Source organism: Bufo bufo, chromosome 9, assembly GCF_905171765.1.
Source record: "Bufo bufo chromosome 9, aBufBuf1.1, whole genome shotgun sequence".
Classification (NCBI taxonomy): Eukaryota; Metazoa; Chordata; class Amphibia; order Anura; family Bufonidae; genus Bufo; species Bufo bufo.
This window is the reverse complement of record NC_053397.1, coordinates 155,824,840-155,896,928: the sequence shown is the minus strand read 5'-3', so window position 1 is coordinate 155,896,928 and position 72,089 is coordinate 155,824,840. Positions and strand designations below refer to the sequence as shown.

Here is a 72,089-nt window from a genome sequence, read left to right as displayed (position 1 = left end):
GGTGATCAATGACAGGGGGGTGATCAGGGAGTCTATATGGGGTGATCACCCCCCTGTAAGGCTCCATTCAGACGTCCGTATCCGTATGTGTTTTGCGGATCCGATCCGTGGATCCGTAAAACACATACGGACGTCTGAATGGAGCCTTACAGTGGGGTGATCAATGACAGGGGGGTGATCAGGGAGTCTATATGGGGTGATCACTCCCCTGTCATTGATCACCCCCCTGTAAGGCTCCATTCAGACATCCTTATGTGTTTTGCGGATCCGATCCGTGGATCCGTAAAACACATACGGACGTCTAAATGGAGCCTTACAGGGGGGTGATTGATGACAGGGGGGTGATCAAGGAGTCTATATGGGGTGATCACCCCCCTGTCATTGATCACCCCCCTGTAAGGCTCCATTCAGACGTCCGTATGTGTTTTGCGGATCCGATCCACGGATCCGTGGATCCGTAAAACACATACGGACCTCTGAATGGAGCCTTACAGGGGGGTGATCAATGACAGGGGGGTGATCAATGACAGGGGGGTGATCAGGGAGTCTATATGGGGTGATCACCCCCCTGTCATTGATCACCCCCCTGTAAGGCTCCATTCAGACGTCCGTATGTGTTTTGCGGATCCGATCCGTGGATCCGTAAAACACATACGGACGTCTGAATGGAGCCTTACAGGGGGGTGATCGATGACAGGGGGGTGATCAGGGAGTCTATTTGGGGGGATAACCCCCCTGTCATTGATCACCCCCCTGTAAGGCTCCATTCAGACGTCCGTATGTGTTTTGCGGATCCGATCCGTGGATTCGTAAAACACATACGGACGTCTGAATGGAGCCTTACAGGGGGGTGATCAATGACAGGGGGGTGATCAATGACAGGGGGGGGATCAGGGAGTCTATATGGGGTGATCACCCCCCTGTCATTGATCACCCCCCTGTAAGGCTCCATTCAGACGTCCGCATGTGTTTTGCGGATCAGATCCGTGGATCCGTAAAACACATACGGACGTCTGAATGGAACCTTACAGGGGGGTGATCAATGACAGGGGGGTGATCAATGACAGGGGTCGGATCCGCAAAACACATACGGACGTCTGAATGGAGCCTTACAGGGGGGTGATCAATGACAGGGGGGTGATCAATGACAGGGGGGTGATCAGGGAGTCTATATGGGGTGATCAGGGGTTAATAAGCGGTTAATAAGTGACAGGGGGGGTGTAGTGTAGTTTGGTGCTACTTATTACAGAGCTGCCTGTGTCCTCTGGTGGTCGATCCAAGCAAAAGGGACCACCAGAGGACCAGGTAGCAGGTATATTAGACGCTGTTATCAAAACAGCGTCTAATATACCTGTTAGGGGTTAAAAAAAATCCCATCTACAGCCTGCCAGCGAACGATCGCCGCTGGCAGGCTGTAGATCCACTCGCTTACCTGCAGTTCCTGTGAACGCGCGCGCCTGTGTGCGCGCGTTCACAGGAAATCTCGCGTCTCGCGAGATGACGCGTAAATGCGTGACTCTGCCTGAGTGAGCCGCCTCCGGAACGCGATCCTGCGTTAGGCGGTCTGGAGGTGGTTAAATGGAATCAAATGTGACACCAGATATGAATGGCGCTGAAGTGACACTATGCACTGCACTGGGCCTTAAACACACAAACACGTATGTGTAACGGACTGCTATTTATTCAGTCAAAATTGTTGTTTTTCTTTAAATGTAATCGAATGTGACACCAGATATGAGTTGCGCTGGTGACACTATGCACTTGCAGCGCTGTGAGCCTGACACACACGCTAGCAGGCAGGCAACTGCAATTTGATTACACAGGAAAAAAATAAAAGCAGACTGATGTTCTAGCCCTAAAAAGGGCTTTTTAGGGTGCTGTCCTTACAGCAGAGATCAGATGAGTCCTTCAGGACTGCAGTGGACACTGAATACACTAGCCTAGCTATCGATTTCCCTATTAAATCAGCAGCAGCTACACTGTCCCTCCTCTCACTAAGAATGCAGCTTCCAAATGAATCTAAAATGGATGCTGTCCAGGAGGTGGGAGGGTCTGGGAGGAAGGGTCTGCTGCTGATTGGCTGGAATGTGTCTGCTGACTGTGAGGTACAGGGTCAAAGTTTATTCAATGATGATGTATCATTGCTGCGGCGAACGCGAACAAGCCATGTTCGCCGGGAACTATTCGCCGGCGAACTATTCGGGACATCTCTAGTGCCAATGCGCTGTTATAGCAGCTGGGGGCCTACCATCATAGTACCCCAAAAACAAATGTAAAAAAAAAGTTCTATAAAATGCTTAAAAATATATATACGGTATATAAAAAAAGAAAACACATAAATCATGTTTCTTAACTAAATTGCCTTATTATTTAAATTTTAAAAAAGTACACATTCTGTATCACTGCGCCCCTAACAACCAAACAAAAAATTTAATCCACAGGGTGAATGCTGTAAAAAAACAATAATAATCCAGAATATGTACCAAAAAATTTATAAAAAGTAAATAAAAAGTCTTATTTAGGCTATATGCACACGACCGTTGTGTGCTTTGTGGTCCGCAAAACACGGATGCCGTCCGTGTGCATTCCACAATTTGTGGAACAGCACGGACAGCCTTTAATATAACTGCCAATTCTTGTCCGCAAGGCGCGGACAAGAATAGGACATGTTTGGTTTTTTTGCAGTCCATGGAACGGAGAAACAGATGTGGACAGCACACAAAGTGCTGTCCGCATCATTTGCGGCCCTATTGAAGTAAATGGGTCCGCACCCAAGCCGACAAAACTGCAGCTCGGATGCGGACCAAAACAACGGCCGTGTGCATGAGGCCTTACTCAAATGAAAAAAATAAAGGGGTTCACCAACCCCAAGTTAAAAATAGCTGCTTGAATATAACCTGTGGAGAGAAGAATAGTTCATGAGTAACCTTCAGCAGCACAGGCATTTCCAGGATCCTCTTCACAGTCACATAAACACTCCTGCAACATTTTCAGGGCTTCCAGTCCAAGCCCGTCTTCTTCTCTTCCTCTCTGAAGCAGGAGATGGCGTGTCATCACTGACATCACCGCCTTCTCCCGGCATTCCTTGTTCCCGACGCCTACACAATAGGATAACACTACTGCGCATGCGCCAGGACCGCCGACCTGAGCTTTATTGACTCATGTGCTGTTGCCATCCTGGTGATGGGGCACTGTGAAGAGCACACTGTGGATGGCACTGTAGGGCGCACTGTGGATCCCACTGTGGGACACACTGTGGATGGCACTGTGGGGAGCACAGCAGATTTGTACCTATGAAACTGGCTGACCTGTTGCATGTGCATTTGGTAGTTGAAGCAAATAACCACAAATTCAGGAAAATATAACCCCTACCACCTATTTCAATACTGCCCCTGGAACATACAGCCCTATGCAGGAGCCCAGTTTCCCCTGGTTCGTCATAGTGGTTTGTTTTGTAAAACTAATTGAAAAAAATCGTTTATGGTGAGTCAATGAGATAAAATGTGTTTTTGACTGACAGAAAACTTTTACATCTGTCAGAAATATATTTGATATTCCTCTCTAGTGATAGTCATTATCACTATTAAAACAGCGTGTATAAGGTATTGCTACAGAAGGGATTGGCTGAGTGGTCAATAATTTGTAGAGCAGGTGTGGGAGACTGGCTCCGCTATCAGGCTTGGGTGGGCCTTGCATTAAATATAGTATTTACTGCCACTAGGTTGCTATAATCTAGGCAGGGATTTTCAATCTTGACAACTTTTTACTGCCATGCACAACCTCCGGATATTGATCACGCTTTCCGACCCAGACTATACTGTGATATGCTGTTTGGGTGCTGCTCCTATGGGAAAGGGAGGGATTGCCGGTGGACTTGTTTTTCTGTCAAGTTGTTCTCCTTTTACACCCTTTGTTTTATTTATTTGTGGTTTATGACCGTTTGTATTTCAAACAAATATAAAGAAATAAACATGATCTGATTTTAAGAAAAATATGTATTTGATGCCATGATCCAGATGCAGGTAAACCTTTGAGTGCTATCCAAAATTGGCTTAATTAGGCGCAAAGGAGTGATTAAATGAGCAGGCACTCATCTTCTCACTACTCCAAAAAAGAAAAAAACTTATTTAACAATCACTGAGCAAGTATCCTCTCTGATTAATGGGGGTAGTGGGAATGATAACATGCTTAGAAGTACATGTTACCCTCACCCTGGGACCATCTACATTGATATAGGGAGAGATCAAGAGCTGTGTCTCTCCTCTCCTCCTGCAGCCTGTCAGCATGTCTCCTTCTCCATCTCCAAGCTGACTGAAATCACAGCTGCCTGAAGGGGGGGAGTGACTTTAACCCCTTAGTGACCACCCATACGTGTTTTGACAGTGGTCACTAAGGGTCCTTAGGTTGGGCCGTCGCTTTTTAACGGCGGCCTGGTCTAAGCGCTGCACAGGTCCCCCGTGCAACGAGGAGCGGGGACCCAACTCTCACATTAGAGCCGTGGTCCTGCTCTAACATCCCAGGCCAGCAGGAGTGACGATTCGGGCTGTTTAACGCTTTACATGCCGCGGGCAATGGTGCCCACCGCATGTAAAGCACTGACAGAGGGAGCGGACTCCTGTCTCCCATCAGCACCCCACAAATGCGATTGTGGGGTGCCGATGTGTGTAAAGACAGCCCGGGGTCTTATGAAGGCCGGGGTCTTATGAGTAGTTTCCAGAGGCACAGCCTGCTGGTCAATGTCAGTATAGCACTGACATTAAAATGCGATGCACATAAAAAATATGTTTTTTTTCCATTGAAAATACGCTTTTCAATGAAAAAAATGCAAAAAAAAAAAATCGCCCCCATATGATTGGTATTGACGCGTCCGTAACTAACCGGACTACATAAATGTCATGTAAACTATCCCCTACGGTGAACACTGTAAAAAAAAAAAAAAAAAAGACAGAATTGCTAATTTATTCTTAGTTGCCACCGAAAAAACTTAATAACAAGCGATCAAAAAGTGTAATTTACACTAAAATTATACCAATGAAAAATTGCCCCACAAAAATCAAGCCCTCACAAAACTCCATAGAAAGAAAAATAAAGTTATGGGTCTTGGGAAGCGGCAATGAAAAAACTGTTTTTTCCTTTTAAAAACAGGGGTTTTATTGCAAAAAAGTACTAAAACATAAAAAAAACAAAATGTATTTGGTATCACTGTAATCGTACTGACCCAGAGAATTAAGATATTATGTTATTTATACCGCAAAAAAAGAACGCTGTAACATTTATAACGTAAAAACGCAGTGGCAGTATTGCTGTTTTTCCCCATCTCCCTCCCAGAAAGAGTTAATAAAAGTTAATTAGAAAGTTATATGTACCCAAAATGACACCATTAAAAACTACAACTTTTCCCACAAAAAAACAAGCCCTCATACAGCTATACTGTATAGACGGAAAAGTAAAAAAGTTATAGATCTTGGAAGGCAAAATGAAGAAAAACGCTTGGTCAGTAAGGCCCAAAATAGGCTGGTCACTAAGGGGTTAAACATTTCCAGACACAACGATTCTCCGGGTACAGAGGACACGGCAGTTGCAGAGAATGTCAACACCCCGGTTGCTCCTAGAGGCTCATTTGCATATATTAAAACACAATTTTTCTCAGCAATGTGGACACACAAACATGGGACCACTACAGATGCCTTCAGCTGCTAAATACACATGCAACAGGTCCACCAGTTTCATAGGCACAATCTACTGACAAATGCCCTTTAACCCCTTAACGCAAATCGCTGTGCATGTACGGTGGGGGATGCATTGCCAGAATGCATTCCGCCGTACATGCATGGCGGGCTGATTGGGCGGGCACTGGAGCGGTGTGCGCCCGATCACAGCAGGGGCCCGGCAGTCCCTGGTAGCCGAGCCCCTGCTGTAATCCGCCGGCATTGCTGTAAAAGCTGATGCCAGCGGATTAACCCCTTCTATGCCGCGGTCAGTGCCGACCACGACATAGAAGTGGTTTGCGGCGGGTGAGGGAGCGCATCGAGTCCCCGCGCTGCTGTGGCGGGGACTCGATGTGTCAGAAGGCAGCCCGATGCCGTGCTGAGGCTGCCCAATGCCTTGCAGAGGCTGCCCAATGCCTTGCAGAGGCTGCCCAATGCCTTGCACGGCATCGGGACCTGCCTTCTATGGGTGCTGAGGAGATCCAGCCTCAGGCTGGGTCTCCTAGGCAACCTGTTAGTGTACTACTTTGTGTAATACACTAATAGGCAATACATTACAATACACATGTATTGTAATGCATGCAGAGGTGATCAGACCCCCAAAAGTTGAAGTCCCAGAGTGGGACAGAAATAAAAAAAAATAAAAAAAAATGTTTTCAATAAAAAAAAAAAGTTAAAAAAAAAATAAAAATGCCCCTTTCCCCTTATTCTATAATAAAAAAAAATGAAAAAACAAACAAACCACACATATTAGGTATCTCCGCGTCCGTAATGACCGGCTCTATAAATATATCAGATGATCCACCCTGTCCGATAGACACCATAAAAAATAAAAACTGTGTAAAAAAAAAAAAAATATGTATACATATTAGGTATCGCCGCATCCGTAAAAACCTGCTATATAAAAATACCACATGACCTAACCCCTCAGGTGAACACCGTAAAAAAAAAAAAAACGGTGTCAAAAAGCCATTCTGTCACCTTGCATCACAAAAATTGTAATAGCAAGTGATCAAAAAGTCATACGCACCCCAAAATAGTGCCAATTAAACCGTCATCTCATCCCGCAAAAATGGTACCCTACCTAAGAGAATTGCCCCAAAAATAAAAAAACAATGGCTCTCTGACTATGGTGACACTAAAATATGATTATTTTTTTTTGTTTAAAATGATATTAGTGTATAAAACTTAAATGAATAAAAAAGTATACATATTAGGTATCGCCGTGTCCGTAACAACCTTCTCTATACAAATATCACATGATATAACCCCTCAGGTGAACACAGTAAAAAAAATCAAAAATCAAAATAATGGTATCAAAAAGCCATTTTGTCACTTTACATTACGAAAAAGTGTAATAGCAAGCGATCAAACAGTCATACCACCCCAAAATAGTACCAATCAAACCGCCATCTCATACTGAAAAAAATGAGCCCCTACATAAGACATTCGCCCAAAAAATTAAAAAAAAACTATGGCTTTCAGAGTATGGAGACACAAAAAAAATCTTTTTTTTCAAAAATGCTTTATTATGTAAAACTGAAACAAACAACCAAAAAAAGTAGTCATATTTGGTGTTGTCGCGTCCGTAACAACCTGCTCTATAAAAATAGCTCATGATCTAACCTGTCATATGAACGTTGTAAATAACAAAAAATAAAAACAGTGCCAAAACAGCTATTTTTTGTTACATTGCCTCACAAAAAGTGTAATATAGAGCAACCAAAAATCATCTGTACCCTAAGATAATACCAACAAAACTGTCACCTTATCCCGTAGTTTCCAAAATGGGGTAACTTTTTTGTGACATGGCAAGTTAAAATTATTCCAGTGAAATCTGCCCTCCAAAAACCATATGGCGTTCCTTTCCTTCTGCGCCCTGCCCTGTGCTCGTACAGCAGTTTACGACCACATATGGGGTGTTTCTGTAAACTACAGAATCAGGGCAATAAATATTGAGTTTAGTTTGGCTGTTATTCCTTGCTTTGTTAGCGGGAAAAAATGATAAAAATGGAAAATCTGCCCAAAAAGTAAAATTCAGAAATTTCATATCCATTTTTAATTAATTCTTGTGCCACACCTAAAGGGTTAACAAAGTTTGTAAAATCAGTTTTGAATACCTTGAGAGGTGTAGTTTCTAAAATAAGGTCACTTTTTTGGAGTTTCTACTCTAGGGGTGCATCAGGGGGGCTTTAAATGGGACATGGTGTCAAAAAAACAGTCCATCAAAATCTGCCTTTCAAAAACCATATTTCCTTCTGCGCCCTGCAGTGTGGCCATACAGCAGTTTACGACCACATATGGGGTGTTTCTGTAAACTACAGAATCAGGGCAATAGATATTAAGTTTTGTTTGGCTGTTAACCTTTGCTTTGTTAGCGGGGAAAAAAAATGATTAAAATGGAAAATCTGCCAAAAAAGTGAAATTCTGAAATTTAATCTCCATTTTCCATTAATTCTTTTGGAAGAACTAAAGGGTTAACAATGTTTGTAAAATCAGTTTTCAATACCTTGATGGGTGCAGTTTCTAAAATGGGGTCATTTTTGGGTGGTTTCTATTATGTAAGCCTCACAAAGTGACTTTAGACTTGAACTGGTCCTTAAAAAGTGGGTTTTGGACATTTTCTAAAAAATTTCAAGATTTGCTTCTAAACTTATAAGCCTTTTAACGTCCCCCAAAAATAAAATGGCATTCACAAAATGATACAAACATAAAGTAGACATATGGGAAATGTAAAGTAATAACTATTATATGAGGTATCACTATCACAATACATACAAGGATGACATAGAGACATATTGTCCATAGGACTAATAACAAAAAGGGCACCAAACTATGTGTATTAATCCAGTTCCAATCCAATCCAATTTTTAAACATTTCTATTCAGACGTCGAAACGACAGCCATGGATCCCACAATTTTTCAAATTTCGCTGGACATCCACGCTTCTGGTATACCATCCGTTCATAACTCAGCATTGTGTCAACCGCACTTAGGAATTCGCCTAGGATTGGCGGCGCTGTCTGTATCCAATGTAGGGCTATTAACTTCCTAGCGACATATAACATTCTCCCTATAGCTATTTTATGCACCTGCTCAGTGGCCAATTCAGAGACATATCCTAACACACACACTTTCGGGTCAGAGGGTATTCGTACCTTGTATACATCCTGTATTGTCTGACGTACCAACTCCCAGTATCTCCCTAATCTCTCGCACGTCCACATCATATGCAACAAATCTGCAGACACCACAGAGCATCTTGGACACTCATCCGTGGGTCTGAACCCTATACGGAACAAAAAAAACGGTGTTTTGTAGACCCTATGGACAATAAACAGCTGCGAGAGTTTACGTCCTTCACTCAAGGAAGAGAGAGGTATCGCCTCCAGTATGTCAGACCATTGGTCATCAGTTAATTCGCCAACATCTTTCTCCCATTTACTTTTGGCCGTAAGCGGATGCGACATTAGAAACTTCTCAAGCAGCAGCTTGTATATACAGGAAATCATACCTCTCCTCGCCCCCCTGGACAGAATCTGATGCAATGCAGCATCTCTCCCAGCCACCACAGTCGTACCTTTAAATGTGGAGTTGTAAGCATGTCTCACCTGAAGGTACTTATAAAAGTGAGTTCTAGGCAGATCATACTTCTCTTGAAATCTGGCAAATGACATGAACTTCTTTTCCTCCAAAAGATGGCCCAACCTCAGAATACCCTTCCTTTTCCATGCCCCAAACTCAGACAGGGAGAGGAATTCCGGCAGCACAGGATTGCCCCACAGTGGAGTATATTCCGTATTGCCGAAAACCCCCCTCAGGAGCTTGACCTTATTCCATACGGACTGCATCAAGTGTCCCAAATCGCCCATCGGACCACTCTTTCCAGCCCCCCTAGTCTCAAGGATCAGCATTAGGTCATTAGAGGACAAGCAATGTTTAAACAACTGACACGACATCTCACTCGACTCCAGTTCCATCCACCCCTTAAAATGTTGGCATTGCGCAGCCAGGAAGTACACCCAGGGGTTTGGCACTGCAAGGCCCCCTTCTGTTTTAGGATATTGCAACGTTTCAAGCTTAATTCTCGGTTGCCCCTTCCGCCATATGAGCTCCCTGAAAGTAGCATTGATAGGAACAAATTTGGATTTTGACAGCCAGACCGGGGAGTTATGTAGAACATAGAGTAGCTGGGGCATCAACACCATTTTAAGGAGATTAGCTCTTCCCGCCACCGACAGATATAGTTTACACCATGCCTTAGTCTTATTACGAAATTTGATAACCAACGGGTCAAAGTTAAGGCGCCCAAAGTCTCGGATTCTCGGAGATATATGGATACCCAAATACTTAAAGGTCGCTACACATGGAATATTTCTGTCTCGCACTGTCTGTGATTGCACTTGCCCGTCGAGCAGCATAATCGCCGACTTACTCCAGTTAATAGTCAGACCCGACAGATCCCCGAAGCAATCAATGATTTTCATAGCCGCTTCCAACGATGGACCAGTATCTCCCAGAAAAAGCAAGGTGTCATCTGCATACATCGCCACTTTATTATTAACTGTCCCATATTGGAACCCCCGGATGTCCATTGATTTACGAATTGCTGTGGCTAATGGCTCAATCGCAACTGCAAATAGCAGAGGCGACAACGGGCACCCCTGTCTAGTACCCCGGCCCAGACAGAACTTGGGGGACACCCCTCCATTCGCCCTGATACATGCTTCGGGTTTAGAGTATAGCACCCGGACCCAGGATATATACTCATCTCCAAATCCCATATACGCCATAACTCTCCACAGGAATCTCCACTCAATGCTGTCAAAGGCCTTGGCCGCATCCAAAGAAAGGATAGCTCTATCTCCAACATTATCAGCTGGAAGTTAAATACTGGCAAACACTCTTCTAATATTAATTGATGTTGATTTCTGAGGCATGAAGCCAGTCTGGTCAGAGTGTATGATAGACAGAATCACTTTAGACAGACGCATGGCCAAGACCTTTGCAAGCAACTTAACATCAGTGGAGAGTAACGATATCGGTCTATATGAGTCAGGGAGAGAGTGATCCTTGTCCGGCTTAGGAATGACTACTATTACCGCCTCCTGCATAGACGGAGGAAGCTCCCCCCTCTCCTTGGAACAATTGAATACCTTCAGAAGTTCCGGGAGCAACACTTCCGCAAAGGACTTATAAACTTCCGCCGGAAGCCCATCCAAACCCGGAGCCTTGTCATTAGCCATAGCAGCCAATGCCGCCCTCAATTCTTCTAGCTCAATCGGCTCCTCTAACCGCATACTGTCTTCCCTGGAAAGCTTAGGAAGATCTAATGTGGCCAAAAAGGTGTCAATCTCTTTATCCGAGCATGTCACCCTGGAAGCATACAGAGAGGAATAAAAATGATTTAGTATATTCAGAATGTTATCCGTATCACGCCTGAGGACGCCGCCAGCATCTAACAGGCCAGATATACATTGTGATCCTTGCTGCGCTTTTGCGATAACAGAGAGCATATGGCCTACACTCTCCCCTTCAGTAAAAAATTGCTGCCTGTAAAACAGTCGCTTCCTCTCTGCTACCTCCAAAAGGTGACACCTCAACTCCTCCTGCCTAGTCTTTAAGGTATTGCTTGTCATGATAGAAGGATTTAACACAAAAGCTTCCTCCGCTATCTTCATATTATCATGTTTCTGCCTATCAAGCTCTCTAGATTTAGATTTAATCCGACTGACTGTTTTAATAAAGGATCCTCTGAGGAAGGCCTTCATCGCATCCCAGACGACTAACGGAGACGCAGTCCCTTCATTTATACAAAAATATTCCCTAAGGGATTGAAGCATATCGGACGGGTCACCCATCAGTTTTAACCAAAAGGCATTTAGTCGCCAGTACCTAACCCCCGGCCTGGCCGTCACAGATATATCAAGGGTGATGCTAAATAAGGAATGGTCAGATAGGGTCCTAGAAAGATACTCTGAGGTCTGTACAAACGGGAACATATGAGCATTTACCAGACCCAGATCTATACGCGACAGGGAGCCATATGTCGAGGAGCAACACGAGTACTTCCTGTCCAGGGGGCGGGTCTCTCTCCATACATCCATCAGACCTACTTCCCTCAGTATTCTTGCAAACGAGGTTTCACCCATATTATTACCACTAGGTGTGATCTGGCATCTATCAAGCGAACTGTCAAGTACATTATTAAAATCTCCCACTATTAACATTGGAAGTTCAGGAAACTCTGCCATGAATTCTATAAGCTTCCTTAAAGGTACCGAGGAAAATGGTGGGGGTATATAGATTGTTGCTAACACCATTCTCATCCCTTGGACCACACAATGCATTCCTATAAACCTTCCCTCTTCATCCACACATACCCTCAGGCATTCAAATATGATATTCTTATGAACTAGGATACTAACCCCCCTGGAATGCGAGGAGAAGACGGAGTGCACCGAATAACCCAACCACGGCTTTTGCATGACATGTATAGATTGTTTGGTCATATGCGTTTCTTGCAAGCATATTATTGCCGGCTGATATCTAGACAGGTAACGGAACAGACCGTGTCTCTTTGTAGCATCCGCCATTCCCCTCACATTCCAGCTAAGTATTCTCGTAACAGGTCCCATAAGAATGCATACATATATAAAAGTACATTTGAGATCTACAACTTTCCACCTCCCAGCAGCCGCAGGGAAAAACAATGTTAAATACCAGATTACAGATTCCCATCTCTTCTCTTTTTCTCCCCCGGACAAAATATACCAGGACTGTACGTTTCAGCATTTTAGAATTGCCATCATAAGCACCTTTGACGATAATAACCCCCGCTAATCCCATCCCCCCTCCCTCCCCCCACCCAACTATCCCTCCCCAGGCAATGAACATATGCAGCATAATTAGATTCAGTAATGAACTTGGGGCCAACATTGTGAACCTGGCCCAACAGCGCCTGAAGCAGCACAGCATCCAGCACGATACCGTACGCAGGCACATTAGGAAGGTGGGGAGCAACCTCGGGCGTATGCTCTACCCACAAAATTTCTTCAGCAACCGGCTAAAGAAAAAAGAAAATGTCCACAACGGTGGGTGGACGGTCCAGTGGACATCAGAACTTCAATCAGGAGCAGGAATGTCCAACAGTCTCAGTTGTCTGTTAATGGAATCCTAAGGCGACGCTCATTTTGATCCAGCCACTTGACCGCAGCGTCCGAGTCCTCAAAGAACACCGCGGATCCAAACGCCACCACCCTGAGCCTGGCCGGGAACATCATGGAGTACTGTACTTGCAAATCTCTCAGCCTCCGTTTAATCTCCACAAAGCGAGCTCTTTTTTTCTGTACATCCGACGAATAGTCAGGGAACAGAGACACCTGAACTCCATTAATTTTTAAATCAGGATGAGACCTTGCGGCCCTCAGTATAGTGTCTCTGTCTCGATAGTGCAGGATTTTGGCCAGTATTGGACGTGGCGGACGTCCTGGCGGCAAAGGCCTGGTGGGGACCCTATGTGCTCGTTCCACAGCATAAAGTGCAGAGAGTCCTCTATGACAGAATTTTTCCGCAAGCCATTTTTCAATAAAATCAGTAGCCTCTGGGCCCTCAGATTTCTCAGGAATGCCCACCAGCCTTATATTATTGCGGCGAGAGCGTTTTTCTAGGTCATCGGTTTTAGCATAGAGTGCCGCTATATCCTTTGACGCAGCCCGGCTCTCTCTCTGTAGGGTAACAGCCCCATCTTCCAGATCCGAGACCCTCCTCTCTACCTCTGAGGTGCGTTCAGCCACTTTATGCAGGTCATGACGGATAATGGACATGTCCGCTTTTAGACTTCCAATATTAATATTCATGTTCTGGAGGGTGGCGTTGCAGCTAGCAATAGCTGCCATCACATCTTTCAAGGTGGGCTCAGGGGCATTGATCACTGGCAGGCACTTCTCAGTGCTGCACCTGCTGGCACTCGCCCCCCCCCCCCTCATGCTGAGCTGGGAATTGCTGGTCGTCATTACAGGGGCCATCTTGCTCCCCTAAGCCTTCCTCCACTTGTGCCAGGGTGCCCTCTCCTTCTCCCCATACATGACTGGGGGACTGGTGTGACTTGTGAGCGAAGCGCTCTAGCCGCGCTGCCGCTCCCTGACTCACCGCCGCCCTCAGATCAGGCCACTCTTCCTCCTCAGCGCCATCTTGGGATCTTGCCTCTCTGTCCTGCCGGCTCGGCGTTTTACCTCTCTTTGCAGGCATAATGATTTTCCTCAACACCGGACCGCTTGCTGGCTATGTCCCCCGCTCCTACGGCTGTTTGTAAGTAATATCGCCACCGTTGTAGGTATTTAAGTCAGGATTCTTGCCGGAGCTAGTGCGGCGTGCGTCCTACTCCATGCGCCGCTAGGCTCCGCCCCCCCATCACTATCTGTTTTAAAAGCAGAGAATTTAAATTTGGAAAGTTGCAAATTTTTCAAAATTGTTGGTAAATTTGGTATTTTTTTATAAATAAAAATGAAATATTTTGATTCAAATTTACCACGGTCATGAAGTACAATATGTGATGAGAAAACTATCAGACTACTGATTTGTATCTATACTTGTTCTTGTTGAGCAACGTTTTCTAATAAAGTGAATAGGGTCCCCTCCTGTCTATGGTGCACGGGGCTGCCATAAAGCAATTTCTTTAACCCTTTTATGACCGGGTGATTTTCCGTGTTTTTTTTTTTTTTTACTCCCAGCCCTTCCAAAGCCATAACTTTTTTATTTTTCTGTTCACATAGCTGTATGATGGCTTGTTTTTTGCGGGACTATATGCCCTTTCTAATGGCACTATTTATGGTTGCATACAATGTGGTGGGAAGCGGGAAAAAAAAATATAAATGGGGTGAAATTGGTAAAAATAAAACGTATTTCCACAAAATAAATAAAATTAAAAACCTTGAAAACAATACATTTATTCTTTTAGTCTCCATATTCTGACCCCTGTAACTGTATTTATGTGTGCGGAGCTGTGTGAAGACTAATTTTTTGCGGGGCAATCTGTACTTTTCAGAAAAACCATTTTGGGGTGTGTACGACTTTTTGATCACTTTTTATTTTTTTGTGGGAGAAGCAACCAAAAAATGAAGAATCGGCCATTTTGACTTTTCTCCATTTTCTGCATGGGATTAAATTTTTTATATTTTAATAGTACAGGCACTCTGGGATACCTATGATGTATATTTTTTTATTTTTATGTTTTTTTTTATTTATAAAAACATTTTTTTATACTTTTTTTATAGTTCCCATAGGGAACTATAACAAGCAATCATTAGATTGCTTTTCTTATAGACTCCAATGCATTAGCATTGGAGTCTATGAGGATTTTATTGTATTTCTATGGAGCCCTGCCACAGGAAGGGGCTCCATATAAATTACTAAGCAGCAGCCTCCCGTCCCACAGGAGGACAGGGGCTGCTGCTAACACACTCCAGCTCCCCGATCCCTGCCGGGGAAGCTGGAGCACACCAGGAAGCGCATGCTTCCGGGTTTTCAGCATTCAGATGCCCGTGGTTAGGATTGACCACGGCATCTGAAGTGTTAAATGTCCACGATCTGCATTACCACTGGTCACGGACATTAGCCGCGGGTGCATGAAACAGCAGGCACCCCGCGGCTATGGTGTTCGCTCCGCTTAGCGGCGGGCGTTGTCTTTAAAGTCTCGACCTCTGAAGTAAATAGCCAGATGGTGGTCGGGTAGGGGTTAATGCTTTGTAAATGCTCAGCTAAGCTAAGATGGCAGCTCCCATAATAATGTTCAGGAAGTAAAATGAAAAAATCTACAATCAGAAAATAAAAACAGATTAGAAAAAAAGGATGTGCTATCTGGTGTTAACTGGCAGATAGAATTTTTGGTGACACATTTTCTTTAACTGTTCACAGTAACACTAATGTTGACCATGGGTGCCTAAACTTTTGCATATCTTGGAAGACAATATGCCCTTTGTGTTTACACAGGAGAGCAAAGTCTGGAGTGATGGTCAGATTGTGGAAGGATAATGAAAGGCATTACACTGCTAGGATATTGCTGGCGATTTAAAATGATACGTCCAAAGAACATTCCTAGTATGCTCCCTTAAGGGTATCTACTATATTATGTTTCATAATTACCTGGCAAACACTGTAAATGTTGATTTGAAACAGAGATAACTGCCTGATTCTTGTGTACAGAAGGCTGAATGGCAGCTGAAGAATTCTAAAGAATAAATCAAGATAATAAAATATTACTCAATCCAAATGGTATAAATACTGATTATTTTCTACAGATAATATAAAGGGCCCTGTGTCAACAGAGGAGGCATTTTATTTTCGATGAGGAGACTGTAATGTATGTTATAAAGTCCACCTATTGTTTTTTTTCTTTTTTCTTACTGAAATGGTGCAACTTTTTTATATAGTAATTCTATAAGATATCTATACTGCGGTAGGCCCTATGCTAGTACATTTCAGAGCTCCAAATCTCCTGCTTTCCAGCAAAGATCCATAACCTTAAATGATAAAATACTTTCTGTCTGCAACCTCCACTAGAAAATAAGAGAACTACTTTATTTATTTCACCTTTAGCTAGTATGTGTGGAGCTCCTTTAAAAGGTGTGCTCCACACATTGTGCTCAGCTGTTCAAAAGTGTGCAGTACAGAGCTCACTGCCACCCCTATGCCTGCAGTACTGGGGATCCGTACACTGCATACATGACAGCTGTGTACTGGTGTACAGATTCCAAAGTGCTATACAAAACCTGAACTTTGGGTTCCTATTTTGTCTATAAAACTGTAAAAAAAAAATACACAAAGAAAAAATTAAATACATTTAGAATAGTTTTTTTTTAAACATGTTTATAGATTTTTTTCCAAATACATCAAAATACTGAATCAATCGTCGTAAGCCTATTGTACAATATAACTGTGGATTTCATACAAGATCATTTCAGTTATCTGAACACATTGCCGATTATCCAAGTACAATACATGTGAAGGCATTGATAGTAATTGCATCAGTGCACTTAAAACAAATAACCCCAACCTTTTCCTCCCCTCATCCCTCCCACCCCAGATGCTGTAGCTGACACCCTTTATATAATTGAAGAAATTTTGCTTTCCCTTAGCAGGTACAAGGTACACAAATGTGATAACTTAACTCCTCAATTTCAAGAAGATATAAAGAAAACCTTATTCGAGGAAGTAATAATATTATTATACTAAACGTTATTATAATCTATCTAGATAAATACTCCGTTCTACCGTCTCAAATGAGATCTTTCTCTTCCTCAGGAGGATAAAATGCCTGGATAAAAGCCAATAATTTCTTATCGTAACTTTTAGAAGTCTTTTACTTACAAACCTCTGTCTCCCATCTGTCTGCTAGAAGACAACATTTTGATTGATTTATGACCTCAATATCCCCCACTGAGATGCCCTTTATATCTGTATTCATGGCTATAGCTCTAAACAAAGGTTCGATTGCCAGATTGAAAAGCAGAGGGGACAGAGGGCATCCCTGCCAAGTACCGTTGTATAGTGTAAATTTGGGGGAGAGAAAACCTGGTGTATATACTTGTGCACTCAGGGAGTCATACAAAGCTGATAAATATCGGCAAAATGGTCCCACCAAACCCACTGAATCCAACACGCTGTTCAGCCAGTCCCAGGCCACGTTATCGAACGCTTTTTCTGCATCAAGTGCTATAATGGTTGAGGACTGGCCAAAACAAGGGCGCATCTTAATGTCATCTAATACCGCCAACACCTTTCTGATATTAGTCACTGCAGATCAATTTTGCGTGAAACCCGCTTGTGCTGGTAAAAGGAGTTTGGGCATCAATCTAGCCAATCTAATTGCCAGAATTTTGGATATTATCTTAATATCTACATTTATAAGGGAAATTGGTCTATAGGAGGCTGCCAGTAAAGTGTCCCTTCCTGGCTTAGGTAATACTTTTATATGTGCAGTGCGCACTGAGTCCGACATCTGACAGCCTAACATATAGTCATTGAATAGAGACGTTAAAGTGGGACTAATATCATTTACGGTCCTATAAAACTTGCCCCATTTAGAATAGTTTTAAAGTTGTACAAAAGGTTATTTACCTTTCAAAGTTGCCTATTCAGTACAGAATTCCATTTAAATATTAATTATAGTTATCCACAAAGCTCTCCATAGTTCTGCACCTCCCTGTACATCTCCACCCTCTTTTCTGTCTACCACCCTACCCATGCTCTTTATTCTACCAATGATTTATAACTAGAGTTGAGCGGACACCTGGATGTTCGGGTTCGACAGGTTCGGCCGAAGTTCGGAAAAAAGTTCAAGTTCGCGACCTGAACTTGACCCGAACTTGACTCCGAACCCGAACCCCATTGAAGTTAATGGGGACCCAAACTTTTGAGCACTAAAATGGCTGTAAAAATGTCATGGAAAGGGCTAGAGGGCTGCAAATGTCGTCCAAAATGTGGTTAAGAGCATGGCAAGTGCTCTGTAAACAAATGTGGATAGGGAAATGACTTAAAATAACATAAAATACGTAAAAATAAAAAATAATAATCTTGATCTAGGAGGACCAGGTCCATATGGAGTTGGAGGTTGAGGAGGCGGTGGATGTGGCGGGTGTAGGTGGAGGAGGCAGCCTACACTGCATTTTGGTTTAAAAAATTGTTTTATTTTTTTAAATTAGGGTACACCCCAAAACATTGGGAAATATAACCTGTGATAACCCCCTCCAGTCGTGCTAAACACACGTTCATACAATACACCGGCTGCAAGGCAGGCCAGCACCTCCAAGGCGTAAAGGGCAAGCTCAGGCCATGTGCCCAATTTGGAGACCCAGAAGTTGCAGTTGTGTAGGCGTGTGCATACTTACTGCCCCACCATGTCGCACGTCCCTGTGATGTTCACGATCCAATTTGATATCTGCTCTATCAACTTTCGATGTTCTTTTATGCGCCTACCATGGTGATCACGGGTGGCGGGGAATCAGGGTTCCAGGCCGGAGAGGGAGCGTGAGAAAAAGAGACCAAATTTAAGAGAGATAAATTAATTTAAAAAAAATTGGGATTGAGCAGAAATGTGGGAAAAGCTATTGAGGCGCAAATGTGGGACAAATTACAGAAGCCCAAATGTGGGCCAAAAGAGTCAAGCGGAATTGTGGGAAAAGCTATTGAGGCGCAAATGTTGGCCAAAAGAGTATAGCGGAAATATGGGACAAAGTATTGAAGCTTAAATGTGGTACAACTCGTTTAAGTTTAAGCATTGAATCAAAGGAGGTGGCGCGCATCAATTAAAGAAGCATTTCAGAAATTTTATTCCCTGTCACCTATGCAGAGCAGAGGTTTATTCACGTCTAAAATTGTATAATGTCAACCCAAGAATGTAACAGAAAAATTACAGAAATTAATTAACCTGTCTACTTGGTAGAGCAGGGGTCTATGACAGAAAACAATTGTTTATTGTCACCCGAAAATGTAAAATAAAAATTATTGAAATTTATTAAGCTGTCAACTAGGTAGAGGAGGGGTATATTACACCCAAAAATTGGTGAATTTGACCATAAAATGTAACTGACAAATGTTATTATTATTTTTACCGGTCTAATAGGTATAGCAGTGGTACATCACACCAAAAAGTTGCTGAATTTCACCAGAAAATGTAACTGCCAATTTTTTTTTTTTTATCGGTCTACTAGGTATAGCAGTGGTACTTCACACCAAAAAATTGCTGAATTTCACCAGAAAATGTAACTGACAAATTTATTTATTTTTGTTAACCGGCCTACTAGGTATAGCAGTGGTACTATACACCTAAAAATTTGTTAATTTCATCTGAAAATGTAACTGAAAATTTATTTTTATTTTTTACCGGCCTACTAGGTATAGCAGTGGTACATCACACCCAAAAATTGTTGAATTTCACCATATAATGTAACAGACAATTTATTTTATTGTTTAACCTGTCTACTAGGTATAGCAGTGGTACTTCACACCCAAAAATTGGTGAATTTCACCCGAAAATGTAAATGACAATTAGAATTTTTTTTTAACCGGCCTACTAGGTATAGCAGTGGTACTATAAACCCAAAAATTTGTGAATTTCCCCCGAAAATGTAAATGACAAATAAGTGAAATGATATAAAATAAAACATGTACAAAAAAAAATAATATTTGATTTATGAGGTGGAGTTCCATATGGAGTAGGAGTTTGAGGAGGCAGTGGAAGTAGCAGAGTAGGTGGGAGCGGCGGTGGAGGAGGACGAGATAGCCAACACAAGTTTTTGGTTTTAATTTAATTTTTTTAAATTAAGGTACACTCCAAAAGAGTGTGAAATATCCAAAATACAAACATGAGCAATTGCGCTGCAGTAGAACAATGGCTGGTTAGTGCCGGTATACATGTCTATTCTGGACAAGGTACGGACAAGTCCTGAGGGATCCATGCCTGGTTCATTTTAATGAACGTGAGCTTCTCCACATTGGCTGTGGACAGGCGGCTGCGCTTGTCTGTGATGACGCCCCCTGCCGTGCTAAACACACGTTCAGATAATACACTGGCTGCAGGGCAGGCCAGCACCTCCAAGGCGTAAAGGGCAAGCTCAGGCCATGTGCCCAATTTGGAGACCCAGAAGTTGAAGGGGGCAGACCCGTCATTAAGTACGCATAGGCGTGCGCACGGGGTGTGCCGGGTGTGCCTGGGCACACCCTAATCAAGCCGACTTGAGGTTTACAATGTGCGGAACTGCAGGCAGCAGAGCAATACAGCTGATGCCTGAAATCTCCAATAACAGAGCTCTGTACATTACAGAGCTCTGTTATAAGGGAGGAGGCTGCTGATTGGCCAGTATCAGCTGGCTGCCCTGCTATTGGCTGATTCTCTCACACCCCCTTCTCTCGGGAGCTGAACACAGCAGCAGTAGCTTCCTTTTCAGTTATTACGAAGACAGGAAGCGCGCCACCCCTGCTGCTGATGAAGTGCCAGGGACAGCATAGGAAGGGAGCCATCACCATGTGCCCAGGTGAAGTGTCCTGCAGGCTTCTATCTATTGCTGGTTGGGAGCTCCATGTGGAGCTTTATGAATTGAAAAACTAATAGCCAAGACAGAGGCAAAAAAAAACTGCTTCTGACCCTTATGTTAAAACATAACTTTCATTTGATTGCTTTAACACCTAATGGAAAAAAATCATTTTAAAAAGCTGCTGTTTCTCTAGATGACCTTATAGTAGTGGTAATAGAGTCTCAGGGGTCTATAAAAGCAGCTACACTATTTTTACAGACCTTTGAGACTCTATTAACACTACTATTAACATAAGGTCATCTAGAGAAAAAGCAGTTTTTTTGTTTTTTTTTTCCGTTTAGGTGTTAGAGCAATCTAATGAAAGTTATGTTTTAACACCTAAAGGAATTTTTCTTTTTTAAACCTACTGTTTCTTTAGATGACCTTATGTTGATAGTAGTGTTAATAGAGTCTCAAAGGTTTGCAAAAATAGTGTAGCTGCTTTTATAGACCCTTGAGACTCTATTACCACTACTATCAACATAAGGTCATCTAGAGAAACAGCAGCTTTTTAAAAATTATTTTTTTTCCTTTAGGTATTAGAGCAATCAAATGAAAGTTATGTTTTAACATAAGGGTCAGAAACAGGGTTTTGTTTAGCCTCTTGGTTATTAGTTTTTCTATGCAAGTTCTCTGGATCAATGAGATTTTTCCCCCCGTATGGTTTATATATGGAGAGCAATGTCCAGTGATAACAGAGAGGACTATACTGTATATTGTACGGGATGGTGCAGGGGTTATGCTGTATTGTACGGGATGGCGCAGTGGTTTTTATGCTCTTTGATGTGACAATTATCTTAGGTTTTCCTATCGCCCACCTTTGATGGCGCTGTGCCCAGCTCTGAGCCAATCCCGCTCAGCAGCTGCCAAGGCTTAGAGGGAACACTGGTTCTGTCACCCCCGTGCTATACTTTTTCGCCCCATAAGATGCATTTTTTCCCCCAAAAGTGGGGGGAAAATGCCCCTGCGTCTTATGGGGCGAATACTAATCAAGTTATTAGTACCAGAGGGCCAGGAAGCGCTATACTCACCTCTTCTTGGTCCTCATGCGCTCCACTGTGAAGGCTGCGCACAGTGTGAGGCCGTGCTGTGACCTCACACTGTGCGTGCCCACACAGTATACTGTACAAGAGGATTAGCGAGCGGTGAGGAGCGGCAGCGTCCGGAGCAGGAAAGTGTTTTTTATTTTATTTTATATGGGGCACGGGGGATTGATATGAGGCTCTGGGGGCTGATATGAGGCACTGGGGCTCTTATCTGAGGTCTGATTGGGGGTCATTCACATTGGGGTCTGATCTGAGGTCTTATTGGGGTCTTAATGACATTGGGGGTCTGATTGGTGGTCTGACCTGAGGTGTAATGAATTTTTTTTTTCTTATTGTCCCTCTCTAAAACCTTATAGGGCGAATAGAGCGTCTTATAGGGCGAAAAATACGGTAAGTTTAAAAATGATTTCTTCTCCCTTCATTATATTGATAGTGCAGGTCTGTATGTATACAGAGTGTATTTGTGTATATATATGTGTGTGTATGTGTATATAATATATATATACATACATACACAGGTGAGTGCGCTGCGTCTGTGTTTGTGCTTTAGAGTGCACACCCTAATGCAATAGGCTGCGCACGCCTATGTAAGTACGTGTAGGCATGTGCACACATACTGCTCCACCGTGTTGGTGAATTGATGCCTCCTGCTAGGACGTTCCATATCAGCTGGTGGTGCTGGTTGTTGTGGCGTGCTGACAAAGCTTTTCCACATTTTGGCCATGCTAACCCTGCCTTCTGAGGTGCTGGCGGTGCCCCAGCTGCCTTGGCGTCCTCTGCCTTCGCCTTGTGCTTCCACTGTGCCCCCGCTGTCAGGTGAGAATGCCACCAGCAGCGCGTCTACCAGCGTGCGCTTGTACTCGCGCATCTTACGATCACGCTCCAGTGACGGAATTAAGGACGGTACGTTGTCCTTGTAACGGGGATCCAGCAGCGTTGCCACCCAGTAATCAGCACAAGTTAGAATGTGGGCAACGAAAAGCTGTCCTCTGTGGGAGGTGTATCGTCTGTGTCCTCTGTATCCCCCCATCCATGCACCAGTGATGGCCATGAGCTAGTCTGGGTGCCACCCTGCTGTGAACATGGTTCCTCCTCCTCCATCTCCTCCTCCTCAACCTGTACCTCCTCATCCTCCAGAACTGTGCCCAGGCTGGACAATTGTGTACCTTAGGTTTGTGGGTGCAGGAACCCACCCTCATAGCCAATTGGGAATGACTGGCCGGAAACCCTACGAAATTATCCCTCTTCCTCCTCCTCCTGTGCCACATCCTCTTCCATCATCGCCAGGAGCGTTTTTTCAAGGAGGCATAGAAGTAGGATAGTAACGCTGAGAACGGCTTTATCGGCACTGGCCATGTTGGTGGAGTACTCAAAACAGCGCAACAAGGAACACAGGTCTCGCATGGAGGCCCAGTCATTGGTGGTGAAGTGGTGCTGTTCCGCCGAGCGACTCACCCGTGCGTGCTGCAGCTGAAACTCCACTATCTCCTGCTGCTGCTCGCACAGTCTGGCCAGCATGTGCAAGGTGGTGTTCCACCTTGTGGGCACGTCGCATATGAGGCGGTGAGCGGGAAGGCCGAAGTTACGCTGCAGCGCTGACAGGCGAGCAGCAGCAGGGTGAGAACGCCGAAAGCGCGCACAGACGGCCTGCACTTTATGCAGCAGCTCTGACATATCGGGGTAATTTTTAAGGAATCTCTGCACCACCAAATTCAGCACAGGCACCAGGCAAGGGATGTGTGTCAAACCGGCTAGTCCCAGAGCTGCTACAAGATTTCGCCCATTATCGCACACTACCAGGCCGGGCTTGAGGCTGACTGGCACAAACCACTCATCGGTCTGTTGTTCAAGGCCCGTCCACAGCTCCTGCGCGGTGTGGGGTTTGTCCCCTGGCTGTGCTGAAGTTGGTGGTGAAGGTGTTACGCTGACCGGATGAGGAGCTGGTAGAGGATGAGGAAGGAAGCAGAGTAGGAGGAGGAAGCAACAGGAGGCAAACTGAAGCGCCCTGCAATCCTCGGTGGTGGAAGGACATGCGCCAAACTGCTATTCGCCTCAGGCCCAGCAGCCACTGCATTTACCCAGTGTGCTGTTATGGAGATATAACGGCCCTGACCGCGCTTACTGGTCCACGTATCCGTAGTCAGGTGCACCTTGCCACAGATGGCGTTGCGCAGTGCACACCTGATTTTGTCCCCTACTTGGTTGTGCAGGGAAGGGATGGCTCGCCTGGAAAAGTAGTGGCGGCTGGGCACGACGTACTGTGGGACAGCCACCGCCATAAGGCCTTTAAAACTATCCGTCTCCACCAGACGGAATTATCCGTCTCCACCAGACGGAATTACAGCATTTCAAAGGCCAGTAATTTAGAAATGCTGGTATTCAGGGCTAGGGATCGGGGGTGGGTAGGGGGGTACTTTCTCTTCCTCTCCAGCGTTTGGGAGATGGAGAGCTGAACGCTTCCGTGGGACATTGTGGAGATGCTTGGTGACCCAGGTGTTGGTGTTGCTGGCAGATCCTCTGTTTGCGGGGTGGCAGGTGGCACTGTCACTCCAGAGGTGGATGAAGAGGCCAAGACTGCAGCAAAAGAGGAAGCAGGAGGAGCCAGAGACCTTTCTTGGTTTTTGAGGTGTCTACTCCACTGCAGCTCGTGCTTTGCACTTAAATGCCTGGTCATGCAAGTTGTGCTCAGGTTGAGAACGTTTATGCCTCGCTTCAGGCTCTGATTGCACAGCGTGCAAACCACTCGTGTCTTGTCGTCAGCACATTGTCTGAAGAACTGCCACGCCAGGGAACTCCTTGGAGCTGGCTTTGGTGTGCTCGGTCCCTTGCTGCGGTGGGCAGTAGGAGGTGTACTGTCTAGAGGACGGCCGCTCCGCTTTTGCACCCTGCTCCCTCTTCTGCTGTGCTGGTGGCTCTGTGCGACCACCGCCTCTTCCTCCGAACTACATAGGTCACTCGCATGACCTTGATTCCATGTGGGGTCGAGGACCTCATCGTCCTCCACATCATCTTCCACCCAGTCTTCACCCCTGCCTTCCTTGTCGGTCTGCACACTTTCGAAAGGCCCAGCAGTTGGCACCTGTGTTTCGCCATCATCCGAGACGTGCTGCGATGGTCCTCCCATGTACTCATCTTGAAAAATAAGTGGTTGGGCATCGGTGCACTCAATCTCTTCCACTTCTGGGGCAGGGCTAGGTGGATGGCCCTGGGAAACCCTGCTAACAGAGTCATCAAAAAGCAGAAGAGACTGCTGCATGACTTGGGGCTCAGACTGCTTGGCTGATTTGCAAGGGGGTGAGGTGAAAGACTGATGGACATCGGCTGCAGGTGCCAACTGTGGTCTTTCAGCAAGAGACTGGGTGGGAGACAATGTGAAGGAACTGGATCCACTGTCAGCAACCGAATCTACTATCGCCTGTACTTGTTCAGGCCTCACCATTCGTAGAGCCGCATTAGGCCCGACCAAATACCGCTGCAGGTTCTGTCGCCTACTCGCACCTGAGGAAGGGGTTTCACTTGTGCGTGTAGCTGGCACAGATCGACCACGTTCTCTTCCTGCAACAGGAGCTTCACCAGCAGCACTACGACCTGGGCCACATCCCTTATTTGACGCTCTCCTCATATTTTTCGAATTTAGGATCTTGCCCTAAATGGGTGTTTAATTAATAGTAGAATAGAACGACAGTATTTAAAGGGTGTATCTCACACGGCCTGAACCAGACTAGGCCTCAATGAAAGATTTCTTTGCCCAAAATGGCTGTATTTCAAATGCCTGAATCAAACCCCTGTATGTAGAGGGTGTATCTCATAGGGCCTGAACCAGTGTAGGCCTAAATTAAATATTTCTTTGACCAAAATGGCTGTATTTCAAATGGCTGTATTTCAAATGCCTGAATCAAAACCCCTGTATGTACAGTGAGTATCTCACACGGTCTGAACCAGTGTAGGCCTGAATTTAATATTTCTTTGAACAAAATGGCTGTATTTCAAATGCCTGAATCAAACCCCTGTTTGTAGAGGGAGTATCTCACAGGGCCTGAACCAGTGTAGGCCTGAATTCAATATTGGTGCACCAAATGGCGGTATGTAAAATCTCTGAATATAACCAAAATGTATTAAGGGTGTATCTCACAATGACATCTGCATCAAAGGCTGCCAACTAAATGTTTTGTGTCCAAACGAGTGTTTGTTTAACAACTGAATTTGACAGCAGTATATAAGCCTGTAATTTCACACGTGCTGATGCTACAAGGCCTGAAAATAGTGTTTTTTGTAAAAAAAAGTGTGTTTTTCAAACCCCAGAAAATGATGGGTGTATTTCTAGCTTAAATTGCACAATGATTAATCCAGATGTTGTAGATTGCCAAAAAAAGGTGTTTTTTTGGTAACAGAATATGAAAGCTGTATATATTAAACTTGAATTTAACACTTGCAGATCAGGAAAATACTTTTTTTTTTTTTTTTTTTTAAAGTGTGTTTTTCAAACCCCAGAAAATGATGGATGTATTTCTAGCTTAAATTGCACACTGACTAATCCAGATGTTGTAGATTGCCAAAAAAAGTGTTTTTTTGGTAACAGAATATGAAACCTGCATATATTAAACTTGAATTTAACACTTGCAGATCAGGAAAATACTGTTTTTTGGGGGGGAAAAAGTGTATTTTTCAAACCCCAGAAAATTACACACTGACTAATCCAGATGTTGTAGTTTGCCAAAAAAAATGGTGATTTGCAATGTCCCAAAAGCTCAGATGCAGTGCTGGTGCAGTGCTTGCATAAAATGGCCGCAGCCGCCGCCCACCTAACTAACAGAATTATAAAAGTTATATTTTTTTGGTCAATGGCCTCAGGGCAGGGTAAAACGATTGTGTCCTGCACCCACACAACTATTTCACTGTAGATCGCTGAGTTAGATTCTCTCCTATCCTCTCCCTGAAATCACAAGTCCAGCAGCATCCTCTCCCTACACTTGTAACAGCAGAGTGACGTGCAGCGCTACGTGACTCAAGCTTATATAGAGCCTGGGTTACATGCTGCTCTGGCCAATCACAGCCATGCCATTAGTAGGCATGGCTGTGATGGCTTCTAAGGTCAGACAGTTAACCGCTTGTTGATTGGCTGCTCTGCAGCCTTTCAAAAAGCGCCAAGAAAGCGCCAAACACTGAACCCGAACTTTTACGGAAATGTTCAGGTTAGGGTCCGGGGTCCAAAAATCCTAAAGTTCGGTACGAACCCGAACTTTACAGTTCAGGTTCGCTCAACCCTTGTAACGGTCGCGTACACACACACACAGGGGGGAGGGAAGTGACCACTGCGCTCCACCCCTGCCTACTTGCCTCGCGAGTCCTAATGACAGGGGACAACTGGACAGCAATCCCTAACTTGGAATAAGTGCAGGGATGACAGACAGACAAACAACAGGACGTGAACGGACCGAGTCAATACCAGGAAAGCTGCAAAGTACAAATGGAGCAAGCAGAGAATTGTCAGGAGAAGCCGGGGTCATAAATACCAGGAGAGCAGAGAAGTACAAGAGGAGTCCTAAGAGAGTAGTCAGGTGGGAGCCGAGGTCACAATACCAGGACGGATGCGCAGTACAGGAGGAGCAGGCAAAAGGATGGTCAGGGAACAGGATCAGGTAAGTATTCAGCAGTCCAACAAATAGCCAGGAACCTAGAAATTAACAGGCAACCTGTAGCCAGCAGGCTGCCTGTATTTATAGTGTGGAGTGAGGGTCATGTGACGTGGCCAGCGTCACATGACCGACAGACCAACCAGTCGAGCACCGAGTGATCAGCTCGGCGCTCAAGGCAGACTAGGAGCAGGGAGCCACCCAGCTAGTAAAGCCGCCCTGGGAATGAAGTCAAACACAGAACCTCATTCCAAAAGCTAAGCAACAGGTCTGCGGGCAATGGGGGACCGAGTGCACCTTCGGAACCCTGTGACAGTACCCCCCCTTTTACGAGGGGCCACCGGACCCAAGACTTCAGGCCGATGGCTTTTCAGGGTGTTCTAAATGAAATTTACGAACAAGTCTAGGAGCATGAACCTCCCTGGCAGGTACCCAAGATCTCTCTTCAGGTCCATACCCCTTCCAGTGAATCAGGTACTGCAAGGAATTACGCACCTTCCTGACATCCACTATTTTAGACACCACATACTCGACAGCATCATTAACAAGAACCGGCGGAGGCAAGGCTTTTGATGGTACTACCGGTTCAAAATATTTTTTAAGCAGAGATTTATGGAACACATTATGAATGTGGAATGACTCAGGCAGCTCCAACCTAAAAGATACCGGGTTAATCACTTCCGTGATCTTATATGATCCAATAAAACGAGGAGCAAATTTTTTAGAAGTTACCTTGAGAGATAGATTCTTGGAGGACAACCATACTTTATCCCCAACCTGAAAGTTTACCCCCCTTGAACGTCTCCTATCGGCCTTGAGTTTTTGAGTACATTGAGCCTTTTCTAGGTTCGATTGAACCCGGGCCCAAACTGTGCACAGTTCAGAGGAGAGTTTATCCGCTTCCGGGTTAGAGGAGGAGACGGACGACCCAGAATGAAAACGGGGATGAAAACCATGGTTACAAAAGAAAGGGGAGACCCCAGCAGAAGAATTGACACAGTTATTCAAAGCAAATTCAGCCAACGGAAGGAATTTGACCCATAATTGCTGGTCATCAGCAACATACAACCTCAAGAATTGTTCCACAGACTGATTAAGGCGTTCAGTCTGCCCATTACTCTCAGGATGGTAGGCGGAAGAAAAAGACAATGAAATTTTACATCTTTGACAGAAGGCCCTCCAGAATTTGGACACAAACTGCACACCCCTGTCAGAAACAATATTTTCCGGGATGCCATGTAAACGAACAATCTCTCTCACAAAAATAGACGCCAGGGTTTTAGCATTCGGAAGTTTAGACAGGGGAATGAAATGAACCATCTTGCTAAACCTATCGACCACTACCCAAACCACAGTCTTACCCTCCGCCAGCGGTAGGTCAGTTATAAAGTCCATCGAGATATGGGACCAGGGTCTACTGGGAATGGGTAGGGGTCGTAGGTTACCAGCAGGGCGAGTCCTAGGTGTCTTGGACCTGGCACAAACCTCACAGGCTGACACGTAGGACTTGACATCCCTAGTTAGAGTGGGCCACCAATAAGATCTAGAAACCAGATCCTTAGTGCCCTCAACACCCGGATGTCCACAAAAGGCAGAATCGTGACACTCACCCAACAGCTGGAGACGAAATTGTACGGGAAAAAACAACTTATCTGTTTGGGTGGATACCGGTGCCAGATGTTGTTCAGACCTAATGCGAGCCGAGATATCCTGGGTAAGATTTTTGCTGGTAGGATGGATTCAGGTGGTACCTCAGTAGGTTGAAAAGCCTGGAAGCTCCGAGATAATGCGTCCGCCTTCACATTTTTACTTCCCGGCCTGAACGTGATGGAAAAATCAAAAGGAGTAAAAAACAGAGCCCATCTGGCTTGACGGGGATTCAACCTCTTAGCAGACTCAAGAAACATAAGGTTTTTATGGTCAGTGACAACAGTTACACAATGCCTTGCCCCCTCCAGGAAATGCCTCCACTCCTCAAATGCCCATTTAATGGCCAGCAGCTCCCTATTCCCTATGTCGTAGTTTCTCTCCGTGGGAGAGAATTTCCTGGAGAAGAAGGCACATGGTCTCAGATTAGTGAGGCTAGCAGGACCTTGTGAAAAGACTGCTCCTACGCCGTCCTCGGACGCAACCACCTCCACAATAAAATGTTTCTCCTGATCAGGCTGGATCAGAATGGGAGCGCTACTGAATGCCTTTTTTAATTTTTCAAATGAAGAAATGGCCTCAGTAGACCAATTCTCCAAATCCGCCCCTTTCTTAGTAAGGTCGGTCAACGGTTTAGCAATTACGGAAAAATTCATAATAAATTTACGATAGTAATTGGCGAAACCTAAGAACCGTTGTAAGGCCTTTAAGGATGAAGGTCTTACCCATTCCTTAATTGCTAGTACCTTACCAGGATCCATCTTGAAGGCGTGAGGAGTCAGAACATGCCCTAGAAACAGAATCTCCTGTACACCAAAGACACATTTCTCTTGTTTAGCGGATAGCTGATTCTCCCTCAACACCTCTAATACTTGTTTAACATGAGACACATGGGATTCGAAGTCAGGAGAGAATATCAAAATGTCGTCAAGATAGACAATAACAAATTTACCTAAGTACTCCCTAAGAATGTCATTCATGAAGTTTTGGAACACAGCTGGGGCATTGCTGAGTCCAAAAGGCATCACTTGATATTCAAAGTGTCCTACCGGAGTATTGAACGCCGTCTTCCATTCGTCTCCCTCCTTGATTCGGATTAGATTGTATGCCCCTTTCAGGTCAATTTTGGAAAACCAGGTTGCCCCCAGAACCTCGTTAAATAAATCCGGAATCAATGGGAGGGAGTATCTATTCTGGACAGTGATTTTATTTAATCTCCGGTAATCGATACATGGCCTAAGACCACCATCTTTTTTCTTAACGAAGAAAACCCCCGCCCCCATAGGAGAGACTGAAGGTCTAATATGCCCTTTACCAAGGCTCTCCTTAATATAATCTTCCATGGCCTTGCGTTCGGGCATAGAAAGATTATAAATTCGTCCTTTAGGAAACTTGGCCCCCTCTACTAGCTCTATGGTACAATCATAAGGTCTATGGGGGGGGGTAGAACCTCCGGGGTTGGTGATGAGAATACATCAGAATATTCTCTAACAACAGAGGGTAAAGTATCAGACTTTACTGAGACCCCAGCCTGTACCACGGACAAGCACGAGTCACACTTAGGCCCCCATCTCACCAACTCCCCATTGGACCAATCTATAGTGGGGTTATGTAGTCGGAGCCAAGGCATCCCTAGTACCACCTCAGCAGGTAGGTTCTCCAGGACTAGAAGCGAACATCTCTCTGAGTGGCACACACCCACGGTTAGAGAAATCTCTGAGGTACATAAGCTCACCGTACCACCAATAAGAGGAGTAGCATCAATAGCCATGACATGGATAGGAGTTGGTAAGGCAAACATAGGAATACCCAATCTTACAGCATACTCAGAGTCAATAAAGCTAGCCGCTGAGCCAGAATCAATAAAGGCCTTACCCGGCCATTTATCTACTCCCAGAGAAATCGTAATGGGTACCGAAAGCTTACATTTAGAAAATTCAGGGTGTACCTGGTCTTTAGGTTGCCTTGTCTTAGGAGACTTGACAGAGAGGACCTTCTTAGGACACTGGTTGATCCAATGGTCAGGATCTCCACAGTAAAAGCATTCTCCACGTCTGCGGCGAAGATTCCCTCGGGTCATGCCAACCTGCATGGGTTCCTCGGTGGAGACCTCAGCATTGTCTCTGGGATAGGCCTCTGGCTGGACCACCATCTGGGAAGAGAACTGTTGTTCCTGTCGTCTCTCTCTAACCCGTCGGTCAAGTCGGACAACAAGGGTCATCATCTCCTCTAAGGTCTCTGGAAGTTGATAACTGACCAGAAGATCCTTTAATTTATCAGACAGACCTGTCCTGAACTGACTCTTCAGGGCTGGTTCGTTCCATCCTGAGGGGACACACCACCTTCTGAATTGGGTGCAATAATCCTCCACTGGTAAATTGCCCTGAACCAGTGTCTTTAGAGCCGTCTCGGCTACTAGAGCCCTGTCTGGTTCATCATAGAGGGTACCCAAGGCCTGAAAGAACCACTCCACAGAATATAAACAACTGGTGCCAGCAGGTAAAGAGAACACCCAGTCCTGGGGATCACCCTGTAATCGGGAAATGATAATGCCCACGCGTTGACTCTCGGGGCCAGAGGACACGAGGCGCAAACGGAAGTAAAGTTTGCAACTCTCCTTAAAAGAGAGAAACTTCCTCCGGTCTCCAGAAAAGGGTTCTGGAGCTTAATCTGGGGCTCAAAATGCGGACTGGAGGCCTGAGGAGTGGAAGAACCTTGCCCTAACTCAAAAGAACTGAGTTTTTCCCCTAACTCCTGCACCCTCTGCGTCAGATTAGAGACATGGTCAGTCAGGGTCACCAGAGGATTCATAATACAGTGGTTATTGGGCCTGTAAATCTGTAACGGTCGCGTACACACACACACAGGGGGGAGGGAAGTGACCACTGCGCTCCACCCTTACCCCTGGCCCTGCCTACTTGCCTCGCGAGTCCTAATGACAGGGGACAACTGGACGGCAATCCCTAACTTGGAATAAGTGCAGGGATGACAGACAGACAAACAACAGGACGTGAACGGACCGAGTCAATACCAGGAAAGCTGCAAAGTACAAATGGAGCAAGCAGAGAATTGTCAGGAGAAGCCGGGGTCATAAATACCAGGAGAGCAGAGAAGTACAAGAGGAGTCCTAAGAGAGTAGTCAGGTGGGAGCCGAGGTCACAATACCAGGACGGATGCGCAGTACAGGAGGAGCAGGCAAAAGGATGGTCAGGGAACAGGATCAGGTAAGTATTCAGCAGTCCAACAAATAGCCAGAAACCTAGAAATTAACAGGCAACCTGTAGCCAGCAGGCTGCCTGTATTTATAGTGGGGAGTGAGGGTCATGTGACCAACCAGTCGAGCACCGAGTGATCAGCTCGGCGCTCAAGGCAGACTAGGAGCAGGGAGCCACCCAGCTAGTAAAGCCGCCCTGGGAATGAGGTCAAACACAGAACCTCATTCCAAAAGCTAAGCAACAGGTCTGCGGGCAATGGGGGACCGAGTGCACCTTCGGAACCCTGTGACAACCCTATTTAGAACTGATGTCCTTCATAATCTGAACCGCCCCCTGCTATATCAAAGACTTCCCTCAAGCCATACCAGTTCTCAGAAATGTGGCACCCTAAACAATTAGGTTAATTCACAACAATCTAAAACATAACTTTTTAGTGTGGCCTATCACATTCTCTAATCTAACAGTTCTCTGTTCAACATTATTGCTTGCACTTAAAAGCACTACAGATACTGGGTGGTGACTGGCTCATGCAGCTTTATATTAACTATATCTTTATAGTTCAAGATGGCTGAGCCATTGTGCAAAACAAGCACTTTTACCTTTTGTGTTACCCTTATTTTCTCATAGATTGTAAGCTCTTGCGAGCAGGACCCTCATTCCTCTTGTTTGTATCATTGACTAGTAATGTATAGTAATAGTTTAGTAATTTCACATGTACTCTCAAATTGTAGATTATGCGGCAGATTATGTTAACACTATATACATGTTTTTTTTTATTTTCAACAAACCTTTCTAGATGTTTTATATACAGAATACTTTCTAGGTCTGAAACCTAAACTGGTGGAAAATCCATTGTGCTCTTCTGCATTTGACAAACCAAACCAAGCGGAACCTGTGTCTGTAAAGTAAAAAAAGTGATACATTTTATATTGTTTTGCTAACATCCTTCAACCCATTCCCGCTCTGTGACGTACTGTTATGTTACAGAGTGCTGGTACTTAATGTGTTTTTCAGGATTTTAATATTGATGACCTATCCCCAGGATAGGTCATCAATATCAAATCAACAGGGGTCTGACGCCCGACATCCCCGCCGATCAGCTGGTTGAGGAGAAGGCCAAGCTCCGTGTGAGTGCAGTCTTCCCTAGTTTGTTTACCTGCTCACTAGCGACAGCTCAGTGGTGAGCAGTTGTAACTACAAGCCGTCCAATTCATTTCAGTGGGACGGCTCATTCCTATTCAAGTGTATAGGAATGAGTCATCCCACAGAAGTGAATGGGGAGGCTTTTAGTTACATCTGCTCACCACTGCAATGTCGACTACGAGCAGGTAAACATACTAGGTAAGGCTGCACTCACATGGAGTGTGGCCTTCTCCTCAACCAGCTGATCGGTGGGGGTGACGGGTGTCAGACCCCTGCGGATCTGATATTGATAACTTATACTGGGGATAGTTCATCAATATTAAAATCCTGGAAAACCCCTTTCAAGTGGTTGTCTCACTTCAGCAAATGTTATTTATCATGTAGACAAAGTTAATACAAGGCACTTACAAATGTATGGTGATTGTCCATATGTTCTCCTTTGCTTGCTTAATTCACTTTTCTATTGCATTATTAATTCACTTTTCTATTGCATTATACACTTCTCATATCCAGCAGCTGTGGCTATGCTTGCACACTATGGGAAAAAGCAACAGACCCCAGCAGTTTAACTCTTCAGCTGCCACAGTCTATAGTGACCACAGCATCTGAACGGTTAGACAGAAGGAAGTCCTCAGATTAGAACCTCGCAAACTAAATTGAAGGGGCTGAGTACTTTGCATGGCAACTAGGAGCTTTCTGAAGAGGCCCAGGCTTGCCATGTCCAAGCTGCTAACACAACCTTCCTGTCAGAATGACTGTGCCTTGCAATACAGGAGTATTGTTAAAGTTCCATAAGGGGACTAAAAAAAGGTGTAAAAAATTTTGAATTAAGTTTTTAGAAATAGAAAAAAATATATATATTATAATAAAAAAAAACATTTTCCAATTTCCCCTTATATACACTGCTCAAAAAAAATAAAGGGAACACAAAAATAACATCCTAGATCTGAATTAATTAAATATTCTTCTGAAATACTTTGTTCTTTACATAGTTGAATGTACTGACAACAAAATCACACAAAAATTAAAAAATGGAAATCAAATTTTTCAACCCATGGAGGTCTGGATTTGGAGTCACACTCAAAATTAAAGTGGAAAAACACACTACAGGCTGATCCAACTTTGATGTAATGTCCTTAAAACAAGTCAAAATGAGGCTCAGTAGTGTGTGTGGCCTCCACGTGCCTGTATGACCTCCCTACAACTCCAAATCCCTGATGTTTAGTTTTTTTGGTTTTTATTGCAGCTATGGATGTCCTGGTTCCTTTGTGTTCTTATGTGTGTGCTGTTTGTCTAATGTTTGTGTGGACAGCGTTTCTGAGCACGGGTTCCAGTCAGCAAGGCTGTGGCAGGTTAGTGTGGAACTGTTTGGTTCACCTGTCATTTTCATAGGCTGTTCTTGTTCCTATCCCCTTGCAGCTTGGCCACTTTAGACTCCTGTTTCTCCGTGTCCAGGAGGAACGGGCTGTCTACCCAGCTCCTAGCTCAGGGATCTGCGGAGGGTTAGTAGGGATCCGAGGTTCCGGAGCATGAGCCCTCCTACCATCAAGGTCGGCTCATGCAGCTAGGAGTCAGGGTCAGATTAGGGATGCAATAGGAGGTGACCTGCTCCCTAATGCTGTCGTCCTGGCCGAGTAGCGACCGGACATTTTCAGAATATCGCACGGCTGAGGGTTTCCCCCATCCTCAGCCGTGACATAGACAGTTCATACAGCAAAATAGTCACCTGTTATCCTAGGTGTTAGTTCACACCCCATCAGCATTGCTCAGGACAGAGCAGACCTCCCAAACTCAGGCCTGCAGCCTAGCACACGGCTCAGATCCCAATCCAGCGATTGCCAGAGCTCCTCTGTCAGAGAGAGATGTAATTACCACCAGCTGACACTGGTGGCTGTTTTTTTTTATATAGGCCAGTCAAGACCCGGCCTAGAACGTGGGGAGTAGTCACCCACCAAGCACTTTGACTACTCCCAGTAACCCACCATTCCCAGAAATGACTTTACTTGCCTCATAGTGACAGGTCGGGGCCAATTCCAAATCGCCTCTATTTTATTCACTTCGGGTTTGATAACTCCACGTCCAATGACATACCCCAGGTACTTAGTCTCCTCTTACCCTAACGCACATTTCTTTGGGTTAGCGGTCAGTCCAGCCTTCCTAAGGGAGTCCACTACAGCCTGCACTTTGGGTAGATGACTTTTCCAGTCGGTACTGTGGATGACAATATCGTCCAGGTAAGCCGAAGCGCACCGACAATGTGGATGCAGCACAATGTCCATGAGCCGTTGAAAAGTTGCAGGGGCGCCATGCAGACCAAAGGGTAACACCTTATATTGGTACAGCCCCTCTGGTGTGATGAAGGCAGTTTTCTCTTTGGCAGCCTCCGTCAAGGGTACCTGCCAGTACCCTTTGGTGAGGTCCAAAACAGAAAAATACCGGGCTTGGCCTAACCTCTCAATAAGCTCATCCACCCGAGGCATGGGATATGCATCAAACTTAGAGATCTCGTTTAGTTTTCGGAAATCGTTACAAAACCGGAGTGTCCCCTCTGGCTTTGGTATTAGCACTATAGGACTAGCCCACTCACTTTTAGACTCCTTAATGACGTCTAGCCTCAGCATCATCCTCTGAGATGGCTTGTCGCGGAGCCTCGGATACCTAGTTTGCTTTTAGCCGGACTTTCGCCTGAGGCTCAGTGACAATGTCATGCCGAATTGTGGAAGTGCATCCAGGGAGATCAGAAAAACTGCGAGGATGTCTGCCATGTAGCAATTTGAAGGGCGAGAACCCAGTAGGTGGAAGGTTCTAGTCCTTCCCATCTTTAGACACCAGCCTTTTTAACATGGTTTTTAGTGTTTTGTTAAACCTTTCAACCAGACCATCCGTAACTGTTTGATATGCAGCAACTTACATAGTTCCCTCATGACCTTGGACATAAAAGGGGTCCCCTGGTCAGTCAGAACCTCTTTAGGTAGCCCCACTCGGGAGAACATCTCCATTAGCTCCTTAGCTATAAGTTTAGCCGATATATGTCGCAGTGGCACCGCCTCCAGGTACCAAGTGGCGTAGTCTAGGGTACCAAGATGTGTTAGTGTCCTCTAGCAGACTTCGGTACTGGGCCTATGAGGTCCATAGCGATTCGCTCATACGGTACCTCGATGATCGGGAGAGGTACCAAGGGACTGCGGAAAAAGTGCTGGGGGCTAGTTGCCTGGCAGTTCGGGCAAGACTTACAGAATTCGTCCACCTCTCTAAATACACTGGGCCAGTTAAACCGTTGTAGTATCCGGTCCTGTGTTTTCTGCATTCCCAGATGACCCCCGAGAACATGTTGGTGGGCTAACTCTAACACGAGTTTGCGATAAGCCTGGGGCACCACCAACTGTTCAATGGGTTCACCCCGCAGCTGGTTTACCCGATACAACATATCCTGATGAACCACAAAACGGGGGAACACAGACTCTGCCCCAGCTTGTTGTGGTTCACCATCTACTATTAATACATTTTCCCAGACTCGGGATAGGGTTGGGTCCCAGTGTTGTGCAGTACCAAAATTATCCCCAGAGACATTGAGGTCTGCCAGCTCAGGCCCCGGCGTCATGTCCTCCACGTCTCCCACAATTACACTCAGAGGTGTTGTCTCCCCCTCTTCCGCGAAGTGGCGGTCACCCCTACTGCTGGCCCTTCGGCCTCGGGTTCCCAGGGTTCTTGGCCTCCTCCCGGAGCAAGGCCACTCTACTGGGGTTACCCCTGTCTCATGGGTATCAGTCACTTTCGTAGCAGGCCACAGTGCCGCTAAACCCGGGACGTCTCTCCCGATTATACGTTCGTAGTGTAAGATTGTGGCAACTGCCACTTCGTGAGTCCACCTGCCGGGCCCCTGTGGTTAGAGACACCTGCTGCACACAGATTCCTGGAATATAACGACTGACAGAAGACATAGTTCGTGTCTTTGGGTTACACGGTTCTGGGGTGGAGATTTATGGGATTTGACTGCCCCCGTCCAAAAAGAACCCCCTGTAGATTCTGTGTAGCTTCATAGCGTTCCACCAGGTCGACCATCTCAAGGGCATTACCTGGAGAGACCTGGCCGATCCATTGCTGGGGAGGGTATGGCAAAACCCTCCAGAACATATCAGACAATATTCTGTCCTGCATAGCCATGGGATTCAGCACATCAGGCTGTAGCCACTTTTGCAAAAGGTGGAGTAAGTCATAATACTGGGGTCTCGCGGGCTCAGCCGGCTTAAACCCCCACTGATGTACCCCCTGGGCCCGGCCCAACACATTCACCCCCAGTCTTGCCAAAATCTTACCCTTTACTTTGTGGTAGTCGGCCGCTTGATCGTCCGGCAAGTCGAAATACACCCGCTGGGGATTGGATGCCAGAAACGGAGCGACGAACTCAGCCCACTGGTCTCGGGGTAGCTTCTCCCTTGTAGCCACTTTCTCTTACATCACCAGGTAGGTTTCAATGTCATCTGCGGGTGTCATCTTAGGAATCGCCGCACGGACTGCTTTCTGGGCATCGTGGCCGCTCGGGGTTGCTCCTGCTGCCTGCAAAGCCATCACGTGTTATAGCAGCAACTGGTTGGTCTCTTGCTGCTGCTTGTTAGCCTCCCGTTGTTGCAGGTTTGTCTCTCTGTAATGACCGGCGTCACGCAAAGGGAGGGAAATGGGAAGGCCCTGTCCAAGGGAGAGGGAAAGGTGGTGACCCCTGACTCACCTTGCGGCTGGCACCTGACTGCCCTGACGTCCCTAGACGGGTTCCTCACCCGTACGCCGATCACGTGCCTAAACCCTGGCTTTCCCTAAGATGAGCCCTATGTAGTGAACGGGGCGGTGGGATCACTAGTCCGCACCACTGACACTAAGAGGAAAACACCAAGGAGAGGACAGACAATACAGACAAACATATAATCCCAGGTGGGCGACAACAGCAGACCACGAAGGCCCAACAGGGATCCGGAGGGTAACGTTCTGGAACAACAACCAGGGAACACAGCTACACAGCTCCAGTGGGTCAGTATAGAAGTCCAGGCAGGAAGCTCTATATCTGGCAACCAGAGAAGTGGGAGAGGGGAATATAAGGAGTTTGGGAGTGCTGGACAAGAAACAGCTGAGGAGAAGGAGCTACGGATCCCTGAGTGAGCCAAAAAGGGTTGCAAGGCAAACCCAGAAAGCTACCATAAAGAAACAGCACAATCTTTCTACATAGAGCGCGCAGCCACCCGCTGCGACTTCCTGACACCGGGTAAAACGGAGTCAGGCATGGCTCTTGACACCCTCGTGACACTCTCGCTGCTGCAGATTAGCCTCAATGAGAGCCTTCAAAACAGCCTCCATTTTGTTGTGGGGTACGGGTTGTAATACCGCTGGTTTGATGTATGACATACAACCGTGCCCAAAAATGCAAACCAAAAAATATTTCGGCGTTGATGCCAGCCTTATTGCTCCTGCCCGCATCCTCCACCAATTGTGGGGATTCGCTCTGGTAGACAGGACAAGCGGACGCAGTATAGAGGCAAAGACCAGTTTGCAACTCAAAAACTTCAGTGTTTTATTCACACTTATGGCAACAAAACAGAACGTCCATTTGCAGTTTTGGTGTTTGTTCACACCTAGACAGTTCATACAGCAAAAGAGTCACCTGTTATCCTAGGTGTTAGTTCACACCTGATCGGCATTGCTCAGGACAGAGCAGACCTCCCAAACTCAGGCCTCCAGCCTAGCACATGGCTCAGATCCCAATCCAGCGATTGCCAGAGCTCCTCTGTCAGAGAGAGAGATAATTACCACCAGCTGACACTGGTGGCTATTTTTTCTATATAGGCCAATCAAGACCCGGCCTGGAAAGTGGGGAGTAGTCACCCACCAAGCACTTTGACTACTCCTAGTAAGAGCCGTCCCGGATCAGCTATTACAGCTATACTAAATAGCAAGGTGTCAAGTTACTAAATAGTAAGGTGTCAAACAGCACCTGCTGCTGACACATGAAAACTGGCTCTTACTCCACCGAGGCCATGAACCTCGGTGACACATACCTTCCGTCAACGACGGTCCCTTGCGCCTTCCTAAAATTATATATATATATATATATATATATATATAAAGAAAATCCACGGCACTTCCAAAAAGCAGTTGATGTGTTTATTACACCAGGTACGACGTTTCGGTCCTCTCAATGGAACCTTTTTCAAGCAACAATAATACAGTGGTGCACTCATGAAGTATAAATACTGCCAACATACATAATTGAATAATATGATAATTAACATTCAATGTACAAATGTGTACAAAAAATACTATAAAAATACAGAGAAAATTCATATTGCAATACATCAGTGATAAAAAAATCAATACATAATCATATATATAGTTTAAATCCATAAAAAGTGTACAAAATCATAAATAAGACCTAATATTACATAATTAGGAAATAGCATCCATATGTGTAAAATTGTCTGTGTTGATTAAAAACGATCCTGGATTGGTGGAAAGAAATCAGAACCATACCTGCCCAGCATGGAGTAATACATGTGGCTTGGCGTCCCGGCAACCTGACAGCGCATGTCAGGAAGTCCAACAAGGAGAGAGCGATCACCTGATACACCCCTGATCACAGGACGCTGACTCCCCAGCAACACCGCAAACATCAGTGCCTGGTAAGTGAGGTGAGCGGTCATGTGATCAAAAAAAGCACATGATTGCCATCACCATAGAGACCATACTAACTAAAACAAAAGCAGAGTAGCATATAGAGATTCAGTATGAATCGCCGCCTGCAGCTCTCTGATCGCCTCGTTGGTAACAACTGGGACCCAATAACGTGCAAAGGAGGAAAAGACTCACACCACATAAAATGGATGCCCTGCCCCCAGCGCACCATGTAGTGATCCCCATTAATCCAAACAGGCAAATCGCAGTTGCAATATGTAAAAATGCAAATGAACAATGGTGCAGTTGATCAAATGCAAATAACCTCCCACTCTAAAAAATGGTAAATCTACCCCATAAAAAGACAGGGATAGGAAATATCATAGGCCCCAACAAATATCTGACTTACCAGGCGGTAACAATGTGGCTCACCGCACCACCATGTAAAGGATCGCCCACCAAGGTCAACATCCCCACCAAGGGATATATAACCTGAGAGTAAATGCATAAAGCCCGATCAATAAATAAGAAATAAATAAAATAAAAGTATTAGTGAAGTTAGCCCACAATTCCCCATTAATGTAATGCAGAAAAATGTCAGCAACCACCTGTAAACCACTAATAGGTGTTCATGCTGTATGTGCAGCACAAGAACCACCATAACAAGTGGAAGAAGTAATAAAGAAAATAGAAGAAAAAATAAAAAAAAATTATTGATGAGGCCCAAGACAATCTCCATGCGCTCAAAGAAAGAACAACATTATTTTAATAATGAATAGGTGAAGCAACTTTACATGACATCAACTGCCCAATATGTTCAACTGCTCCAAAAATATCTATACACTGTCCTATAGAGAATCATTCCAGAATGAAGTTTATCCATGCTGGTCAGGCAGCTCACAATTCCGCACACCATTCAGATACACTAAATACAAAAAACAAGAAAAAGGTAATTAGTACATAAAGCACCATATACAGAAAGAGGCGAACCAAAGGCAACAATAAACCTAAAAGTAGGACTATGCAAAAATGCCAGGTCTGAAATCCACATTTAACCCATTAGGTCTCAAAGAATTCAGAGTGGCAATCCAATACAATTCACGTTTTTTTTTTAAGGATAAAATCCTATTACCACCCCTGCGAGACAAAGGAACATGATCAATCAACATACATTTTAGATCACTTTCTTTGTGATTGTATTCCGAAAAATGTTTAGATATCGGAAGATCCATCCGTTTTTTGCGGACAGTATACCGGTGCTGATTGAAACGGGTTTTGAAGTCAATAGAGGTCTCCCCTATATAAAGCAACTTACATAGGCACCAAAGCACATAGATCACAAAGGTCGTATCACAGATCAAATAGTGCTTAATAAAGTATTGTTTGAAAGTTACAGGATGTATAAACTTATTGCCTTTTTGCATATAACAACAGTTAATGCAATGCAGTCAAGGAAAGCAACCCTGCTTCTGGATACAGTTTTTTTCTGTATTCACCAATTTATCCTTCAAATTCTTCGGTCTCCTGTATGATAATAATGGGGGCAACTTAAAAGCAGCAATATTGTTATGTCCACTAGCTAAAGACGACCAATGCTTATTCACAATTTCTCTGATAGCATGGCTATCTTCCATATAAGTAGTCACTAACGGAATTCTCTGTTGTGATCTATTCTCCTGCTTGTGCTCAAGTAAATCTACTCGATTTAATGTCTGTATAGCTGCCAAGTGTGCTTTAAGTAATGATTTTGGGTAACCCCTCTCACGAAAAGACGTCGTCATCTTGTCAAGCGTCACGGTAAGTTGTAAATAGTCACTCATAATCCGTTTGGCACGTAAAAACTGACCGCGTGGAAGAGATTTTACTATCGCTCTGGAATAAGCACTATCGTAACTCAAAAGGGTATTTTATCTGTTGGCTTAACATAAAGATCAGTAGAGATCTGGCCATCCTTTAAGGTAATGAGTGTATCAAGGAAATTAATCTGTTCCACAGAGTAGTTAAGAGTGAATTTAATGTCACTGTCAATAGTATTCAAAAATGAAAAAAACTAGGTCAATTGCAGTTCTGTCATGGTCTTACCTTCTTGCTGTTCTCCTTCGTTTGACATGTGCTGGCGGCCATCTTGGTTTCTGGGTTTCTTGTAGCCTCCCACCCTGCGGCTCCTCCTTCCCACTGGGAGGAGCTGGATGCCCAGCTCATATATATAGGAGGTCTGTGGCTTCAGTTCCTTGCTTGGTCCTCCTGTGTTCACATGCTTCTAGACTGCTGCTGCTTCTGGTTCCTGATCCTGGTTTCGTCCGACTACCCTGCTGGTTCCTGATCCTGGTTTCGTCCGACTACCCTGCTGGTTCCTGATCCTGGCTTCGTCTGACTACCCTGCTGGTTCCTGATCCTGGCTTCGTCTGACTACTCTTCTGGTTCCTGACCTCTGGCTTCGCAAAGACTCTGCTTCGGTTTCGCCATCCGTTTGGACTTTTGCTTTACAGCTTTATTTTCAATAAAGCCTTCTTATTTTCACTTATCCCTTGTTGTACGTCTGGTTCATGGTTCCGTGACATTAGGACCAAGCCATGAATTCTGACGGTACAGGGCCATCCTCGCTACCCACGCTGGTTGCCAGACTTGATCAGCAGGATCACCTGTTGGGTCGGTTCGCTGTGGCGTTGCAAACCCTGCTTGAACGCACGGCTCATTTCGCTCCCGTTGCCGATGGGTCGGTTGTCGCTCCTGGGCCCGCTCCTACTGCCGCTCCGGTTGTTGCGCCAGAGTCTACCCCGACACCTGTTGTTGCACCTGCGGTGTTTCGGGGTATGACCGGTTCTGCCCCTCTTCCACAGCGCTTTGGGGGAGAGCCAACTCAGTGCCGAGGTTTCCTTAACCAGGTGGGCATTTATTTCGAGTTGCTGCCACATGCCTTTCCCACTGAGAGATCAAAGGTGGGCTTCTTGATCTCGCTGCTCTCGGACAAGGCCTTGGCCTGGGCCAGCCCTTTATGGGAGAACAACAATCCGGTGGTTGCCGAGTTTTCCGGTTTTGTTGCTTCTCTTCGGAAGGTATTCGATGTGCCGGCTCGTGCTGCCTCTGCTGCGAGGCTCCTTATGTCCATCAGACAGGGTTCACGATCCGTAGCTGAATACGCCATTGAGTTTCGTACCCTGGCAGCAGAGGTGGGCTGGAATAATGAGGCTCTGGTCGCTGCTTTCTCTCATGGTCTCTCGGATGCCTTGAAGGATGAGGTTGCAGCTAAGGACCTACCAGTGGAGCTCGAGTCTCTTATTTCTTTCCTGATTTTGATTGACACCAGACTCAGGGAGAGACCTTCCTTTAAGGAGAGCCTGCGGAGGTTTTCTAACAGATTGGCGCCTACGTTTGCTGTCCCACCCGTGCCTCCCTCTCCTCCCACGCCTCCTGGGGATGACTTGTCTGGGGGTGAACCCATGCAGCTGGGGTTTGCTCGCCTGTCCGAGGGGGAGAGGGTACTCCGGAGACGCGAGGGCCGATGCATGTACTGTGGTCTCGGTGGGCATTTTCGGTTGGCATGTCCGAACCGTCCGGGAAACGCTCGCACCTGAGATCCTGTCGGGGGCAGATCTTGGGTGGAGTCTCCTCGTCCCCGGTTTCCCGTGTTGACAAACCACTGATCACTGTTGTCCTCTCCTGGGTCGGGGGCTCGGTGACGACCCAGGCATTGGTGGACTCTGGTGCTGGTGGTTTGTTCATTGATAATGTGTTCGCTGCCGCCAATTCCATTCCTCTGCAGGCTCGAGGTTCCCCACTGGCTCTTGAGGCGATAGACGGCAGACCCCTTCTGCCGCCACACGTGACTCATGAGACCCTTCCAGTGGGGATAGCCATTGGTGCCGTTCACAGAGAGTCGGTCTGCCTCCAGGTTATTTCGTCTCCACACTACTCGGTGGTCTTGGGGTACCCCTGGCTCCGGAAGCATAATCCGACTTTCGATTGGAGATCGGCCGAGATCCTCTCGTGGTCACCGCAGTGTGGGGCTAGTTGCATCCATGGGTCTGTCAAGTTGCTGTGTACTTCCTCGGACTCTCTGTTGCCTCCTGAATACGAGGAGTACCGGGATGTATTCGATAAGGTGCGCGCGGTTGCCCTACCTCCGCACCGCCCATACGATTGTGCCATAGAGTTACAATCTGGTGCCGTTCCTCCTCGTGGCAAAGTCTATCCACTGTCGGTAGCGGAGAATGAGGCCATGGAGGAGTACGTGAGGGAGGCGCTTTCACGCGGACACATTCGCAAATCCTCGTCCCCGGCAGGGGCTGGATTTTTCTTTGTGAAAAAGAAGGGCGGTGAGTTGAGGCCTTGCATCGATTACAGGGGTCTCAATCGCATCACGATCAAGAACGCTTACCCGATACCCTTGATTTCCGAGCTGTTCGATCGCCTTAAAGGGGCCACGGTCTTTACCAAACTCGACCTGAGGGCGGCATATAACCTGGTAAGGATCAAGGCGGGCGATGAGTGGAAGACCGCGTTTAACACCAGGACCGGTCATTATGAATCCTTGGTTATGCCCTTTGGGTTGTGCAATGCGCCCGCAGTCTTTCAGGAATTCATCAACGATGTTTTCCGTGACCTGTTGCAGCAGTGTGTGGTGGTCTATTTGGATGACATCTTGGTATATTCTGAATCCATGGAGGCCCACATTCTGGATGTCAGACGAGTGTTGCAACGGTTACGAGAGAACAAGCTGTTCGGTAAGCTTGAGAAATGCGAATTTCACCGATCCCAGGTAACCTTCTTAGGTTACATCATTTCCGCTGAGGGGTTCTCCATGGATCCTGAGAAGGTTTCGGCTGTCTTCCAGTGGCCCCAGCCCAGTGGTCTTCGTTCCCTGCAGCGCTTTTTGGGCTTCGCCAATTATTATCGGAAGTTCATCAGGGACTTTTCCATGCTAGCCAAGCCTCTCACGGATCTGACCAGGAAGGGCAGTAATTCCCAGGTCTGGCCGCTCGAGGCCATCCGAGCTTTTGAGGCTCTAAAGTCCGCCTTTGTGTCGGCTCCGATTCTGTCGCATCCCAACCCTGGGTTGCCCTTTGTCCTCGAGGTGGACGCGTCTGAGACGGGAGTAGGCGCCCTTCTGTCTCAGCGTAGAACACCAGAGGGTCCTCTGCTTCCTTGTGGGTTTTACTCCCGGAAACTGTCTTCCGCGGTGTGCAACTATCAGATTGGTGACAGGGAGTTATTGGCCATCGTGCAGGCCCTTAAAGAATGGAGGCACTTGCTCGAGGGTTCGGTGGTTCCGGTCCTCATCCTGACGGACCACAAGAATCTGACCTACCTTTCTGAGGCCAAGAGATTGTCACCACGTCAGGCCAGATGGGCTCTGTTCTTGTCACGTTTTAATTACGTGGTCTCCTACCTACCCGGTTCCAAGAACATCAGGGCGGATGCCTTATCACGGCAGTACTCCGAGCTGTCCAGGGAGGAGTCGATTCCGACTTCGGTCATACCTCCGAATCAGATCTTGGCCGCCATTCGCACCAGCCTGACCTCTCCCCTGGGTGAGCAGATTTTGGCGGCTCAATCTGGTGCTCCCTCTGGGAGACCCAACGGCAGATGTTTTGTGCCTGAGGAGTTGCGCACTCGGTTGTTGCGAACCTACCATAACTCCAAGACCGCGGGGCATCCTGGAAAGAATCAGCTGTCCTGGGCTGTTTCACGTCTGTTCTGGTGGCCTTCCCTACGTTCCGACATCGCCGCATATGTAGCGGCATGCTCCGTTTGTGCCCAGAGTAAGTCCCCTCGGCACCTTCCGTTGGGCCTTCTGCAACCCATAGCCACCGGGGAGCGCCCATGGTCACACCTGGGGATGGATTTCATTGTGGACCTCCCTGCATCCCGAGGCCATACGGTTATTCTCATGATTGTGGATCGGTTTTCCAAAATGTGCCACTGTGTTCCTCTCAAGAAGTTACCCTCTGCACAAGAGTTGGCCACGATTTTTGCCAGGGAGGTCTTCCGGTTGCACGGTTTGCCCAAGGAGATTGTGTCGGATCGGGGGAGTCAGTTTGTGTCCAGGTTCTGGCGCGCCTTTTGCTCCCAGTTGGGGATTCATCTCTCCTTCTCCTCGGCCTACCACCCTCAGTCCAATGGGGCCGCAGAACGATCCAATCAGGCCTTGGAGCAATTCCTTCGTTGCTATGTCTCCGATCACCAAGACAATTGGGTTGACCTCGTGCCTTGGTCTGAGTTTGCCAGGAACACGGCGGTGAACTCTTCCTCTGGGACGTCTCCCTTCATGGCCAATTATGGGTTCCAACCTGCCGTGTTACCGGAGGTATTCTCTCCCCAGGATATTCCGGCTGTGGAGGATCACCTTTCCGTCCTACGTGCTTCTTGGGTACTGATCCAGAAGTCCCTTGAGGTCTCTGCGCAGCGCCAGAGACTCCAGGCTGATCGCAGACGAGCGCCGGCTCCTTCCTACCAGGTCGGAGACCGTGTATGGTTGTCCACCCGCAACCTCAACCTTCGAGTGCCCACTCCCAAGCTGGCGCCTCGCTTTGTTGGTCCCTTCCGAGTGCTTCGCAGGGTAAACCCGGTAGCCTATGCCCTTGCGCTTCCTCCTGGCATGCGGATCTCCAACGTGTTTCATGTCTCCCTGTTGAAGCCACTGGTGTGTAATCGTTTCACTTCCTCGGTTCCTCGGCCTCGTCCGGTCCAAGTGGGTAATCGTGAGGAGTATGAGGTGAGCAATATCCTGGACTCACGCCTGGTCCGCGGTCGGGTGCAGTTTTTGGTCCATTGGCGTGGTTATGGTCCAGAGGAGCGTTCCTGGGTTCCCTCCGCAGATGTCCATGCTCCTGCCTTGCTCCGAGCCTTCCACGCACGCTTCCCTCAGAAACCGTTCTTTACTCCGCGGAGGAGGGGCCCTTGAGGGGGAGGTACTGTCATGGTCTTACCTTCTTGCTGTTCTCCTTCGTTTGACATGTGCTGGCGGCCATCTTGGTTTCTGGGTTTCTTGTAGCCTCCCACCCTGCGGCTCCTCCTTCCCACTGGGAGGAGCTGGATGCCCAGCTCATATATATAGGAGGTCTGTGGCTTCAGTTCCTTGCTTGGTCCTCCTGTGTTCACATGCTTCTAGACTGCTGCTGCTTCTGGTTCCTGATCCTGGTTTCGTCCGACTACCCTGCTGGTTCCTGATCCTGGTTTCGTCCGACTACCCTGCTGGTTCCTGATCCTGGCTTCGTCTGACTACCCTGCTGGTTCCTGATCCTGGCTTCGTCTGACTACTCTTCTGGTTCCTGACCTCTGGCTTCGCAAAGACTCTGCTTCGGTTTCGCCATCCGTTTGGACTTTTGCTTTACAGCTTTATTTTCAATAAAGCCTTCTTATTTTCACTTATCCCTTGTTGTACGTCTGGTTCATGGTTCCGTGACAAGTTCAGTCCCAGTCCAAATTAAAAAAATTTCATCTATGTATCGCCATCATCTCAACACATGGTCGAAGTGGGGCGACACATAGATGAAACTGTCCTCCAAGAAGGAGACTGCCATGTTAGCATAAGTCGGTGCCACATTCGAGCCCACGGCGGTCCCCTTCAACTGTAAACAAAAATAATCACCAAACAAAAAATAATTACATGTCAATACTGTGTGTAATAATGTCAGGATAAAATCCTGACACCCAGATGAAAAATCCGAATGAATCAATGCTTGTTTGACCACATTGATACCAAATTCATGTCTTCTAGATGTGTAAAGACTCACAATGTCAAACGAGGCCATAAATGCCCCAGAAGGAACATTGACTTCAGATAATTTGTTAAGAAAGTCAGTAGTCAGTGAATATCTGACCTTGCAGAAACTGCATATTTAAGCAATATCTTATCTAAAAAGACAGAGACATTACTAAGAAGAGAACCTTTCCCAGACACAATAGGCCTGCCAGGAGGGTCACTCAGATTTTTGTGAATTTTAGGTAACAAATACAGCATAGGAGTTACTGGATGTGAGACAATCAAAAAATCTCTTGTCTTGCCATCAATGAACCCCAATTGAACCCCTTTACAGACAATCTGATTGATATTACGCTGAAAGATCCCATTTTGGATCACCACTCAGTTTGTTATAAACCGACTCATCAGACAACTGCCTGTGAGCCTCTGCAATGTATTTGGAAGTGTCCATGACCACAACCTCACCACCCTTATCAGCTGATTTGATGGTGAGGCTGGGGTCATGGACAAGAGCGAAATTGATTATGTTCAAGGGTGCCAAGGGCATGTATATCACGTAACACAGACTCAGTTAATAAATCAATCGCAGGGGAAGAAACCACAGGATTAAAATCGCTCTTAGCGTATAGATCCACATCAGATAAACATAATTCAGATGTTTTTAAATAATCACCCTTGCTGGGTTGTGTAGAAAACCATACATTCAACTTAAGATGTCTGAAGAAATCATATAGATCAACCTCTACCTGCAGCCAATTAGTCCGAACATTGGGACAAAAACTTAAACCCTTAGATAACAATTTTAACTGCAATGGAGTCAATATATGTGAGGAAATATTTACCACGGTATCAGGTGTGGTTAGTTCTTCTGCTTCTGTACTTTCATGCTGCGAGTTTTCTTGTTGTTGTCGGTGTCTTCTACGTCCCCCTCTCCTAGTTGGTTTTTTTCTTCTATCATGTGTGGCAAGACCCCTTGGGTTAAATGTGGATTTCAGACCTGGCATTTTTGCATAGTCCTTCTTTTAGGTTTATTGTTGCCTTTGGTTCGCCTCTTTCTGTATATGGTGCTTTATGTACTAATTACCTTTTTCTTGTTTTTTGTTTTTAGTGTATCTGGATGGTGTGCCGAATTGTGAGCTGCCTGACCAGCATGGATAAACTTCATTCTGGAATGATTCTCTATAGGACAGTGTATAGATATTTTTGGAGCAGTTTGTTGTGCATTTTCATAGGTAAATGCATTGATATCCAATTCATTCTATTCAAGATGGATGTTCATTGCCTTTAAGAGCCATGCTCGATTATAGTAACAATTTTGTATGTCTTGAGTAGGCCAAATTAAGGTCACACAAAGGTTTCTGCGCTTTAGTGTTATTTTTCTCATGAATGTACCAGTCTGAGAAGAGGCCTCCTTGTCTACTTTTAAATTTATGACGGGAGATAAAGATAAGCTCTATGCAGCTGGTGATCATTACCTATACAATTAGGCATTTATTAATGAAGCAAAATATATAATTCATGTATTCATTTAATGAGCCTTAGTTAGTCCTTAGCATAAGACAATCAGTAGGACATATATATATATATATATATATATATATTACTTTATATTATATTGTTATATGTTATGAAGACAACATGTATCCAGTATATTGTATATATTTCTCATTAGGAGAATATCTGTCTCTAAAAGAGTGTCTGTGAAGATGTGTGTTTTGTAACAATTATTCACATCTTTGGTATGAGAGGAGGTACTGATATCTCTGTGAGAAAACAAGGCCATTCAAGTTATTTATGAATCCATAAATCAACAGTGTGAGAAACATTCAGAGAGACGCCTAGAGGTCTGTCTCTAATTGCTACAAGTGTCAGAATTAATCCCTATGGCTTTGAATTAGAGCTTTTAAGGTCAAAATGTATAGAATAAGTTTTATTCAGACTTACATAAGTTAACCTTTTATACTATGATGCAAATAGCTTACACAACAGTGCCACCTATGTATCAGTAGGTGACAATACAACAGTAGCAAAAGTGCATTCTGGGTAAGGTTATGATGTCACATTTTTCTCAATGGTCACGCCAATCCGACAATGATTGGAAAGTTCCAAACTAGGAAGGTGGGTCTAACTGATAAGTTTGTGATCATAAGCCATACACAAAAGGAGAAAGAGGAGAGAAAAAAGTGGAGCTCTCTAGAGGGGTTTATCAAGATGAAAGCCATGGTGAGATGCGCTAATATGGACCACCCAGCTTTCCTAGGAGCAGAAGTGAGATTCCTACTAGGACTTGGTAAGAGACACAGAAAATGATATTTCATTTTATTAAGACTAATTTGATAGTGTGGGTGAAATTATACCATCTAGATTGGCGAATAAATAAATAATTAAATTAATTGATCATCTCCATATTGAGATGTAGTGTTAGGATATTGTGAGGCTTCATTCTACCTGCAGAAGAATCAAGACTCATAAATTTAGCAAAGCATTACATGATTACATATATATATACACTGCTCAAAAAAATAAAGGGAACACTTAAACAACACAATGTAACTCCAAGTCAATCACACTTCTGTGAAATCAAACTGTCCACTTAGGAAGCAACACTGAGTGACAATCATTTTCACATGCTGTTGTGCAAATGGGATAGACAACAGGTGGAAATTATAGGCAATTAGCAAGACACCCCCAATAAAGAAGTGGTTCTGCAGGGACCACGTCTCAGTTCCTATGCTTCCTAGCTGATGTTTTGGTCACTTTTGAATGCTGGCGGTGCTTTCACTCTAGTGGTAGCATGAGACGGAGTCTACAACCCACACAAGTGGCTCAGGTAGTGCAGCTTATCCAGGATGGCACATCAATGCGAGCTGTGGCAAGAAGGTTTCCTGTGTCTGTCAGCGTAGTGTCCAGAGCATGGAGGCGCTACCAGGAGACAGGCCAGTACATCAGGAGACGTGAAGGAGGCCGTAGGAGGGCAACAACCCAGCAGCAGGACCGCTACCTCCACCTTTGTGCAAGGAGGAACAGGAGGAGCACTGCCAGAGCCCTGCAAAATGACCTCCAGCAGGCCACAAATGTGCATGTGTCTGCTCAAACGGTCAGAAACAGACTCCATGAGGGTGATATGAGGGCCCGACATCCACAGGTGGGGGTTGTGCTTACAGCCCAACACCGTGCAGGACGTTTGGCATTTGCCAGAGAACACCAAGATTGGCAAATTCGCCACTGGCGCCCTGTGTTCTTCACAGATGAAAGCAGGTTCACACTGAGCACATGTGACAGACGTGACAGAGTCTAGAGACCCCGTGGAGAACGTTCTGCTGCCTGCAACATCCTCCAGCATGACCGGTTTGGCATTGGGTCAGTAATGATGTGGGGTGGCATTTCTTTGGAGGGCCGCACAGCCCTCCATGTGCTCGCCAGAGGTAGCCTGACTGCCATTAGGTACCGAGATGAGATCCTCAGACCCCTTGTGAGACCATATGCTGGTGCGGTTGGCCCTGGGTTCCTCCTAATGCAAGACAATGCTAGACCTCATGTGGCTGGAGTGTGTCAGCAGTTCCTGCAAGACGAAAGCATTGATGCTATGGACTGGCCCGCCCGTTCCCCAGACCTGAATCCAATTGAGCACATCTGGGACATCATGTCTCGCTCTATCCACCAACGTCACGTTGCACCACAGACTGTCCAGGAGTTGGCAGATGCTTTAGTCCAGGTCTGGGAGGAGATCCCTCAGGAGACCGTCCGCCACCTCATCAGGAGCATGCACAGGCGTTGTAGGGAGGTCATACAGGCACGTGGAGGCCACACACACTACTGAGCCTCATTTTGACTTGTTTTAAGGACATTACATCAAAGTTGGATCAGCCTGTAGTGTGTTTTTCCACTTTTATTTTGAGTATGACTCCAAATCCAGACCTCCATGGGTTGAAAAATTTGATTTCCTTTTTTTTTTTTTTGTGTAATTTTGTTGTCAGCACATTCAACTATGTAAAGAACAAAGTATTTCAGAAGAATATTTTATTAATTCAGATCTAGGATGTGTTATTTTTGTGTTCCCTTTATTTTTTTGAGCACTCACCTAAAGAATTATTAGGAACACCATACTAATACGGTGTTGGACCCCCTTTTGCCTTCAGAACTGCCTTAATTCTACGTGGCATTGATTTTGGCCAAAGCGTATTAAGCCACTCACCGCGTCAAGGTCGTCTCATTTGAGTGGTCCCTAACTCTTGTTCCTACCTGTTTATGGGCCATGACAGCCACATAAAGTCCAGGGAATGCAGGTCAGCATGCAAGCCAAGTACACTCTGCTTTTAACCCCGTCCGGTGCCATTACAGCTTTCATCGGATCCAGGGATGCAAGTACCAACATGCATGCTGAGCCCACCATATACTTCTCCTGGAGCCAAATGGCTAATGGTAGGTTCTTTATAAGCAGACTCAGTTTTATACTGACTTTAAAACCAGCCTCCAGGACAGATTGACTGGTCAGGTGTGCTTGACTCAAAGGAGATCGCCACGCCTCCAATATATGCTACAAAGAAAAAATGTGGGGGGTTGAGCCCGCACAACCTGCCTGTAGACAATGTGGGGGGTTGAGCCCGCACAACCTGCCTGTAGACAATTTTAAACATATGGATGCTATTTCCTAATTATGTAATATTAGGTCTTATTTATGATTTTGTACACTTTTTATGGATTTACACTATATATATGATTATGTATCGATTTTTTTATCACTGATGTATTGCAATATGAATTTTCTCTGTATTTTTATAGTATTTTTTGTACACACTTGCACATTGAATGTTAATTATCATATTATTCAATTATGTATGTTGGCAGTATTTATACTTCATGAGTGCACCACTGTATTATTGTTGCTTGAAAAAGGTTCCATTGAGAGGACCGAAACGTCGCACCTGGTGTAATAAACACATCAACAGTTTTTTTGAAGTGCCGTGGATTTTCTTTTTTTATATTTGATTTGAATGTTGGATCGCTTCCGTGGCCGCTGGCACTCCGTCTTTCTATTTTGTCTGCAGTGCTGCGCAATATCTTATTCATCGTCTATATATATATATATATATATATATATATATATATATATACACTCACCTAAAGAATTATTAGGAACACCATACTAATACGGTGTTGGACCCACTTTTGCCTTCAGAACTGCCTTAATTCTACTTGGCATTGATTCAACAAGGTGCTGATAGCATTCTTTAGAAATGTTGGCCCATATTGATAGGATAGCATCTTGCAGTTGATGGAGATTTGAGGGATGCACATCCAGGGCACGAAGCTCCCGTTCCACCACATCCCAAAGATGCTCTATTGGGTTGAGATCTGGTGACTGTGGGGGCCATTTTAGTACAGTGAACTCATTGTCATGTTCAAGAAACCAATTTGAAATGATTCGAGCTTTGTGACATGGTGCATTATCCTGCTGGAAGTAGCCATCAGAGGATGGATACATGTTCTCATTCTGTTTACGCCAAATTCGGACTCTACCATTTGAATGTCTCAACAGAAATCGAGACTCATCAGACCAGGCAACATTTTTCCAGTCTTCAACAGTCCAATTTTGGTGACCTTGTGCAAATTGTAGCCTCTTTTTTTCCTATTTGTAGTGGAGATGAGTGGTACCCGGTGGGGTCTTCTGCTGTTGTAGCCCATCCGCCTCAAGGTTGTGCGTGTTGTGGCTTCACAAATGCTTTGCTGCATACCTCGGTTGTAACGAGTGGTTATTTCATTCAACGTTGCTCTACTATCAGCTTGAATCAGTCGGCCCATTCTCCTCTGACCTCTAGCATCCACAAGGCATTTTTGCCCACAGGACTGCCGCATACTGGATGTTCTTCCCTTTTTACACCATTCTTTGTAAACCCTAGAAATGGTTGTGCGTGAAAATCCCAGTAACTGAGCAGATTGTGAAATACTCAGACCGGCCCGTCTGGCACCAACAACCATGCCACGCTCAAAATGGCTTAAATCACCTTTCTTTCCCATTCTGACATTCAGTTTGGAGTTCAGGAGATTGTCTTGACCAGGACAACCCCCCTAAATGCATTGAAGCAACTGCCATGTGATTGGTTGACTAGATAATTGCATTAATGAGAAATAGAACAGGTGTTCCTAATAATTCTTTAGGTGAGTGTATATATATATATATTTATTGATAGAACATTCTTCGCCAAGCTAAGTGATGGATTCCCACGGGAAAGACTTGTTTGAAGTCCTTCCCATTTAAGATCCTAGATCCCTGTTATTTGTCTTAATAGTCTTACCAAAGTTTTATATGTGAAAATAGTCCAGGATGGGGCGGAAGGATACAGTTATCTCTTCTAAGTTATATCCTTGGATGGATTTGCCCATTTTGAAGTCATGTGATGTGTAGTTGGTTAGAGGGGGGTGGAATGTATTTAGCATTTTATATTGATGTCTAGGATTAGACATGCCCATCCTGATAGCATGAGGTTTTCTCTGAACAGAAGTAATGTATATAACTTATGTTCATATTTTGATATCCTAACCTTATAATAGCTTGTGTATAATGTGACAAGTTATTTCCACTCACATGTATTGTTAAGCTTGTAATGCTTTATATTAACGCTATATATATATATTCATTTGCATGTATCATTGTGTTTATTTACTTATATATGTTTATAATCTTGTAACCAATAAATCTGCATATTTTTATAATACCTGTGTATTATTGTATAGTGCAGAACTACATTTTATCATTAACGTCATCTCACGTCAAAAAGAACTTATTTATCTGAGGAAATAGTCGGACTCAGATGTGAATTGTATCAATTAGGTTGTCTACAATTCACCAGGTCATGATTTTAAGAATTTATGACAAATATAATACATTTTATTTTTTTATGGTTAATTATTTTTATGACCATAATTTATAATTACTAATTGAATTATTACCCCCCGACAAGTTGAACATATTGGGCAGTTGATGTCATGCAAAGTTGCTTCACCTATTCATTATTAATATAATGTTGTTCTTTCTTTGAAGGCATGGAGATTGTCTTGGGCCTCATCAATAATTTTATTTTATTTTTTCTTCTATTTTCTTTATTACTTCTTCTACGTGTTATGGTGTTTCTTGTGCTTCACATACAGCATGAACACCTATTAGTGGTTTACAGGTGGTTGCTGACATTCTGCCGCATTACATTAACGGGGAATTGTCGGCTAACTTCACTAATACTTTTATTTTATTTATTTATTTATTATTCATTGATCGGGCTTTATGCATTTACTCTCAGGTTATATATCCCTTGATGGGGATGTTGACCTTGGGGGGCGATCCTTTACATGGTGGTGCGGTGTTGCGGGAGCCACATTGTTACCGCCTGGTAAGTCTGATATTTGTTGGGGCCTATGATATTTCCTATCCCTGTCTTTTTATGGGGTAGATTTACCATTTTTTAGAGTGGGAGGTTATTTGCATTTGATCAACTGCACCATTGTTCATTTGCATTTTTACATATTGCAACAGCGGTTTGCCTGTTAGGATTAATGGGGATCTCTACATGGTGCGCTGGGGGCGGGGCATCCATTTTATGTGGTGAGAGTCCTTTCCTCCTTTGCACGTAGTAGGGTCCCAGTTGTTACCAACGAGGCGATCAGAGCGCTGCAGGCGGCGATTCATACTGAATCTATATATGCTACTCTGCTTTTGTTTTAGTTAGTATGGTCTCTATGGTGATGGCGATCATGTGCTTTTTTTGATCACATGACCGCTCACCTCACTTACCAGGCACTGATGTTTGCGGTGTTGCTGGGGAGTCAGCGTCATGTGATCAGGGGTGTATCAGGTGATCGCTCTCTCCTTGTTGGACTTCCTGACATGCGCTGTCAGGTTGCCGGAACGCCAAGCCACATGTATTACTCCATGCTGGGCAGCTATGGTTCTGATTTCTTTCCACCAATCCAGGATCATTTTTAATCAACACAGACAATTTTAACGGAAAATGCAAATGTGATCGCACACTACATCCAGCACTCTGCCCTCCATGCTGGATGAGACATTGGTGTACATTTTGGCCAAAGCGTATTAAGCCACTCACCGCGTCAAGGTCGTCTCATTTGAGTGGTCCCTAACTCTTGTTCCTACCTGTTTATGGGCCATGACAGCCACATAAAGTCCAGGGAATGCAGGTCAGCATGCAAGCCAAGTACACTCTGCTTTTAACCCCGTCCGGTGCCATTACAGCTTTCATCGGATCCAGGGATGCAAGTACCAACATGCATGCTGAGCCCACCATATACTTCTCCTGGAGCCAAATGGCTAATGGTAGGTTCTTTATAAGCAGACTCAGTTTTATACTGACTTTAAAACCAGCCTCCAGGACAGATTGACTGGTCAGGTGTGCTTGACTCAAAGGAGATCGCCACGCCTCCAATATATGCTACAAAGAAAAAATGTGGGGGGTTGAGCCCGCACAACCTGCCTGTAGGTGCAGATCACTATGGCGAATTACATATACAAACGGAAAATGCAAATGTGATCGCACACTACATCCAGCACTCTGCCCTCCATGCTGGATGAGACATTGGTGTACATTTTGGCCAAAGCATATTAAGCCACTCACCGCGTCAAGGTCGTCTCATTTGAGTGGTCCCTAACTCTTGTTCCTACCTGTTTATGGGCCATGACAGCCACATAAAGTCCAGGGAATGCAGGTCAGCATGCAAGCCAAGTACACTCTGCTTTTAACCCCGTCCGGTGCCATTACAGCTTTCATCGGATCCAGGGATGCAAGTACCAACATGCATGCTGAGCCCACCATATACTTCTCCTGGAGCCAAATGGCTAATGGTAGGTTCTTTATAAGCAGACTCAGTTTTATACTGACTTTAAAACCAGCCTCCAGGACAGATTGACTGGTCAGGTGTGCTTGACTCAAAGGAGATCGCCACGCCTCCAATATATGCTACAAAGAAAAAATGTGGGGGGTTGAGCCCGCACAACCTGCCTGTAGACAATGTGGGGGGTTGAGCCCGCACAACCTGCCTGTAGACAATTTTAAACATATGGATGCTATTTCCTAATTATGTAATATTAGGTCTTATTTATGATTTTGTACACTTTTTATGGATTTACACTATATATATGATTATGTATCGATTTTTTTATCACTGATGTATTGCAATATGAATTTTCTCTGTATTTTTATAGTATTTTTTGTACACACTTGCACATTGAATGTTAATTATCATATTATTCAATTATGTATGTTGGCAGTATTTATACTTCATGAGTGCACCACTGTATTATTGTTGCTTGAAAAAGGTTCCATTGAGAGGACCGAAACGTCGCACCTGGTGTAATAAACACATCAACAGTTTTTTTGAAGTGCCGTGGATTTTCTTTTTTTATATTTGATTTGAATGTTGGATCGCTTCCGTGGCCGCTGGCACTCCGTCTTTCTATTTTGTCTGCAGTGCTGCGCAATATCTTATTCATCGTCTATATATATATATTTATATATATATATATATATATACACACTCACCTAAAGAATTATTAGGAACACCATACTAATACGGTGTTGGACCCACTTTTGCCTTCAGAACTGCCTTAATTCTACTTGGCATTGATTCAACAAGGTGCTGATAGCATTCTTTAGAAATGTTGGCCCATATTGATAGGATAGCATCTTGCAGTTGATGGAGATTTGAGGGATGCACATCCAGGGCACGAAGCTCCCGTTCCACCACATCCCAAAGATGCTCTATTGGGTTGAGATCTGGTGACTGTGGGGGCCATTTTAGTACAGTGAACTCATTGTCATGTTCAAGAAACCAATTTGAAATGATTCGAGCTTTGTGACATGGTGCATTATCCTGCTGGAAGTAGCCATCAGAGGATGGATACATGTTCTCATTCTGTTTACGCCAAATTCGGACTCTACCATTTGAATGTCTCAACAGAAATCGAGACTCATCAGACCAGGCAACATTTTTCCAGTCTTCAACAGTCCAATTTTGGTGAGCTTGTGCAAATTGTAGCCTCTTTTTCCTATTTGTAGTGGAGATGAGTGGTACCCGGTGGGGTCTTCTGCTGTTGTAGCCCATCCGCCTCAAGGTTGTGCGTGTTGTGGCTTCACAAATGCTTTGCTGCATACCTCGGTTGTAACAAGTGGTTATTTCAGTCAACGTTGCTCTTCTATCAGCTTGAATCAGTCGGTTCATTCTCCTCTGACCTCTAGCATCCACAAGGCATTTTTGCCCACAGGACTGCCGCATACTGGATGTTTTTCCCTTTTCACACCATTCTTTGTAAACCCTAGAAATGGTTGTGCGTGAAAATCCCAGTAACTGAGCAGATTGTGAAATACTCAGACTGGCCCGTCTGGCACCAACAACCATGCCACGCTCAAAATTGCTTAAATCACCTTTCTTTCCCATTCTGACATTCAGTTTGGAGTTCAGGAGATTGTCTTGACCAGGACCACACCCCTAAATGCATTGAAGCAACTGCCATGTGATTGGTTGACTAGATAATTGCATTAATGAGAAATTAAACAGGTGTTCCTAATAATTCTTTAGGTGAGTGTATATATATATATATATATATATATATATATATATATATATAGTGACAACTTGGGGTCACTTAGCTGTCCAGGATCACCGTCTTCTCAGCTTAGACGGTTGGCTCACCCCAAGAAGCCACTCCAACACTACAGAATTGGATGCAAACTGGTCACGACCAGCTTTATTGTCACTTTTACAGGCATCAAAACATAACCCATAAACATAAATCAAAACATTTAATAATATACAGGGAGTGCAGAATTATTAGGCAAATGAGTATTTTGACCACATCATCCTCTTTATGCATGTTGTCTTACTCCAAGCTGTATAGGCTCGAAAGCCTACTACCAATTAAGCATATTAGGTGATGTGCATCTCTGTAATGAGAAGGGGTGTGGTCTAATGACATCAACACCCTATATTAGGTGTGCATAATTATTAGGCAACTTCCTTTCCTTTGGCAAAATGGGTCAAAAGAAGGACTTGACAGGCTCATAAAAGTCAAAAATAGTGAGATATCTTGCAGAGGGATGCAGCACTCTTAAAATTGCAAAGCTTCTGAAGCGTGATCATCGAACAATCAAGCGTTTCATTCAAAATAGTCAACAGGGTCGCAAGAAGCATGTGGAAAAACCAAGGCGCAAAATAACTGCCCATGAACTGAGAAAAGTCAAGCGTGCAGCTGCCAAGATGCCACTTGCTACCAGTTTGGCCATATTTCAGAGCTGCAACATCACTGGAGTGCCCAAAAGCACAAGGTGTGCAATACTCAGAGACATGGCCAAGGTAAGAAAGGCTGAAAGACAACCACCACTGAACAAGACACACAAGCTGAAACGTCAAGACTGGGCCAAGAAATATCTCAAGACTGATTTTTCTAAGGTTTTATGGACTGATGAAATGAGAGTGAGTCTTGATGGGCCCGTGGCTGGATTGGTAAAGGGCAGAGAGCTCCAGTCCGACTCAGACGCCAGCAAGGTGGAGGTGGAGCACTGGTTTGGGCTGGTATCATCAAAGATGAGCTTGTGGGGCCTTTTCGGGTTGAGGAAGGAGTCAAGCTCAACTCCCAGTCCTACTGCCAGTTTCTGGAAGACACCTTCTTCAAGCAGTGGTACAGGAAGAAGTCTGCATCCTTCAAGAAAAACATGATTTTCATGCAGGACAATGCTCCATCACACGCGTCCAAGTACTCCACAGCGTGGCTGGCAAGAAAGGTTATAAAAGAAGAAAATCTAATGACATGGCCTCCTTGTTCACCTGATCTGAACCCCATTGAGAACCTGTGGTCCATCATCAAATGTGAGATTTACAAGGAGGGAAAACAGTACACCTCTCTGAACAGTGTCTGGGAGGCTGTGGTTGCTGCTGCACGCAATGTTGATGGTGAACAGATCAAAACACTGACAGAATCCATGGATGGCAGGCTTTTGAGTGTCCTTGCAAAGAAAGGTGGCTATATTGGTCACTGATTTGTTTTTGTTTTGTTTTTGAATGTCAGAAATGTATATTTGTGAATGTTGAGATGTTATATTGGTTTCACTGGTAAAAATAAATAATTGAAATGGGTATATATTTGTTTTTTGTTAAGTTGCCTAATAATTATGCACAGTAATAGTCACCTGCACACACAGATATCCCCCTAAAATAGCTAAAACTAAAAACAAACTAAAAACTACTTCCAAAAATATTCAGCTTTGATATTAATGAGTTTTTTGGGTTCATTGAGAACATGGTTGTTGTTCAATAATAAAATTAATCCTCAAAAATACAACTTGCCTAATAATTCTGCACTCCCTGTATCTAAAAACGTGAAGCACTAACCCAGAGAGCCTCTCGGACAAACTAACAAATAGACAGTGCTAATGGGCCTGGACACACAAACACTAAATGGTAACAAAGGTAGGAAGCAAACAAAAGGAACGTTCTCACCCATCAGATGCTGTAGACGTGAATGGTGTAGTCACTTGGCTAGATGCAACCTTCCATTCGATAGACTGTATTGATGTGTTACCATACGGAGAAGATGCCAGCGTATAAACCTCAGCAAAGACAGGAGACGGGAGCCACAAATCCATAGTACACCATGGTTAAGGGGCAGGGACTAAATCACCCTACCTGCCTATACGAGGTACTTGCCCCGCAAGGAGCATCCCCGTCCGGATACCTATTCCTATTTCCGCTAATGGGCCTGGACACACAAAACTAAATGGTATCAAAGGTAGGAAGAAAACAAAAGGAACGTTCTCACCCATCAGATGCTGTAGACGTGGAGGGTGTAGTCACTTGGCTAAATGCAACCTTCCATGCGATAGACTGTATTGATGTGTTACCATACGGAGAAGATGCCAACGTATAAACCTCAGCAAAGACAGGAGACGGGAGCAAGAAATCCCTAGTACACCCTGGTTACAGTCTATCGCATGGAAGGTTGCATCTAGCCAAGTGACTACACCATCCACGTCTACAGCATCTGATGGGTGAGAACGTTCCTTTTGTTTGCTTCCTACCTTTGTTACCATTTAGTGTTTGTGTGTCCAGGCCCATTAGGGCTGTCTATTTGTTAGTTTGTCCGAGAGGCTCTCTGGGTTAGTGCTTCACATTTTTTGATATATTATTAAATGTTAAGTTTTATCCCTTTGTCCCCTAGGGGATCAGTATATTTTGTTACTTATTATTGGGAGTAATTTGTCAAGTCCACTCACTTGGCTTTATAGATTTTTGTACATAAACAAAGATCCTCTGCCGTCTGGCCACTAACTACACAACAGTTTTACCTTTCTATTAGGATCTGGGTCTACCACCCAGCTCCCCAAAACACAACTCAGTGCCTACCCCACACCGGGTCAGAGGGTCCTGGCTTCCACAGGCCTTGGCGCAGCCTGCTTCTTCCCCAGACAGGGAGCCCTGATTGAGGACTGCTTGAAACAATCGCATCATTGTTGTGGCAAGTTGCAAGACCCAACAAAGTCCCATTCATTTTCACTAGTTGTTATGCTGCAGCACTACACTGTGATCCTTGGACATGTGTTGCAACCAAAGTCACTGTGTAGCCCCAGTCTAAAACACATTAAAGATTTACAGTAGTTTTACCTTTCTTTTGCTTAACTTTGCCATCTGTTGTGTCATCTTTAGGCTCCAAGGTTAAATAGTCCCAAGCAATATAGACTCCAGATATAGGACATATTCCTTTAATCAGTAAAAAAGACAAATGTAATTTGTAAAAGGAATAACAGTTAAGGTTTCTAAATAAAACAAGTGGAATATACATTTTAAGTGGCACTGAATAGTAGTTACAGATTGTAGATGCTAAAAGACCCTGTACCCAGCCTGATTCAGCAGGCATCAGGAACAAACATTAATTGCTTGCTCATCAAAGGAAGTGAGAGCTGCATTCATATGCAGAAATTATCTCTTCTGTATGGGAACGAACGATCGCTGTCACATTCGCTTGTCCCCATACAAGTTCATGATTGTATTTGAACTTGTCAGCTGCTGTGACAGTTTTTCTGTCTCATGTCCTTTGCATGACGCACATTAAAGTGCTCCGCCTAAAAGTGTTTACAAAGTGCGGCATGAGTAATTTTTTTAACACGTTTCCCCTAAACATAATTTGCACTTTGTCTCATCCTAGTCTAATCCATGTCAAGTGACATCTGGTTGTCTAAAATTATACTAGCTCCAAGGTGATGTAAAAATGGTGTCACATCCTGTTAGTAAGAACTGTTGTGCCTTGTGTCCCATTTACAACACCATGTGGTGCAGTTTGTCACATCTTCCTAACAGACTACCTTATAAATACGACACAGCTTCACAATCTTGGGCACATTTAATAAAATAAACACCTTTTGCCTTTCACTCACAATTTCTGACAACAAAAACACACAATTCATAAATATGGCACAAAATAAAAATGGAGGAGGCAAAAAAAACACACTGGTGCAAAAAAAAAAAAAGAAAAGATGATTACACTTAACGGTAATTGGATTTTCCAGACCCCACGATAGCACCACAGAGAGAGGATCCGCCCCCAGGGACAGGAAACCTGCAGAATAAAAAGGTGGAGCCTCTCCAACCTCAGTGGTTTACAGAGCATGAGAGCAACTCCGACCCAGGTGAGTTCATCTAATTATGTGTGTATATATATATATATATATATATATATATATATTATTTTTTTTTTTTTACAGAACAGAGGCAAAATTTAGCTGGAGCCAATAGTGACGGTAAAGTAGAAGGAGAAGACCACGTGGCAGCCTTACAGGTTTGCACAATAGAAACATTAGCCCTCCCCTCCCAAGAGGTAGACTGCGCAAGTAGAAAAAGTTTCCCTACCATCTCACTATTGCCTTTGCTGAATGAATATCAACATCTATCTTTTACCTATAATCAACTGGTGTTACAAAAAATTGTTGGACACCAGGTTGGGTCATTTGTGAAAGAATACCTCTGATGCCTAACTAAATACTGCATCTATGTCCCCTGATGAGCCCACTTTACAAACTGGGGGAAACGCGTTGGAATAAAAGGGACCTACTGTATAAATTATTTGCGATGACCTTTGCAAACTGAAGGTTGTTTGTGTTAATCAGGATACAATTCGATATTGCAGAAATTGTACTGAGCATCTATTCATCGTTATGTATTGAGCAATGACTCAACTTGATGTATTCAGCACTTTTTTACTCTGATGTATTCAGCATCTATCTATTTTGATGTACTTAGCATTTATTTAATTTTTTTTTGTGTACTCAGCGTTTATTATTTTTTGTATTTATAGTAGGGTATCTAATAGATCCACCTTAGGGCACCTTATTTAGGTGACTTGCATATCTGTCTTCAGGGCCTTCCGAGGGCTTGTAGGAGGTCCCTGAATACGGCATCGCCCCCATCGGTGCGGACATTCCGTTCTATAGGCAGTGAGATAGCATAGGGTGAGAATCAGGGAAAGGTCCCCCATCAGACCATCACCATCCTGCCTAGAAATCTTCCCTATCCCGTATTGTGGAATACGAATGACTGCTGAGTTTACACAGCATTTCTTTTGATTTAATATTTCTTTTTTGTTTTGCATATTTTGTGTTGGGTAATTTTAGCGCTTTGAATAAAGGCCCACGTTTTAATTAGGGTGGTACTCTGTGTATACTCTATACTTGACTGTATACTGCCTTGGCATACTGACCCTCTGACGGGCTACTGTCTTAGCTGTGATTCCAGAAGAGATTTAATCCAGAGAAAAAATGACCTAAGCTATCTGGCTAGTGAACTCTTCGAGGCCGCCTTACCCTTATTTATGCCAAAATGGAAACAAAAGAGCGGAGGACTTCTCCAATCCTTAGTTACCACAGGTAACGTATAAGGCATCTCCGAAAAGTCCGGACAGTGGAAACTTATTCCTTTAGATTCCTGGGCTTATTAGAAGTGCTTGAAAAGTAATGAAAGGTAAGGATACCCAGATGGAAGCATAGGGAATCTAAAAGCTAACTAGAGGTCCGAACCTAAAGAAAAAAGGGTTGGATCAATAACATTCTAGGAATTTTTAATACTGGACATTATACTTAAATCTAGCATAATCGTATAAAAGAAATCTCAAATGGGTTTCTCATCAAGTTTATCAAAATAACCGTAACAGATTTTAACAAAACATCTTAGAGAAGTACTTATCTTGACAAGGAATGACTAACTGAAGATGATTGCTGAACACCGATTCCTTTGGTGCAGAATATATTGCAAGATAGATGCTCTGATCCAAGATCCACTGGATGCCACAACTACCAGAAGAACTTTAGACGTCAAATCTCCTTCCTCTGGTATCCATGAAGGAAAACTACCGTGGCCTCCATTCCCCAGGGAGCTCACGGGTCTGCCGCCAGAGGTCCAAGGAGCACACTGGACCCTTCAGTTTTGTAATTCTAGATCCGCGGCAAGTATTTATAGAGTTTGCTGGTGCGCCATACCTCCTGTAGGCCATCCAGACTAAGTGTTCCAGTCCATCCTATTACTCCCCACCAGGAGCCATATAGGGCTCTGTTGATACGCCATTCAAGCAATATGGTCCAGCCCATTTTCTCACTCCTCATCAGGAGTATTATAGGGCTTTGTTGGAGTGCTATGCCTATTGTAGACTATTAAACTACAAATTGACAACCAAACATAGGCACAGAACTAGTTCACCCTGCATGCATAGCCACCAAGATAGACCGTCACAAAGACCTGGCGGCACCCCAGGCACCGCTGGACACATAGATACTCACTCAGAGTCAAGTTCATTCATCCAGGCACTGCTGCATGATCCACTATTTAGACATGGCAACAGAAGACACCAGCCATGCAGACACGGCCGCCAGTAGCCGTCCCTCATGCCGACACAGCCGTAGAAGCCATCGGCCATGTATAGCTGTCCGCTGATCAACACACTAGATAAACTCAGCAGCAGAAGGAGACAGCAAGAGCCATCATCCCGGCAAGCATAAACACAGAACCAAACAGCTCCCTAGGTACATGAGGCCAACCAGGCAAATACCAAAATGTAGCCAGCCTGCCAGGCACGGATTCCAAAGCAGTCAGCCAGACAGTCACAGTTTCCAAGGTAATCAGCCAGCCAGTCAAAGACTCAAAAAAAGGCAGTCAACCAGCCAAACAGGTATAGGCTCAAAGGCAGCCCCCCAGACAGGCACAGTCCCAAAGGTAGCAAGGTAGATAGGCACAAACTCAATGGCAGCCAGCCAGGCACAGGTTCACCTTCAACCATCCAGACAGGCATAGGCCCAAAGGCAGCCCTCCAGACCGGCACAGGTTCAAAGGCAGCCAACCAGACAGGCACAGGCTCAAAGGCATCCAGCCATACAGGTATAGGCCCAAAGGCGGCCCTGCAGACAGGCACAGGCTCAAAGGCAGCCAGCTAGACAGGCACAGGCTCAAAGGCAGCCAGCTAGACATGCACAGGCTCAAAGGCAGCCAGCCAGACAGGCACAGGCTCAAAGGCAGCCAGCCAGACAGTCACAGGCTCAAAGGCAGCCAGACAAGCACAGGCTCAAAGGCAGCCAGACAAGCACAGGCTCAAAGGCAGCCAGACAAGCACAGGCACAAAGGCAGCCAGCCATACAGGCCCAAATGCAGCACTCCAGACAGGCACAGATTCAAAGGCAGCCAGGCATAGACTCTACAGGCGTTTAGGTGACCAGGCATAAAAGCTACAGGTATTCAGCCGACCAGACAGATGCTGTAGGTGCAAGCCAAATACGTACAGACGCAACAGGCGTTCATCCCACTCAGCCGACCCGGCAAAAAGAAGCTAAAGGCGTTCAGCCGACCTACAGAAAAAAATGCAAGACATTCCACCAAGCAGGCATATATGGAAAGACCTTTAGCCATACAGGCATCAGTAATCAGAAAAACCAACATAACAGAGACGTTCAGGCAAGAAGGCCCTAAAGCCATGAGGCAGGCAGACAGGCCCTCAAGCCATGAGGCAGGCAGACAGGCCCTGAAGCCATGAGGCAGGCAGACCGGCCCTAAAGCCATGAGGCAGGCAGACAGGCCCTAAAGCCATGAGGCAGACAACCAGGCCCTAAAGCCATGAGGCAGACAACCAGGCCCTAAAGCCATGAGGCAGACAACCAGGCCCTAAAGCCATGAGGCAGACAACCAGGCCCTAAAGCCATGAGGCAGATAACCAGGCCCCCGTGTAACTTAATTAGAGTCATTCTAAGGAGTACCTTCTTTCACAGCCATGGGAGCTGCTTGATCTAGGCTCCTTCTTCCTCGTCTGAGCCGCATGCCGGAGAATGCACCGGAATACATGTTCCCTCCATGGATCCGTGCTGCATGCGGTGGAATGCAATACCTCTCTGGGCTGCTTCCTCTTACCCATGGATCTAGGCATTTAAACGTCACGTGGCCTTACTCCACTGAGAGGCCCACGCACCTGCCAAAAGAACCAGAGGGCCCGGACCCCCCTCCCCCGGTTCCTAGGGTCCTGTCAGCCCAAAACTATGGCGCGATAGATCAACATTTCTGGGATCTCCTAGGCTAGCGGTACCTGAAAGTAAAACTGCAGGTCTCCCGCACCAGGGACAGGAAACCACTGAGGTTGGAGAGAGGCTCCCCCTTTTTATTCTGCAGGTTTCCTGTCCCTGGGGGCGGATCGTCTCTCTGTGATGCTGTCGTGGGGGAAGGGAAAAAAAACCACTATTAATAATTCTTCCCCAGTATTCTTTTGGTTTCTTCTACTGATTATTCAAAGAAAACACCAATTGAAATGAGTATCCCCGCTTATATTTTATCAGGGGCTTTTTACAAAGCCATTGTAAGCTCTCTTTTTTTGCCAGAGTAACTGGTGCAGCATCAACAAATATCTGAATTTTATTAAAGAGTTCTGGTAGCATTTGTTTTTCTGTAGCCACCATTAGGATCCTGTCATGTATCTCCACATAGTCTAATTTCAGAATGATATCACAGGTGAAATCCGTTCTTTCCTTATACACTCCAGGGCCTCTTTCACACAGGCGTCCCGGATTTGCTCCGGATGCATCGCGTGTGCATTGCAGGAAACCCATGCGAGTGTGCACGCAATTTCAGTCAGTTTTGACTGCGATTGTGTTGCGTTGTTCAGTTTTTATTGCGCGGGTGCAATGCACTTTGCATGCGCGTGATAAAAAACTGAATGTGGTACCCAGACCCGAACGTGGACTTCTTTACTGAAGTTCGGGTTTGGGTTAGGTGTCCTGTAGATTTTATTATTTTCCATTATAACATGGTTATAAAGGAAAATAATAGCATTCTTAATACAGAATGCTTACTAAAATGTGGCTTGAGGGGTTAAAAAATATCTTCATTCAGCAGGACCTGCACTGACGTCACGTGGTGAGCGCGATTACGTCATCAAAGGTCCTTTTGTAGGTCCTGAAAGAAGAAGAAAGAAGACAATGTCGGCTGCGCGATCAAGTGGATGAGGTGAGTTAATTTTATTTATTTTTTTAACCCCTCAAGCAACATTTTACTAAGCATTCTGTATTAAGAATGATATTATTTTCCCATGTTATAAGGGAAAACAATACAGTGATTAGACTTTAATGGGGTTGCTCATCCCTATCATCTCCTAGCAACCATACGTGAAAATCGCACCGCATCCGCACTGTTGTGAAAAGTTTTTAATATATTGTGTATTGTCATCATGTCTCTCAGTTTCAGGGTAAACCATTGGAGTGGATATCTTCCTGTGTATGTGGAGACACAGCTGCCGGGTGCAGAGGTCTCCGTCGGCGAATGGTCCAATGTGCTATGCACAGGGCTGTGGGCCGGGGGACTGATGTGTTCAACAGAGCAGTGTTTTCTTGGCGAATGTATGGACACCGGCTAAGGCCCCCGCGAAAGACGCAGACTTATTGGCTTGGCGTGGATGCATTTGTTAGGAGAACAATACATGAAAGGAACATGTGTTTGTTGTCTCTAGTGCGCCTGATCAGCCGCTGGAGATAATGACGTCGTCCTGTAAATAAACATGCATGAGGATCATAGTAACTTTATTTGGCATTGATCACTGAGCAAGGCTGGATAAAGTTCACTCCAGTGGTAATGGAAGATTATTGTATACATGTGTTTGTTAGCTGGCTATGTTATTTTAAATGATGGTGGTTTCTCATCTTCCTGTATCATCACTTCCTGTGTGTCATCACTTCCTGTATCCTTGTTACATGAAGTACTGTAAGTGGTCGGGTGACGGGCCGGCCCCTTTTCTATTGTTACATCCTTTTGTGAGTAAGAAATAAAAGTGAAAAGACTAGGCAGGAAAGGGGGCAGTGCTCAGGAGAACTCAACATGAAAACACCTTTGTCTGACTCCGGTTGAGAGATTTACCTTTCCTTACACAAAGTCTAATGCAAGCGAATTTCTACTACAAATATTTCTACTACAGAACTTTCTTGCGGATGCTTGCAATTTTCACGCAGACCCATTAATTTCCATGGGGCCTGCTTTGCGTGAAAAACGTAGAATATAGAACATGCTGCGTTTTTCACGCAACGCACAAGTGATGCGTGAAAATCACCACTCATCTGAACAGCCCCATTGAAGTGAATGGGTCCGGATTCAGTGCGGGTGCAATGCGTTCACCTCACGCATTGCACCCGCGCAGAACTTTCACCCGTGTGAAAGGGGCCTAAGGGTGCTGGCACACAGTGCAGTTCTGACATGCATTCAGGATGCAGTTTTTTATTGTAGCATGCTGAAATTTATTAAATAATTCCCACTATGGAGAAAACCAGGGTTTAATGAGACTGCCAAACTGGCTACATTGATAACTGCATCCTGAATGCATGTCAGAACTGCACAGTGTGACAGTACCCTAAGGATCTGTACCACCTTAGGCTAGTTTCACATCTGCAGCAGTGATTTCCAACAGGCTATTCCGGTAGAGAACAGCCTGCTGGAGTTCTCCAAATCCACATTTCCGGGTCTGATTTATACAGCATTGACTAAAGTGGCACCAGACTGGAGAGGTGGTGAATTGATAAAAAAGATGTCAAGATTGGAATCTAAGTTTATATTTGACTTTGGTTCGTTGGTCCCTAATGGGCTGAATGCAGACTGGGAGTTATTTGGCTTCCTGTGAATACAATTTTCCTTAACATAATGGGGGACACATATTTTGTCCCCCCTTATGTTAATGGGCTGTACATATGAGATGTGTGCGGAGGAACATATTGTCTTTGACCCCAGTGATGGTATAAGTAAATTTCTGCTTGTAGCTCAATTATGGGCTATATAATGGTTTTAAAATGAATTTTACATAAATTATTATACTGTATTTATTTTACATTGAATGTGTTTTATAGTGTATTTAAGCAGCTATGGTGCAAAAAACGCAATTTTCAAAAAAATCGCACAACAAACGCATAGAAACCGCACCATGGAAAATCCGGTTTTACATACCTCTCTGGGATGGTGTGATTCCGGTCCGGACTTTGCCACCTACCTCGATTGGATATAAAAGGAGATGGGGAAACATTGCAAGGTTACCACTGAGGAAGGGGTCATTTTAATATCCCCGAAACGCGTATGGTTTATACCTTGCATCGGCATGCTTGAACAGAAGTTTTCCTGAATTGTAAAGTAAAGACGGCTGTGTCATAGACCAGCAACCACTGGAGAAGGCTCTAATAATACGAAGCTGCAGCAAGCGCACAATCAGCTGGTGACATGAAGCTCCAACCAAGCACGTAGTCAGCTGATATCCGGCCTACTGCGAATTTCCAAGTCCACACAAAGACAAGGGGACATCGACTAGACTGAGGTAATACCAACACAGTTACAACAATAGGTGGGACGCCACCTCGGTACGTTACCGTACTGTGCCTCTTGACCTCCTCTGTCTGCTTTAAGGATTTGTGACATTCATTCATTGCGCTGCTGAAAGTCAGTAGCTACACCATATAGAACCACGATTATTTGTGAATACGATTATTTGGGAATCCGTTCAGTTAAGAGTGTTATCCGGACATACAAGAGGATTAACACATGGATTGCGGTTGTCCACAGTTGGACTTTGATTATCATCGTTGCTAGTATCTACACTCTTGCACTTTAATGAGCACCTATTGCTGCCACCGTTGCGATCTATTTCTATATGCTTTTTATGTTGCCATATTTATGAATTAATGTTGCCATTTATGTGATCGATGTGATTTATTTTTATGTGATTTTATGCTGCCACATTTATGAATTAATGTTGCCACTTATGTGACAATTCCATATGTATTTTAAGCTGCTATACTTATGAACTAATGCCATTTTAGGAGTTCAGTTAAATATTTCTTTATTCTGACTACATATTTGAGTGCATGGTCTTACTCTTTATTACTTGATTCTTCTATTGTGACTGGGTGGGTCACAAAGACCAAGAGCACCTGATCCAAATTATCCAGCTGTAGTGATCCAACAGACATCTTGTGTGCATTTCCGGATACTACTGCCTTCCTGCTGGACCCATATGACTCTAATGGGGTCCAGCAGAGATCCAGCTGCTAGCCGGAAAATATGCAGAGAATCGGCCAGACAAATTTGTCCGGCTAATTCCCAGCATTATCTGCCGGACCTGCCAGCCGCAACACCCGGCCACAGGTGTGAAAGTAGCCTTAACTCTTTCAGGACACAGACCATTTAAATTTTTTATTTTTTTTATTTTTTCCTCCCTTCTTTCCAAGAGCCATGACTTTGTTTACTTCTTCATTCCCATAGCTGTACGAGGATTTTTTGTTTTGTTTGCAGGACAAATTGAATTTTTAAATGGCACCATTTAACCCCTTAGTGACCATCCATACGCCTTTTTACGGCGGTCACTAAGGGGCCTTCGACTGCGGCCCGGGCTAAGCGGGGCTCGGCTCTCACATGAGAGCCACACTCCTGCTCTAACAGCCTGGACCGGCAGGAGTGTCTGCCATCTGTCTCCCATCGGCACCCCGCAAATGCGATTGCGGGGTGCCGATGTGTGTATAGGCTGGCTCTTTTTGTATGCAACCAGCAGCCAAGTTCGCCATATAGGCCCAGTCATAATCTTTTTAAATCAGATGAAGCTTCTTTTGTACTTGTTAGATACATTCAGGGTAAAGCTATACATTCCAGCCAGAAGTAAGCGGCAGGCCATGCCCACTTGTGTGGCTATTTGCTGTCACGGGTGGATGTTGCCAGTCATACTGTATGGCCTAACCCTTGAACTGCTACACACCAGATCCTTACCTCCAATCCATTGCCAAAAGACACTACAGAGCTGAGCTTTGAAATCATTTGACTGGAATTGGTGCAATGACTGGGGAAAAGAAAAGCAAAAACTGCAGTATATGGCCTGACTCAGAACAGAAGGGAACACCTGTTTAAAAAAAAATAATACATTTAATGAGCATTTTGTCATTGCAACATAGATAGAAGATACATGCTTTCCACAAGATCTACTACTAGTTTTCTCAGGAGCCAGTAGGCGTAAGTTGTCCACCTTTAAAATATGTGCCTGCTCTTACAAAAGTAAGAACATTGTAGTGCCACGTCTTACAAAGTCCAACACCTGTAGCCTTCCCCTTGTCCCTACAAGTGTCCTCCTCTGACCCCTAACCAATATCTTAATACACAAGTGAATCTGGATTTACAGTGCCGTTCAAAAGTATTCACCCCCTTGACTTTTTCCGTATTTTGTTACATTACAGCCTTAAATTCAATGTTTTGTTAATCTGAATTTTATGTGATAGATCAGAACACAATAGTCTAAGGCTACTTTCACACGAGCGTTCGGGTGTCCGCTCGTGCGCTACGTTTGAAGGGGCTCACGAGCGGCCCCGAACGCATCCGTCTGGCCCAAATGCATTCTCAGTGGAGGCGGATCCACTGAGAATGCATCCGTCTGCCAGCGCTCAGCCTCCGCTCCGCTCAGTGAGCGGACACCTGAACGCTGCTTGCAGCGTTCGGGTGTCCGCCTGGCCGTGCGGAGGCGAGCGGATCCGTCCAGACTTATAATGGAAGTCAATGGGGACGGATCCGCTTGAAGATGACACCATATGGCTCAATCTTCAACGGATCCGTTCCCCATTGACTTTCAATATAAAGTCTGAACGGATCCGCTCAGGCTACTTTCTGACTTAGAAAATTTTCTAAGTAATAATGCAGACGGATCCATTCTGAACGGATGCAAACGTCTGCATTATCGGA

At 45.0% G+C, this 72,089-nt stretch overlaps 1 long non-coding RNA gene across 1 annotated transcript; it reads right to left on the bottom strand.

The window, feature by feature from the left end:
• Window positions 1-33,135: 33,135 nt before the first annotated feature.
• Window positions 33,136-71,235, bottom strand: LOC120978918. The gene is made up of 3 exons (XR_005774207.1): window positions 71,130-71,235; window positions 61,488-61,583; window positions 33,136-33,218 (listed from the first exon to the last, which is right to left on the bottom strand). It is a non-coding gene; the product is annotated as an uncharacterized LOC120978918 (long non-coding RNA).
• Window positions 71,236-72,089: the final 854 nt, after the last annotated feature.